Below are 70,653 nucleotides of genomic sequence, written 5' to 3'. Positions count from 1 at the left end.
AAGAACACTTCATGATGGTGATTTTGATTTCCAAAACTAGAAATAATCCGAATAGGCTTACATAACTAATAGGTTTGACCCCATTTGCAAGACTATCATGGACTAGCACATCTTTACAGACATGGAGTCCATTCTGGATTTCTTGGCTTTATGCCATTTCCTGAGTTGGCACTTGTCCAAAGCTTGCTTGTAGGTATGGATTCCAACCATTCCAATATGAAAATTTTAGAATCCACCTTATAATAGAATTCCAACAAACTGTTTGTTTTAATCCTAAGTAACCTACGATAGGTATGAGCGACAATAGAATTATTCTCTTCAACTCTTTGAAGCCTTTCATTCTAGTAGGACGATAGAAGTCTCGTTACTTGAATTAGCTTGCTTCGACACATGTTTTATCAAATTAGCTGATTTCATGTGCATTCGTCTCTAATGTAGTGTTATCTACATCCCTTTGTTGCTCGTCTCGAATCTCATCAAGATCTAACTTTACTCCCACTTGGCTTTGTAGGAAGACACTTCTTTCTATAAAGACACTATCGCGAGCAACAAACATTTTGTTTTTATGCGATTGTAGGAATAATACCTCTGATTTAGGGTTTATTATGTCATCTTTGTAAACATTTTACATAGATTTCATACTTCATCAATCCTGTTTAGAAAAGATTACTTTGGAACATTTCCATCCTTTCTACTGCTTTGGTTAAGTTTCTGTTTAGTATATTTGCAATTGTTGTTGTTCTAATGCATATCCTCAAAACGATATTTGTAAATCATTAAATCTTGGATCGAACCATGGCAAGCAAAGTTTGATTCCTACTTTATACATACATTTTAATTGTAATGTTCTTGGATTGTGAACAAATTCAACAATTCCTTTAGATGATCATTTGTTTTGAGTTAAATATTTATTACAACAATCATATTGTGGTGCTAAATTGTTTATCTCAAACTTGATTTTACATTTCATTTTGGAATTTTGAACATTTCAATGATTCCAACTTTTATTTCATTAAGTAATTATCGACATATTTACTTAAATCGTTAATAAAATCAATGAAAAAGTTAAATCTCTTGCTAATTTTGAATTTATGGTACACTCACATCATATGTTTGTGTTCCAAAAGGTCATTTTAGCTCTTTTACCCTTTCAACTAAAAGGTAACTCGGTCATTTTATCAAGCATGACTTCTAACTCTCAAGTGATTCATAATCATATAAGAGTAAGAGTCCATCCATAACTTTAGATGTGCAAATGGTTTATGTGACCTAACCTTACTTTATTATAAGTAAGTTTACTTTGAATCATCTAATTTTACTTTTGTGATCTACTTATATCAATGTCATAAATAAAATCAACTCACATCTAGCAAAATGAAAACAATTTATTACCTTGGTCATGGATCAACATTTGTCCAAGCCAAGTAAAAACAAATCAGTATTCAAAATAAGAAAACTGAAATATTGTCTCATCAAAAACTGGAAATAGTTCTAAATGTCATGATAAACTAATCAGAAAATAAAACTATGAAGCTATCTCTGGCCACTCAAATACTTCTAGTGCACCTTCAAGCTCCATCTCCATGCTAGCTTCACTTGTTTGCAGTTCCTGCGCAACATCATAATGTTAAGCTCTGCAACTTGGTATCACATACCTTAGTGAAAGTTAAAATGTTTATAACATAATACCTGAGGTTGATGCTCCATTCTTCTTCTTGAGGAAATCAAGGTATTTCTGGCAATTGCGTTTCCAATGTCCCTTCTTCTTGCAGTAAAAGCATTCACTCTCACTTGCAGCTTTGGGTTTTGGATTAGCCTTAGGCTTTTCAGGAGCCTTGGCAACTTGCTTGCCCTTGCTCTTGGCACTAGCCTTTTGCCCTTTCTTCTTGAACCCCTTTCCCTTTTGAATCATAAGAACTTCTTTCTTAGGTTCCTTAGGGATTTGTTTCTCAGCACTAACCAGTATTGCATGCAATTGATTCATAGTCTTTGCATTCGCAGTCATGTTAAAGTTCATGATAAACTGGTTAAAACTTTCTGGAAGTGAGTGGAGAATGATGTCTGTTGCCAAATCATCACTAATTGGGTACCCCAGTTTCTCCATACTTTGAATTAGGCCGATCATTTTGAAAACATGATCATGAACTGTGGCACCCTTCTCCATTCTACAATCCAGAATCTCACGATGAAGCTCATACCTTTCAACTCTAGCTTGTTTCTTAAACAAAGCTTTGAGCTCTTCCATGATTGAGTAGGCATCCTGGTCCTCAAAACGCTTTTGAAGACTAGGTTCCATGGTAGCAATCATTAAGCAAGTGATAGGCATAGCTCTATCATGTGCTTCCTTGTGCTTCTTGATATCTGCCACAGTTGGATTTTCTGGCAGAGGTCCTGGTAATGGGGTATCAATGACATCCTCCTTACCTTCAGATTTCATAACAAGCCTTAGCATTCTTTCCCAGTTGGAAAAGTTTTCCCCTGTCAACCTATCCTTCTCAAGGAATGGTCGCAAATTGTAAACGTTGTTGTCATTGTTATTACGGCTACCCATCTATGTCAAAATAAGGCAAAGTTTAAAAATTATGTTTAATTAAAATTAAAGTACCATAAAAGGCATTTATTTGGTAACTTTAAAACACTTTATTCAATAATTAAATGATCCCAATTGAATTTTAAGTGATTCCAAGATCCTTTATTTGTGCAATAATTAACCAGAGTGAGGCCCTGCAATCAACCATTACATTTTCAAGGTGAGTAAACTCTTTACTGATTACAACTCTTGTAACTCTTGGTTGAATAATTAACCATCGCATGTTTAATTATTACTCTTAGCTTCAAAGTTCTAAACGGTTTAGGTAACCTTGTTGAATATAATCAATTAAAAGTGTAGATATGCGGTCCTACCCCCACTTCCCCAAGATATATTATGATGCTCTGCTGAGGGCTGACCCATCATAAACGATCAAGGTTTTCGTCGGGTTTTTAATTGGAAAAGCTGCATCAATATTACTGGGATCTAGATTCATTATGTTGTGATTATTTAGTGAACTCTAGCGCATCATCAAACAACATAAATAAACCTAAACATGCATAATCCACTAATGCAATAAAATATGACATAGTATGGCCCCTTAGTCCTAAGAAAACTAGAAATGAAAAATGCTCCCACTTGAATCATCATGGATCTTCATCCACCTTGCTCCTTTTGGGCCTTCACTTCATGGGCTTCTTTTGGGCTAACACCATTTAAATAACTATTCTATTTACATTAAATAAAAGTTATAAAAAATACTCAACGGTACGCAGACCGTATTTAGATTACAAAAATACATCACGATACACAGATCGTATTTAAGAATCTATGGGCCATACTAGTCTATATATAGCAACATAATATCATATATTAGAAAAGTGCCATATAATAAATCACTCAACATGCTTGTCTAAACTACAACATCGAATGTTCATAATAAAGTCAACGCATTTCCTAAAATATCTTATATTTTAATCATAATTAGATAATATCATATATTATTCATGACGGTTGATAAAATATCATATATTTAATTTAGTCATGAGATAGAATCAAATCATATTTTAATCTAGAAAGATAAATCATATTTAATCTTCCATGATTATCCTAACTAATTTAGGAGATTCTATCCTAATTACTAGCCAATCAAATAATTTTAAAATCAATTACATCCTAATCTAATTTATGGGATAATCACATTATTTAAATCAATTATTATCCTTTTGGAATATGCTCAGAATATCCTCATCAATCTTATTCATAATTAACCACTTTAATTTAGGATAATTATCAAAATAACAAACTAAATATGGATAATATCAAATATAACAACTTTTGAATATTTGATTTTATCCTAAAATAAAAGATTTTATCCAAATAAAACCAATTTTATCTTTTAAACTAAAAGATCATATTTTGAAAATATTTGAACTTATCCAAAATAAAACCAATTTTATCCCAAAATAATTCGTAATTATCCTGAAATAATTTTTCAAAATTGAATTTTTTTTTTTGAAACCGTGACTGCACGGTTGCTGGCCACCGTGGTTGGCTAGCCGGAGCTAGCCACGGTGGCTGGCCGCTACACAGCAGCCACTGCCGCAAGGCAGCAGCAATCAGCAGCAGAGGCAGCCACGGCAGCAGCGTGCAACGCTTGCACAACTGCTGCCTTAGCCACCTAGACCGCCGCCCTGCCCTTCCCCTCCCTCTTGGACCGCCACCTGGTCGGCAGCCGCCGTGGCTGCGCCACCCAGCCGCGGTTGCCGACCTTAAATAATTTTTTTTTTGTGTTTTTTGTGTTTTTAATTTAATTAAAATAACACTTATCATAATTAAATTAAATCAGTCCATAAGATTAAAATTAAATCACATTCAATTTAAAAATTAGGGTTCATCATAAAATTAATCCCAATTTAATTCTAACTTTTAAAATTAAATCTATGATCATACATAAAACATTTTTATGCATAAATCAATCCAATTAAAATTATGAAACATAAAACAAATCGAATTAAATCAAAATCAAGCACAAAAATCATATTTTAGGGCTATAAATTTCGAAATTATTCGAAAATTAGGGCTAGGGGTTCGAATTTTCGAACAATTTTAGGGCATAATTTGGTCCTCTTCATGGCTATTTGAGCATAATTAAATCGCATTTAATCTATTCCAAAAGTTTAATTACATTAAATATAACAATTGAACCATAATTAAATTAATTTCTCCCTCTTAATTGATTATAAAATTAACGTGGACATCAAATAATCGTATTATTATGATCTAGCGTGTTAATGCAAGAGGCTAACTGATACCACTGTAGGAGTTTATAGGTACTACGCAGCGGAAATAATATATATGAATCATATTCAATAGAGTACCCAATCCAAGGATCGCATGCATAAAACACAAGACACATAATCATACCTTTGAAGCGTGAATTCCACGAAGCTATTCGACAGGCAAATCAGGGAGAGAATAGAGCCCCAAGTGTTGCTCCTCTACTTAGTCCACGAGATTCGAACGAGCCGTCCACCAATACTAGATTGGTCGAGTGATTGAGGAAAACCGCGATCACCACCTTTTCGGACAACCGACCACCGCACGAACCACCACCACCACGAGACACCACCGGCGCCTAGGAGGAGGAGAGAGCCGTGAGAGAGGGAGTATGAGAGGGGTTTGGTTTCGTGTTTGCTAATTAGGGTTTGATCTAAATGATCAGTCAATTCCTAACTTGCAAACCTAGGCACCTAGTCTATTTATAATCTCATTATAATTAGACTAGGGCACGAAGCCCAATAGCCTCTTAAAGCCCCATATGGCCGGCCACCTAGAGTGATGAGGCCCATGATGGGCCTCGTCCTCTAATGCTCGATCTAGCCCCTTTGTGTGACCTTATAGGATCCGTCCAATTGGGCTTTGGCCTATTTTACTAGTCCAAAGATCGTAAGTACCTCTAGCTATGGCAAAACGACGACCCAAATGTCCGGACTTAATTATCTCCATAATTTGATCCAATTATATATCTAGTAATTGCACACGACGAAGACATAACTCCTTCACCTAAGGGATACATCTCGAGGTCATTTAATGTCGTTTGAAACCATATATGATCATTATATGTTGTCATAAACGTCCATGGTAGGCTTGAGTTTACGAAATCACTACAAATTGCGAACGGGTAAAATTACTATTTAAGGGCATATTAAATGGTTGCACCGAGGCCACCGATTCAATTGGACTCCCGGAGGATACTAAAACCATGGTAAACATCTCGGCAATTTTTATTACCGGGCAAAAAACGGTCAAAAAATTACAAAATTGAAGGCTAGTACACGCTTTTCGAAGGAAATTTTGAGGTTTTGTGGCCCGGTGGGAAAAAACATTGAGACCCTAAATGATACATTTCGGGGCCATATAATGTCGTTTGAAACCACATATGATCATTATATGTTGTTATAAACGACCGTGATAGGCTTGAGTTTACGAAATCACTACAAGTTGTGAACGGGTAAAATTACCGTTTAACGGCATATTGGATGGTTCCACCGACCCATTTGGACTCCCGAAGAATGTTAGGGACCTTGGTAAACATCTCGACAATTTTTATTATCGGTCAAAAAAAGGTCAAAAAAATTACAAAATTAAAGGCTATATAATCCACGCATTTTGAGGAAATTTCGAGGTTTCGGGGCCCGGTGGCGAAAATCCTTGAAACTCTAAGGGATACATCTCGGGGTTATATAATGCCGTTTGAAACCACATATGATCATTATATGTTGTCATAAACTTCCGTGATAGGCTTGAGTTTACGAAATAACTACAAGTTGTGAACAGGTAAAATTACCATTTAAGGGTGATTTGGGTATTTTTACCCTAGCCAGCTGGCCCAATCAGAGCCCGCCACGTGTCACAGGAAGGGGCGCCACCTTGGACCTTCCAGATGGCGACACGTGGCAGGCAGATAAAGGCCTCTGGAAATGGCGGCTTTCAAGGCCTAACTCCCGAGGGCCTTGCAAAAACGGTGTGCCCTTCCCAAGGGCACCAAACCCTAGGAAGGGCACACTTTTCTAAGATCCTATAAATAGGGAACATTCCCCTCATTTATGGGGTACGTACACACAATCTGATTCTTACAACTTAATGACATATCATTGATTGAATACCAATCACTGCCTGACTGTCACTCTTAAGAAACAGTACACTTGAGCTTGGAATCCAAGCAGATAACCTTTCATTCCGCACGTTTACTCTCCGAATCCGCACTAACTTAATCTTCGGAGGCGGACCACCGACCATTCGGTGCTCCGTTGTTTTGCAGGTACAGGCGTCTTTGCTGAATCCAGTCTTAGTACTGTAACTCTCCCAAGGGACACAAAAAACACCGAAACAAAGGGTATATTGGATGGTTCCACCTACCCAATTGGACTCCCGAAGGGTATTAGGGACCATGGTAAACATCTCGGCAATTTTTTTTACCGGCCAAAAAAAGTTCAAAAAAATTACAAAATTGAATACTATAATTATTAAATAACGCTTTTTGAGGAAATTTTGAGGATTTGCAGCCCAGTGGCAAAAAATCTTGAGACCCTAAGGGATACATCTCGGGGCCATATAATGCCGTTTGAAACCACATATGATCATTATATGTTGTCATAAACGTCCGTGATAGGCTTGAGTTTACGAAATCACTACAAGTTGTGAACAGATAAAATCACCGTTTAAGGGCATATTGGATGGTTCAAAATACCTAATTGGAGTCCCGAAGGATATATTAGGGACCATGGTAAACATCTCGGCAATTTTTATTACCGGGCGAAAAATGGTCAAAAAATTTACAAAATTGAAGGCTATAATCCACGCTTTTCGAGGAGATTTTGAGGATTTGCAGCCCGGTGGCGAAAAACCTAGAGACCCTAAGGGATACATCTCGGGGCCATATAATGCCGTTTGAAACCACATATGATCATTATATGTTGTCATAAACGTCCGTGATAGGCTTGAGTTTACGAAATCACTACAAGTTGTGAACAGGTAAAATTACCGTTTAAGGGCATATTGGATGGTTCCAAATACATAATTGGACGGCCGAAGGATATTAGGGACCATGGTAAACATCTCGGCAATTTTTATTACTGGGCGAGAAAAGGTTAAAAATTTACAAAATTGAAGACTATAATCCACGCTTTTTGAGGAAATTTTGAGGTTTCGCAGCCCGGTGGCGAAAAACCTTGAGACCCTAAGGGATACATTTCGGGGCCATATAATGTCGTTTGAACCACATATGATCATTATATGTTGTCATAAACGACCGTGATAGGCTTGAGTTTACGAAATCACTACAAGTTGTGAACGGGTAAAATTACTTTTTAAGGGCATATTGGATGGTTCCAAATACCTAATAGGACTCCCGAATGATATTAGGGACCATGGTTAACATCTCGGCAATTTTTATTACCTGGCGAAAAAAGGTCAAAAAATTTACAAAATTGAAGGCAGTAATCCACGATTTTTGAGGAAATTTTGAGGTTTTGCAGCCCGGTGGCGAAAAACCTTGAGACCCTTAGGGATACATCTCGGGGCCATTTAATGCCGTTTGAAACCATATATGATCATTATATGTTGTCATAAACGTCCATGGTAGGCTTGAGTTTACGAAATCACTACAAATTGCGAACGGGTAAAATTACTATTTAAGGGCATATTAAATGGTTGCACCGAGGCCACCGATTCAATTGGACTCCCGGAGGATACTAAAACCATGGTAAACATCTCGGCAATTTTTATTACCGGGCAAAAAACGGTCAAATAATTACAAAATTGAAGGCTAGTACACGCTTTTCGAAGGAAATTTTGAGGTTTTGTGGCCCGGTGGGAAAAAACATTGAGACCCTAAATGATACATTTCGGGGCCATATAATGTCGTTTGAAACCACATATGATCATTATATGTTGTCATAAACGACCGTGATAGGCTTGAGTTTACGAAATCACTACAAGTTGTGAACGGGTAAAATTACCGTTTAAGGGCATATTGGACAGTTCCAAGTACCTAATTGGACTCTCGAAGGATATTAGGGACCATGGTAAACATCTCGGCAATTTTTATTACCGGTGAGAAAAAAGGTTAAAAAATTTACAAAATTTAAGGCTATAATCCATGCTTTTTGAGGAAATTTTGAAGTTTTGCATCCCGGTGGCGAAAAACCTTGAGACCCTATGGGATATATCTCGGGGCCATATAATGCCGTTTGAAACCACATATGATCATTATATGTTGTCATAAACGTCCGTGATTGGCTTGAATTTACGTAATCACTACAAGTTGTGAATGGGTAAAATTACCATTTAAGTGCATATTGAATGGTTCCAAATACCTAATTGGACTCCCGAAGGATATTAGGGACGATGGTAAACATCTCGACAATTTTTATTAACGGGCGAAAAAAGGTTAAAAAATTTACAAAATTAAAGGCTATAATCCACGCTTTTTGAGGAAATTTTGATGTTTTGCAGTCCGGTGGCGAAAAACCTTGAGACCCTAAGGGATACATCTCGGGGCCATATAATGTCGTTTGAAACCACATATGATCTTTATATGTTGTCATAAACGTCCGTGATAGGCTTGAGTTTACGAAATCACTACAAGTAGTGAACGGGTAAAATTACCGTTTAAGGGCATATTTGATGGTTCCAAATACCTAATTGGACTCCTGAAAGATATTAGGGACCATGGTAAACATCTCGGCAATTTTTATTACCGGGAGAAAAAAAAATCAAAAAATTTACAAAATTGAAGGCATAATCCACGCTTTTTCAGAAATTTTGAAGTTTCGCAGCCCGGTGGCGAAAAATCTTGAGACCCTAAGAGATACATCTCGGGGCCATATAATGTCGTTTGAAACCACATATGATCTTTATATGTTGTCATAAACGTCCGTGATAGGCTTGAGTTTACGAAATCACTACAAGTTGTGAACGGGTAAAATTACCGTTTAAGGGCATATTGGACGGTTCCAAATACCTAATTGGACTCTCGAAGGATATTAGGGACCATGGTAAACATCTCGGCAATTTTTATTACCGGGAGAAAAAAGGTTAAAAAATTTACAAAATTTAAGGCTATAATCCACGCTTTTTGAGGAAACGGTGGCGAAAAACCTTGAGACCCTAAGGGATACATCTCGGAGCCATATAATGCCGTTTGAAACCACATATGATCATTATATGTTGTCAAAAACGTCCGTGATTGGCTTGAGTTTACGAAATCACTACAAGTTGTGAACGGGTAAAATTACCGTTTAAGTGCATATTGGATGGTTCCAAATACCTAATTGGACTCCCGAAGGATATTAGGGACCATGGGAAACATCTCGGCAATTTTTATTACCGGGCGAAAAAAGGTCAAAAAATTTACAAAATTGAAGGCTATAATCCACGCTTTTTGAGGAAATTTTGAGGTTTTGCAGCCCGGTGGCGAAAAACCTTGAGACCCTAAGGGATACATCTTGGGGCCATATAATGCCGTTTGAAACCATAAACGATCATTATATGTTGTCATAAACGTCCGTGGTAAGTTTGAGTTTACGAAATCACTACAAGTTGCGAACGGGTAAAATTACTATTAAGGGGCATATTAAATGGTTTCACCGACCCAATTGGAATCCCGGAGGGTATTAGAGACCATGGTAAACATCTCGGCAATTTTTATTAGTGGGCGAAAAAAAGGTCAATAAATTACAAAATTGAAGACTATTATCCACGCCTTTTGAAGAAATTTTGAGGTTTTGGGATCCGGTGACAAAAAGTGTTGAGACCATAGAGAATATATCTCGATCTCATATAATGCCGTTTGAAATCATATATGAATAACACCATCAGCAATACTTAACTGTTCCAAAACACAATTCATTCTAATGTGACGTAATGAGTGTCTAGCTAATTGACTTATGTATGTATGTACTTCTTTTTTTCAAAAATAATAGTTACATACTACTAGCAGGTTTAATTGTTTAAATTATTATTGGATTTCTAAACATATCCTTTACTTCTCCTATAATAATTTATAAAGGAACAACATTATTGAAGATTACTCTAAAGTTCCGCCTAAAACTGTACCTTGCTTAATTAGAGTAGTCTATTTCTACTTCTATCTTTTCTTGGGTGAAAGGAAGGTAACCTACAATCCTAAAAGAATCAATCTAATTTCACCAAAAAAATTAAAAAAAAAAATAAAATAAAATAAAGGATCAATCTAAAAAAAAAAAAAAAAATAGATAATCTTAAGGCTAAAACTGTACCTTGCTTAATTAGACCCACAAATAAGATGATCTTATGCAGAATTAGGAGGAAATGTTGGTTTGGCTTCTCTTCTTTTCACTCTTAAAATAACGATTAACCAACTACCCATATCTATACAAGTGTACTTGATGATATTGTGCAACTAACAATTACAATATATTATGCCACATGCAATGTGTCATTGTGTATACAAAATTGCCCGGAGTTGCATTACTTTTCACTTAATTTTTTCTAATTATAGAGAAAGCTCTACCCAAGTCGCAATGTCAAATTCAATTCGAATTAGGCCTTAAGAGACGGAATCCCTTAGGTGGGGGAATGGAAATTCCTACCCCCAAAGAGCCCCCAATGAAATTTTACCACAACTTTGTGTTTGTGTCATACCTACCATTCAAAAATTCCCTCTAAGTCAAGCCTTGTTTAGTTTTCATTTATAAATCATGGACATCATATTTTGTAATATCTCACTATCTGGCCCTTCTAATGATTAATAATTTATTTACATAAACTAGAATTTTCATGTTGACCATCATATAATCAAGGAAAATTTGTCTAGAAGGGACTTATATGTTCACTACTTTGTCTAGAAGGACCTTATATGTTTAAAGTGGTCTAAAAGGACCTTATAAGTTTGATTTGTTGTCTAGAGGGACCATGACGTCATATTCCGGTGTTTGACTTTTTTACTTCGGCATTGACCTATCACATGACTATCACGTGACTTTAAAAAATGACCCTTTTTTTCCTTCACCTTTATCCTCCAATTTCTCATTCTCTCTCTTCTAATCGCCAAATTTTTCTCTCCTCTGGTATTATGTGAGGCTTCATCAATAAAGGAGCGAAGAATGAATTTGAGAAATTATTGCTCCCATCTACCTAATTGAATTTGCGGTAGAAAGGAAAGGACTTTGTTGGCCCAAGTATGATTATCTTCTTCTCTCTCTTCCATCATCTTCATTTCCCCTTTTGTACTTCAAATTTTTTTTCTATTTTTGGTCTCCAATGGTGAAAGGGAAAAAGGGGCAAAATCGTGGCAAGGAATTTATGTTTTCTTTCCAAACAATCTGACACAATTGCACTTTGATAACTTCCGTTTAGTAGAAAACATGCTTCAACAACCAAAATAACATAATTTCAGAACCAATTGAATTATAAACCCTAATTTTCCAAACAACTTAAGTTAGGCTTAAAAGATTGGGATTGGGGAAAAAAACCCATAAGCATTGTTCTTACCTGATGCGAAAAGGACTTAATCGAAAGATGCTTGCTTGAATTTCTTTGAAAATTTAGGGAAGACAATGGATTAGATTAAGGAACCCTGGTCTGTGAGGAGATACAAACAATTTGGGGGAAAAATTCTGGGCAAATAAGAGGAATTGGAGGGAAAAGGTGAAAAAAATAAGAGGGAGGGTGATTTTTAACTATCATGTGACATGCGCGTGGAGAGTCAACGCCGGAGAAAAAAAGTCAAACTCCAGAATCCGGCGTCAAGGTCCCTCTAGACAACAAAACATACTTATAAGGTCCTTTTAGACCACTTTGAACATATAAGGTCCTTCTAGACAAAATAGTGAACATATAAGTCCCTTCCAGACAAATTTTCCTATAATCAACGAGGAATTATTTTTTGTTAATGTAAGAGGCGTGCTAAAAACATGGTGTAACTAAGCTATTGTCGTATCTTAGGCTGCTTATAAACTTTCCAACTAATTAATCGAGCTTAATTATGCCATAGGAACGAGGTGCATATATATGCCAATTAATATGATTCAGTTTTATTAAACAACACTATCTTAGTCAGCTGGTAGCAGTTGAAAATTATAGGCCATTGAACCAATCATTTTTTTAATCATTTTTTTACTCGTCATCATTTAAGACCAACTACTACTCTCGTTTATCCATGATTTTGCCCTAATTGATCAGTAATGTTACACTTGTTACCTTGTGTGTTCATTCGATCTTCAACTCTTGACCCCATATTAACGCTTTTGTTATAATAAGAGTTCAATCAATCATTAATAAAACCCATGCCCGTCACTCAATTTTAACGGAGATATTTAAGAAAGTTTTTTTTTTTTTTTTTTTACAATAGAGATCGAGTATGTCATAAATCATTACGATTTATAAAAAAACAAAAAAAAAAAAAAAAACACTTTTTTATTGACATGCTCAATTACTTATTACTAAGTAACAGATAAGTATGATTCCGGATGAAAAGAGTACCATTGACATGATGATGGTGGTATAAGAAAAACTCAAAGAAAGACGTCAATTCAATAACCAATAGCAACACAATGCAACAAAACTTGCTAAATTAAAGGAGGCCTTTCAAAGGGAGGTTTGATAGGTACATGTACATACATATCAAGGGGCATAAGAGACATTTCGCATGAAATTTACCCATCTCTCTCCTCCTTTTTCTCACCCTCATGTGCTGGATTTAAGTGTACCACTGGGTGATTAATAGTATCACTAGATGATCAAATAGTATCATTGAACTTACAGTGGTACTATATATTCATTCAATGGTACTGTATATTCATTCAGTGGTACTAACTACGTGTAGAAATAGTATCACTACACAGTCAATGATATTATATAAGCTTTCAGTGGTATATTTAAAAACTGATCCCACGTGTCCATCTCTCTCCTCCTTTCTCTCACCCCCTTGTGCTTTACAATACTTTTCAATATTTTAAGGTTTGATATGTATTTGCAAGTACATATCAAACCTACATTAGTACTTCCTCAAACTAAAGTAGGATTCCTCATTCTATAAAGTTAAGTCTTAAGTAAGAAAAAGCTAAAGTTCTCTCTCCTTGTATACGAGTTTCGAAACAAAGTTATGATTAAAGCAATAGTTAAGTTGCTGTATTATTGAACCTTAATTACACGCTGGAATCCAATTCAAAGAGTTCATAATTACAATTACTTGTATTATAAAGAAAATCTCTCCTATGATCTGCTTAGCTTGTATATTAGCTTGTTTTTATTCATCTTAGACTGCTGTAAAGCAAGGTTAGGCCACACCGACAATTGATAATCCTTTTGATTAGGACATTTTTATTTATAGAGGCGTTAATTACTGCAACTTGAAAAACGTGCACAACCTAATTGGCTAAGTAGGATAAGAAGGATATAAAGTAAAGTTTGAAACTTCGTGACACTACAGTGCAAGCAAGCTAAGGTATTGTTTTTGTAATCCCTCTATTTTGAGTTCAATGCAACAGTTTGGCCAACACATTGATTAATGCATAATTTTTTTTATTATATTTGAACATTAAGTATATCTATAAAACATTTTAGAGTAGTAAACTACTACGATTTTTTTTTTTTTTTTTGTAGGGCAGTAAACTATACGATTAGAATGATGTATACTTCATATATAATTAATAGTGCAAAAGTTAAATTATTAATATGAAACGGAGATAATAATGAATTAATTAATTAAACCATTTGTTAATGCAACTCGGATCTTTTTCATGATTAGGGCAGCGCACTTTGCAAATAGTATATAACTAGCATAGTGCCCGTGCGATGCACGATTTATAAATCAAATTATAAAACCCATAGGAAAAATAAAAATAAAAACAAAGGTAATTATATTACTAATAAAGGACTTGGTTACTAATGGTCAATAAAAAAAATTAAAGGAACGTGATTTGAATAATATTTTATGTTATTTGAATTTCTTTTAATTTTTTATAAGGAAAATTTGTAAATTACCACCCAAAAAGGGGTCCTGTTTTGAAATTACCACCCATTAAAAATTTTATTTTAAATTACCACCCATTAAATTTAAAAACTTTTCAGATTACCACCTTTTTTAGATTTCCGATGGAATATTCGTTTGAGGGCCCCACCCAACGGCTAATAACGGCTAATTTGACTCTTTTGACTGTTTTCCTCCCCGATTTCTTTTGTTTATAAACTCTCCAACTTCAATTCACAACTTTTGCCCCAAATTTCATCCAAATTTCCTCAAATTTCAAATGGTATTGTGTGAAAAATATATCCACTGAAGTTCAGACTCTCAATTCGCATCTAAGGTATGAATCCACTACTTCATAATTTAGGGTTTTTTGCCAATTTAGGAATTAGGGTTTCTAGGGCAATTAATTTGAGGGTTTTTTGCAATTAGGCTACCTATTTGAAATTAATTGGGCGTTTCTGTTAGAATTCTGCTGATTGGACTTGATGTTGTCCAACTTTATTGAATAATTGTATTTTATGTGCTGTGTTTTGTGAATGAAAGATTTGACAGAGAATTAAAGGAAGAAAGAGGGAAAAGATTGATGCTTTTAGAAGAATTAAGTGAAGGAATTGATGAGAGAAGTTGTTTTTTGAGTTTAATGTAACAGTCAGAATATTAGGTCGAAAGAAAGGAAGAAAAAAAAAGGAGGGAAGTTAATAAGGTGGGGCCCTCAAACGGAAATTTCATCGGAAATCCAAAAAAGGTGGTAATATGAAATGTCTTTTAATTTAATGTGTGGTAATTTAAAATAAAATTTTTAATGGGTGGTAATTTCACAATAGGACCCTCTTTGGGTGGTAATTTACAAATTTTCCTTTTTATAATGTTATTTTGTTAATTGAAAAATTATTGAATAATACTTCACATAACTATATAAGAGAAGTGGACTAATTCATTTATATCTCCTGTTGAGAAACAACTACTTAAATTTTCTTATCATACCATCCGCATTAGTAGCTACAATCATTCTAATATTTACATGTTTTATTTACCCGTCGCACTCACCAAATCTATAGACACGATAATAACTTTATATCTGATCCACCAGTACATATATTTTCCTAAGTTAAGCATTGTGCCAAAAACTATATATTATATAATAGTCATGTAACCAACAGCTGATTAAATACACTATACAACACAAATACTTCGTATACAGGTATGGTCATATGGATACTGATAATTTTATACAAATAAAATATACGGAGTATATATTAAGATTTGTCCCTACCTTAATTATAAAAAGGTTAACAATACTCTTATAATAGTGCATGCACATTTATATCTCTAAAAATGTTCTTTTACATATATTTTCCCCCATTTAATTTCAAAAGCCTTAAAGTTGTCTCTTGAATTTGCTAAATTGATATAAAAGGTTATGTTTATTTCATATTTAAAGCCATTTACTATTTTCATTTCCTTTTGTTTTAATTTTTCTATTTAGAATTTATTAGACTATTATATTTCAAGATCGAAGTCAATATCTTTTTACTGACAATCACTAAATCAAAGTTGCTCAACTAAAGTTTTGAACATTGCATAGCTACACAACATCCAACACATTTAATGACTACATGCAAATAATTTTAATAAAATTACGCATTCGATATAAGTTATTAAACAATTTAACTATATATACATTTTGATGGGTTTATATCTTTCATATTAACAAAAATTTACAAATGTTATTATTATATTTTGAAAAAAAATATAGACTTTAGAGTTTTGTATAAGATATATAAAGGATAAGTTAATTCCCGTCATATATGCATTGAGTTGTTCGATCAATTTTTTTTAGGTGTTCTATCCGGTTTACCCTTTAGGCTAATCCGGATTCGAGGATCAGTTCTGGGCTGTTAGGTTCCACTCCCCTCTCAATTGTTGTTGCAGGGGATCAAACACTCCCTGCCAATTTAGTGTAGTCTCAATCACCACTATACCAACAACCAATTGGTGTAGTGGTGATTGAGGCTACACTTGATATGGAGGACCCGTGTTATAAAATATTATATTATATATATATATACTTTTTTATATTATAAAAAAATTATATTATATACACATACTATTTTACACGAAATATATTAATTTTCATACTATACATATAATTACATAGAATGTAAAGTACATGAAAATAGTATCATACCTACATTCCAATAATATAATTAGAACTTTAACAAAGTAACTTATTATATAATGTTTAGGTGTAATAAAAATGACATGTATATTTTTTTTATTATTATAAAATGTTGATGTGAAAGTCTAAATTATAGTTAAAAGTATTGTTATGTATAAAACAACATAAATTATTGCACATGATTGTTGTATATCTAGTATAATACATGAGCAATGCACGAATTCATAAGTAATAGCATTGTTAATACGAATATTACAATTTTAAACACGAGTAATAGTTATAATACATTTTATATCTGTCCTTTCCCGTCAAATGTCTAATTCAATTTAACATTTATTCTTCTTGTTTAGATTGGTTTCTGGTTCAATTTTTTTTACGTAAGAAAAACAAAAGGTCATTGTAAGAGGCATTGTATAGAAAATGAAAGGCCGATTAAAATTAAATTTATGTTCAAGATTATATATTTTTTTCCAAGACAACATTTCGGCTCAGCATTCAGTATTTGTAAAGGAGTACAACAAACGATAAAAGTAATTTTTACACTATTTTGTATCTTTATAAAAAACTTTTGTATTCATCCGATAACTTGTATTGAATTTAGGATAACTTTTATAATTGGTGCACAATATTTTACTGTACATCTGTTTTTTTTATTTTTTTTATTTTTAATGTATGTATTGATTTCATAATTGACGTCAAACTAAATTCTATCGATTTTATTTAATTTTCATCAAAAAAAAAAATATTAGCCTTTCAAAATACAAAATATTTGTTTCCTTAATTATGCACTTTAATCATATTGCTTCAAATTAGTTGCAGTATTATTCTTTAACTTGACTATAAATAAAGATTGGAAAGACGTTATGGATTATTTGCAGTATTGGAAAGTATATATTTTATTATTAAAAATTTAATCATGTTAGAAAATCATATAAATCTTATGCATGTATAGAAACTTGCTTTTATTGTTTAAAGTTGAACAAAAATAACTATGCTTGAATACGTAAACAATAATTATATAGATATATTTTATACATAAGATAAGCCAATGAGAGAGTGACATTTGTCATCCTCACATTGAAGCGCTTGTCTTTTAGTATAATAATATATAGATAGATAGATAGATATAAGTATACATAAACTAATTGATTTATGCATATAATATATTAATATAACTCAGAGGATCTAATATATTTTGTATTTTGTAGGTTGTTCTTATTATCTATGTGTTCTCTATGGTCAAATCAGATGGCTCAATTTATTTGTAAATGACCAAAAGCTATTCATATACGTAATTCAAAATAATAATGTGAACCTTTTTTTATACAAACATGTAATAGTGCTACTTCTATTCTCAAATAGGTGTCCATTCACTAATATTAATATGAAGTTTTGATTTGAAGGAAAGCTTTCCAGCTAGAGGAATTGTGTAAAGTACAAAGTTTAAATTTTAATTAATTTGGAAATTTGAAATGTAATTAGCTAAGATCAATTCTTTTTGCATCAATGCCTTGTGTATAAAAAATGCTGCTTATGGCTTGAAAACCTAACAAAGTGGAGTAAATGATAATTACATATTTCTGACATTTACATGCAATGTCGTATATATAAGATATGAAGCAATTATATAGCAATCTTTACCCAAATATTTAAAAAATTAAAAGTATAATTCTATAAATTACCGCATAAGGATCTCCCTATCTTACAATCTAGAAATTAAAGAGATTGTTAATTAATTAATGATATGCTATATGTTGATCAACCAGTTATCTTTCAAATAAAAAATGTTGAACCACTTATTTTATTGTATCATATGCAAGGCACAAACGCGTATGTATAGCTAGTTGTATAGTATCTTGATAGCATTATGATATCTCTATACAATTCCAACAAAATATATTTCTTCCATTTATCTTTAGTTGCAATATCTTTATTTTCATACTTGTCAATGTATGACTACAACAAGTAGTAACTTTTTTTTAGTACTAAAATCAACCAATAATAAATTTATTTAACATTAAAGTTACATAAAGTTAATTGATATTTTAAAGTATGCAGTGAGACAAATCTAACAAGATTTTAGATATATCTATTTTTACTTAAGTGTAAATCATCAAAGATAATAATAAATAAAATAAAATAAAATAAATATTTAAAAAAAAAAAGAAAAAAAAAACATAGCGTATATATGAATAATATAAGAATCAAAACATTGTAGTTCAAATTTAAAAGAGGAAGTATCAAATTTGACAATTTATTCACATTCTGAAAGACTTAACATACATTTCAAACCACCCTCTCCCCCAATACCGTTAAATAGTGAGGTGACAAAATCACCTAATAATATGTCTTATATGACCCACCCAAGACCTTGGTGTCCTTTGCTTTACATTGCATGGTTCATTTTTAATTCTATGATATGAAAACTAATGCAATAAATAACATGACTTGTTAACAACTCCACTATTTTATTTTTGTACCTCTTATCTCGCTAGTTCTTGTACTCATTACTCATTTACTCCAAAGAACAAGAACTCTCCTGCTATAAATAACAACGTACAACATCCTCTAATCTAAGCAAAAGCATTATTCTTTACTCAAAAATGGCTAAGTCTCTTAACTATCTCATTCTTCTGTCTCTCCTAGCTATAGTTCCTTCATGTTTTTGTGAGAAAAGCAAAGGGGGTTCTCTCTACCCACAATTCTATGATCACTCATGTCCCAAAGTTGAAGACATTGTTTGGTCTGTAGTCGCAAAGGCGGTTGCTAAAGAACCTAGGATGGCAGCTTCTTTGCTTAGGCTCCATTTCCATGACTGTTTTGTCAAGGTCTGATCTTGACATGAAATGAATGATAATATTACTATATATGCTTATTTCAGATAATGTTCTTATTTTTTTGTACTTTTGTAATGGGTTTATACTGATGATTACTACAGGGTTGTGATGGTGGTGTGCTGCTGGACAGCAGTGGTAGCATAATAAGCGAGAAGAGGTCAAACCCAAACCGTAACTCAGCTCGAGGGTTCGAGGTCATTGATGAGATCAAGGCTGCTGTGGAGAAAGCATGCCATGAGACTGTGTCCTGTGCTGACATCTTGGCTATAACAGCCAGAGATGCTACTCTTCTTGTAAGTTTGGCATGTAAATCTTAAGGTTATAAAATCATACTACATACATGTTATTATGTAAGTCATTATAGTTAATAATGGTTCATATATGGTGCAGGCTGGAGGACCAAACTGGGAAGTACCACTAGGAAGAAGGGATTCTCTAGATGCTAGCTTAAGTGGTTCAAACTACAACATTCCAGCTCCTAACAACACCTTTCAAACCATTCTTACCAAGTTCAAGCTTAAGGGGCTCGATTTAGTCGACCTTGTCGCGCTCTCAGGTATGCTGATCACTTCTTTTTTCGAGCCCTTTGATTAGCTCTGTCTGGAACAAAAAAGGTGACATTGATATGAAATCAAATTCTAATCTTGCCTTAAGAAAAAGAGATTCCTCCTTTTTAAAAAGTAGTCCTATAATGAACTGTGTTGCTAATAGAGAAATGATTGTCCTTTGAGGGAATTAGAATGCTCATATTATTGTACTAGAATATAAAAGTGTAAAAGCCAATACAAAGTGTTGTGTACAAAGAAAAGTATGAATTCCCCAACTATTTTATGGTGAACAAGAAGCTAATTGACCAGAATGCCCATCAACTTTACCAAAAATTAGAATGGTGCTAGTGGCAGAATATAAACTTAAGCATTATATAAAATTAAGCATGTCATTCACTTCATATTAGATGTCTAATGGTGTCATAGTTGATTGATTTCGTGTAGTATGTGTACGAATATGTAATGGGGAAATTGTAACAGAGCTCTAGTGTGTTCTTCATTTCCGAACCTTGAGGTTAGGGGTTCAAGTCTGACAATTAGCAAGTTATAAGTTTTTTATTACCTCCCGTGTCCCTTCTAGGCCCATCTTTCCAACATTTCAAAAGGTAAAAAACGATTAGAAAAATAAAAAGTAAAGCCAATCATGTACTTCGTATATTTCATTATTTCAATCTTTTAAGACTGTGGTTTACAGAGTTTTTTTTTTTTCTTTTATATAGGGAGTCACACGATTGGGGATGCAAGGTGTACTAGCTTCAGGCAAAGGCTATACAACCAGAGTGGAAATGGGCAACCTGACAACACTTTGAACCAAGCATATGCAGCCGAGTTGCGCACCCGTTGCCCACAGTCTGGTGGTGATCAGAACTTGTTTAAATTAGACTATGTAACCCCTTTCAAGTTTGACAACAGCTACTACAAGAACTTACTGGCTTACAAGGGCCTACTCAGTTCTGATCAAATTCTTCTTACCAAAAACCAAGATTCTATGAAACTAGTGAAGCAATATGCTGAGAACAATGAGCTTTTCTTCCAGCATTTTGCTCAGTCCATGGTTAAGATGGGTAACATTGCTCCATTGACTGGCTCAAGGGGTGAAATCAGAAGAATCTGCAGAAGAGTCAATCACTAAAGTTTGGCATAATTCATGTATGTGTGTGAATTCCAGTATTTTTTTGGGAGGCAAGGGGGGCTATTTAAGCATTTATCTTATGTTATTTTTTAAGGGTTGAAATCATTGGAAAATGTGAAAAGTGTTTGTGAGATAGCAGTATGTATGTTTTTGTGCCTAGTGAGAGTTATTTGTGCCCTCATTGTTTGACAGCAACTTTTGTATCTTCTTTTGCAATTAAATAAATTGTTCTGAGGGTAAATTTGTAGCGTATTCCTCAATTATATTCTTCCCCCTTTGGAGAAAAAAAAGGGCAAGAAATCAGCAAGTTAGCAACCATTGAACTAGGACAACTATATCACTCAAGTCTCTATATCTTCCCACTGATGGATAAAATTTAAGAACGGTTTTATCAGAAAGCTCAATGATATAAACCTACTAGTAGATTAAATAAAACCACTGGAGTCAAAGATGAATTGGGTTCACGTTCACCTCAACCGACACACATAGCAAAGAGAGAACAAATCTGAAGCATTAAGAGTTGAAATCACTAAGCAAATTCTTAATCTGAACGTTCCTGAAAGACAATTCACAGAAAGGCCTCAAAAATCAAAATCATCAAAACACTAGCATGATGTATCTCAGGCATCCCAAACTTAGCAGAAAAATAACACAGAGACAGAAGTCTTACAGATATGCACATACTATTCTAATAAGAAGATAAAGTTTTAAGGTGAGAAACATGTAAAGATAACCTGATGTACCATATAACACAAGTCTCGAGTAGCAGCGTAATGTGAACTTGTTTCAGAGGTAAAAAGCTATGTTAAATTAAGCCACCAATCATTGACCCACAGTGAAACCTTTTCACTTGTGCCTTAGTGTATAAGAGTATCTCATCCAAATCCTTTCCCTCTGCCATCATCAGTTCCAGCTCTTCATTTGCAGAAGCAATCTTCACTTGACGTTTGCATATTTCTTCTTCATACTCTTTGATTTCTCTCTTATAGGCTTTGACCTCTTCCTCCTTCCTCTTAGTCAAATGATAATTCTGGCTCTTAGCCTGCTTAACTTTGGAGGATTCTTTAAGAAGCCTTTTGGCCTCATAGATTTCATCAAGCCGCTGATGAAGCCACCCAACCTCCACATTATCCGATTCTATGTCTTGAACAAAGACCCGAAAACTGTCAACTTCAACTGCTGTGAGATGCACAAACTCTACAGTTCGCAGTTTCTCAACTATGTCACATACACTCTCAACCAACCAAGAGCGGTGCATAACAGACTTCTTGACAAATTTTGCAGCAATATCACCATACTTAGATAGTATATCTCTGAGAATGGGCGCCAGATTTTCCTTCACCCTATAACTACCAACTGTCACTAGAGGATCACTTAAAACAGAATCAAAGCTAGAACAATCATCATCCATTGCAGCCATGTCTGAAAGATTAAGACTGGTTGCTTGCCTTGCATTACTATCTGCTTCACTTGGACTGTTGGGTTCGTCCTCTATAGGGGGCATAATAGCCTCCTGCAATGGTGTGTGGTCATTAAACAAAGGTTTACCATTGACAGCTTTGGGGACAGAAGAAAGAGGAGAAGATGATTGGATGCGTGCTGATCCTTCTCCAAGTTGGGTGGAAAGAGCTTGAAATTCAGTATCATGCAGACTCAGAGACAGTGGAGTTCCTGCACAGCATGTATCAGCTACCCCATCATCACTACTTTCTTTTTTGATAGCGCCAATTGCAGCTGTTGATTTATTACGCCTACAAGGAACATGTCTGACACGTCGAACTGGATATCTTCCTGAGGTAGCCAGAGAGCAAGCCTTAACCACAGGGAGCTCCTAAACAACAGAAGGCCACATTTAACATAAGTTTGTACAAAAACACATCCCACACAATTAAATTGATCATAAAACGCCTTGGCCTTATTTGAATAGAGAGAGGAATAGGCAACTGATGATGCCAAAATAATGTGGATATTGCAAGGCGGGTATGAAGTCTTGCCTGTGATGGTGGGTTTTCAACCTCGGGTTCAGGGGTGGTTGTTGGACACGAGGATACTGCTTTGCTTTGTGATTTCAGAGTGCTACAAGGAGTCAATTCAGAAGGTGTAATGGCTTGACTTTGTGAAGCAGACACCTTTAACACGACGTCAGCAAGCTTCTCACACATTTCAATCCTCTTAGCGATCCTTGAATGGCTAGTGTGCTGAATTTGCAATCAATATGACACTTGACTCAAACAGTGATACAGAAGTTCTCATCCAAGGAGCAAATAGACACTTGCAAGGCATGCTTACAGTATAAGATCAGAATAAGAAGGGGGATCAAGTTGGAAAAGGGTGAAGGGGAAAATGGCTAGGCAGAACAGCACATGTATGGCTAGCATCTTTGCATTCACCCTAAGATACAACCTTGGGCCATTCTAACAACACAGTCACAGACTCACAGTCAATGTGTACATCTCTAAGTAAAATTCAAGCCAACTAATTATGATTAGAAAGTAATGGTCTTGTTAATTCATTATTTAAATTAATGTTTTATTACAACCTTGGGCCATATTGGACCTTGATTAGTGTTTGCAGACGTTCAGAAACCCTCAAATCTTTCCAGAAAAACAAAGGAAAGAGTAAAGTTTCAAAAATGGGTTTACAAAACCTAGAAATTCAGCAACAGAACACAAAAGACCTGATAAAAAAAAAAAAAAAAAAAAATCACAGTTTTTTTTCTTCTTAAACATAAAATAAATACTACAGGCAGCATGATGAAGTAACAAAAATGGCAACTTTACGAAGACAAATTATGTAATATTCCAAATAAAGAAAGAAAGAGAAAAATGAAGAACCTGGGTGTAGGAGGAAGAGGGGTTTGAAGAGAAACCAGGAAGTGTGATGCATAAAGTGGGTTGTTGATCATCAGCAGCCGCTGCTGTTGCTGCTTCTTGCTGTTCAAACTTTCGTTTATTTCCTCTGGTCATCACCATTTTTAGTACTTTCTTTGAATTTTACATAATAATATGGAAGGTTTTCTTGAATGAACCCATTATTATGGTGTGAAGCGCTAATTTAAGCGTTAGTGAGTTAGTGTGTTTGTGTATGGGAGTGAGAGAGGGTGTGAGTCAGTGAGTTAAGATGCTGCCACCTGTCATGTGGAGAGTGGAGATCAAACCAACGTTCCTATAATCTTCCTGAGCCCTTTGGAAGTTTGGAGTACTGATTTTGGCATAAAAATTAATATAGACAGAGGAATTTTAAATTTTGGGACTTCCTTTTTTTTTTCCAAAAGAAGAATGGTATTATACTACGGAGTAATATTGTATGGGAATATGGCGGATTAGTCAAATGCAATTCCATTTACATGCAACTTCCAGGTTTTCTTATTTTTATATATGTTGCATACTTATCTTACTGGTGAATAATGTACACCCTCCATCTCATAAATAATGAAGTATATTATCATACATACATAGACATATTTTTGAATATTTATATCTTTAATTTCGCAATAAAATTTAATACATATAAATAGCTTATACTCGTACAATGAAAATATATGTTAAGACAATTTGAAAGCCAAACTGAAGTTAAATAAAAACAAAAAAAAAAAAAAAAAAAAGAGAGGAAGCTTAGGCTTCAGCCACAGGCTTCTGATAAAAAAAGGAAGCTTTTGTCATGCCTGATTATTCTGTACTCCATACTACGAGTAACATTATGAGTTAAGCTAACCACTAGTGATAATATTGGAAGCTTTTACCATGGTGCTGTAAACTTTAAAGTCCTTACTCAGTATGACTTAAATGGTTTGCTCTGCTATAAAGGTAGAAGACTATAAGGGTGCCGTAATAGCAGAGTAAACCATCAAGTCAGCTCAATCAAGAGCTGGAAAAAGGTGCCTTAATTCTCAAGAAGTCAATATGAATCAAACAAGAAGCTAAGAAAAAACAAATTTTGGATAAACGATTTTCATAATAGGATCTGTCCATAAGCAAATACACAGTGTACCTCAAATTGATATCTGTAACTCATTAGACTAGTAAATTGTAACAGCTCAATTTGTTCTCAAGAAAAAATTTCGAGCTCTAAATCACAATACCAACAAAAGTTACACCTTACATGAACAGATTAGGCCTTGATGCTTTGTACGTTGTCTTGAGCTTCCTGTTTGGTGGTCTAACCTTCTTGTACACCAGTGGAAATTTGATATCCTTGCTGTGGAACTGTTTGGTGTTCTCCCTCTTACAAAGTTCATCAGGAACAGTTGCTGTCTTGATAATCTGGATGCATGGGGCCCTGACTCTGTGGCGAGAAGCCATCTCGGTGTACATTTGCTCAACAGCACCATTCAAAGTGGTATCACGGAATTCCTTGTACATGTTGTGGTAGCCAGTTCTACTCTGGTATCGCAACCATATTCCATAGTTCTTGATAACAGTAGGATTCTTTTCATAGATCTGTGGGCAGATCAATATCGAGCAATAAATAATAAATCCAATCTCTAACAATAAGGCAACACCATTACGATGGACAAAAACTCAAAATTTTGTTCTCTATATGTTGTGAGATCAGAAATTTTGTGCCAAAGTAAAAAAAAAATAGTGTCAGGAAAACAATAGTTATGAAGACACAGGAGTTTTGATGTGAGGGGAGGCTTATCACTATCTCTCATCTATTTCTATTCACTACAACAATCTCTTTCTTTACATTGCAATCACAAGCAGAAGGGAAAAAAAAGAGCATACTCTAGCCAAGTCCAAGGCTACTTCCAGTCTTCCACTACTATAACCTTTAAAACAGTAGTGTGACTAGCGTTGCCCTGACTCTCATTCCCCTGTTTAGATTATCACTAATCTCTTTCTTTTTCTAACAAACATAGATTAACGCTTTGTTTGGATAGCAAAGAAGGAAGGAAAGGAAGGGGAGGGGAGGGGAGGGGAAATGGAGGAAAGGAAGGAAAAAGAAAGGGAGGGGGAGGTGAGCTTAATTTTCCCTCCAAATCTCTCCAACTTTGGAGAGATTATGATTATTAACGAGAGAGGGAAAATGGATCCCTCCCTCTCCTTCCCCTTCCCCCAATCCTTCACCCAAACAAGTGAGTTTGTCTCCCTCCATTTCTCTTCTCTTCTTTTCCATCCATTTCCTCCTATCCAAGCAAAGTGTAAATCACTATTTCAATTCTGCCCAATTACGGAGATTAATGGAAAGCAAAATAGAACATAATAGGCAACTTCTACAATAATTAAACTTGAATTAAAGGCCCCTCTCACTCTAACTAGCACTCTTAACCCCCCTTTGTTCATTCTAAATGGGAATTACTACATACTCCATTGTAATACTTCGTATAAATTTTGACAAATAAACATACCATTTCAGCAGCGACAATGAATCATTTTTAATAGTGTGCATAGATCAAAGTTTTCAAAATTACACTTCGACTTACGATGGGTTCGCGTACTCTATAACTACCAAGATGTAGGAGAAGTAACCTAGGATCATAATGAGAAATCAAGCTCCCTATTACACAAGATGATAGCCAAACAAGAAATCACTTTACAACAACCTAACAAAAATGATGTCATAATTGAAATAACAAATTCAAGATGGCCTTTAGGATTATTTCACAACATGAACATACACAAAGCAATTTGTTTACCAGGTAATAATAGAATCAAAAGTCATAAAAGTAATTACTAGGACATAGAAAGAGTAAAGCATAAGATTAACATACCTCGTTAATAGCAAGAATCTGACCATTGCTTTTCTTCACCTTCTTCAATTTCCTCAGAAAATACCTGCAAAAAGACCCCAAAATCAAAGGGTTTTTCTCAATTGAAATTACAATGAAATCAAAGTTAGAAAAAGGTACCAAAATTTGGACTTGGCTCGAACTTCATTGGTAGCCCAGAGCTTCATGCGATAGATCTTGGGATGCTCATCGGATTCAGTGGGCAAGCCTCTTCCCACAACTTGATACTGATGAAACTGTTACACATTCAAAATTTATAATAGATTAAAATAGGTTGATGAATTGATTGAAATAATTGCTGCAGAAAAACAGATGAATTAACGGAGATAGTATGTGTTTCGGATAAAAACAATGGGACCTTGCCGAACGTCCTATGAAGTGGTGAAGACTGGGCTCGGTCCAAGTGATGCTGGGCCGAGGGTTTCCTGCACAGCAAACACACGTAAACTAGCCTCGGGGGTGTTGTCGAGGAAGGCCCCTCCAATGCTGAAGTCAGTACAATGTGTAGAGAGAGAAAGCTATGCAAGAGAATTAATTGCTTGAGGCTTTGTGTGAATGAATGTACAAATGTGATATTGATGGCTTTTATACCTTTGCATATATGGGAGAATTGGGCCTTGGCCCAATTAACTTGCCTTGTTGATTGATCTTGACTTTAGCACAATTGGAGAGTCGAACCTTGACCTTGGGCTTTTAATTGGATCATTTAACGACTAGGCCCAATTGGACTAATTTGGACCCAAACAACTTGCCCCCCAGACCCGATTTGGAAAGATGACGGGTCGGTTTTAATTAATCAGAAAAAGGAGGGAAGTAAATGATTTAATTAATCCAAAAATTTGAATTTAAACCGCAATTAATGAAATAACGGCGGCTGGATGGATAATTTGTGGAAGTTGGACGGATAATGGGTGGTTAATCATGGGGACGTGTGTTTAACGGTTACTTAGTGAGGTATTTAAGAGAAATTAAAGCGCGGACTCCTGGAATTCCCATTTCTGGAAATAAAATCAAAGAAGCGCACTATCTCTCCTCACTTCTTCACAAACACGAACCCAAAGCTCTCGAGAAAACCCAAGAACCCGCATCAAAACTTCGCAAATTCCCCGAGCATTAAGCTTAGAAATCGAAATTCGTCACTACCAACTTGCAGATCGGCAAATTCCGCTTCAGATTAAGGTAATTTCCTTCGATTTTGGTTTATTTTTCTTCGAATTCGAACTCTTTCCCCCTTTTTTCGACTTTTTCTTCGAACTCAATCATGGTGAGAGGAGTTAGAGGTAGGGCCCGTGCTCCAAGAAGGGCAAGGCATTTTCCCGATCCTAGGAACAGGACTGGGACTTGGAATGGACAAAGAGTAGGACCTGACCCTGCTGAAGGAATCAGGGTGACCCCAATTTCATCGGCGCCTCCTGAGGGATCGGAGGAGCCAAGTGTTTCTGGGCAGGACGAAGAAGTCCCCGCCAACCTTTGGGATATCCTCCCTGGATTCACAGAGGGGGAGGATGCTGAGGTAGCCTCAGCTATGATAAAGAACTGCCCCTACTCATGGTGGGTAGAACATGCTGATGTATATCGGTTTGCCGAGCAGATTGAGCTGCACTACGGCATCATGGAAGCCGATGGGTATTGGTGTAGAATGCCCCTAGCATCCGATAGAATCCATCGTCCACCCCGGGGTATGTGGTGGTGTACACAAGACAGCTTCAGTACGGGTTGAGGTTTCTTTTGGACGTATTCGTCCGAGACTTGCTAATCCACTACAGGGTCCCCTGTGCCAGCTAACTCCTATCAGCATCCGAAGGGTGATGACTTACTTGTGGGTCTGTAAGTTTTTCAGATATACCCCAAATCTGCACTGCTTCAAGAAAGTCCATCAGCTAGTGCCGAATACTCAAAGTGGGCATGGACATCATGGTCCTGGGTGGTATCGGATTGAGTCCCGACCCCAGTACCTGACAATGTGGCCGAATGATTCTTCAGATAAAGACTGGAGAGGCCAATGGATCTGGGTTAGGGCACCCATAGATCCCGACCACCCTTATGTCTTCAGCGCCCCCCGATACCTCTCCAACCCTGACCCAGAGATGCTCAGCTTGGGTCCTTTAGAAAACGATGGCAAAGGAGACCTCAATCTCCATCAGGCCAGCATTTTTGGGAAACTGGATAACCCAGGGGGGATCGGCCGATTGAAAACAATTCCAGCAACCTGGCTCCCAGACAACCATTATGTTTTCAAGGAGCATATGCTTGCTGCTGTCGGCCTCAGCCGAAAGTTTAAAGATGGTAAGCTATTTCGGCTGGGGCCGAAACCTTTTCTTTTTATTTTTTGCTTTTGCATTTATAACTTATCCAGCATTTTGATGCTGCTGAACTGACTTTTGCCCATTTTCTACGTTCAGAGTTTAACGAGGTCACTGCCAGAATAGACTACGAGCGTCTCGGCGTTGACCAAGGGAGGACCATACTGACTCGGGCCCCCTCCATCACTAAGCAGAAGGATAGAGACGTTCATCTGGACTCGGCTCATTTCCAAATTGAAGCTTCTGCCCTCAATCAGCGGCAGAAACCTTGGTGGAAGAAGAGAGATCCCTGATGCCAGCTGTTGGACGAGGAACTCGAAGCTGCTCGTACAGCCGAAGAGGTTGCACGGGCCATCGAAGCTTGTGAAGGAGGAGAAGGCTCCTCCAAAGCAGCTGAAGAAGCAGCAGCAGCAGCAGCTAGGGCCGCTGAGGAAGAAGACGAGGCTTTTCTGAAGACCTCGGTGAGTTTTAGACTTAGATTTTCCGTTTTTTTTTTATTACTCACACTCTTCCTGCCCCTCTGTCTTTTTCAGTCTGAAGAGAGCAAGAGACAGAGAGAAGGGAAAGCCCCTGTTCGTCCCGAAGACCAAATACCAGAGGAATCTGAAGAATCTGATATGGACGAGCAGCCTCTTCTCAAAAGAAGACGAAGGATGGCCATCATCGGCCCTTACGATTTTCAGACGAGGCCGGGGCCCGTCGGCATCAACATCAGGGAACCTGAGGAAGGCGGTGGATCGCCGAGGATTCCCCAGCCACCACCCCAGTCTCCGCCAAAGACCCCTTCACCACCTCCTGAGATGGAGGTGGATCAGAAAACTCCCGATCCCAAGGGAGGGGTCCAAGAGGAGGAAGTCCAAGAGAGTGCTGCTGAGCACAATGCTGAAGATGCTGTGAAGCCCGATGCTAAGGGTTTCACAGCTGATATTGCGAGAGAGGTTGAGGCCTTCGTCCTCACCCCTGAAGAAGAAGCAGAGGTCATAATCATTGACTCTGCTGAGAAGAAGGAGGAAGAAGTTCCAGAAGACGCTGAGCCATCCAAGGCTCAGGAAGCTCCCTCATCTTCCTTTCCTTCATTCCAGACGCTGCAGTCTGGAGAAATGGGTTTCTCGGCCCCCCGCATTCCAATTCCAGATCACATCTGGGATCTCATATGGGGCCAGAACCGAGAAGGTGATGCAGCCTACTTTGGCGATTTTGCTGGCCTGACCGAAGTAGATAGGGCGAGGATTTGGTCGCTGAAGGCCACTGCTGGGATGGGTGAATCCAGCAGATCAGTTCCAGACCCAACAAGGTCTAATCAACTGCTGATGATGCAGGTAAACCTCCTTGCCTTTATCTCTTTTTCAATTCAGCTCTTCAGTTTAGTTTTTTTTTTTTTACTGATTTGTGCCTCTGTTTCCAGTTTGTGCACAATCAGACTCTCACTGTAGAGCTGATAGATTCCCTACAAGATAGGGTTGATGCTGTCGAGTATGAGAAGAAGGTGGCAGATGAGGAGCTGAAGCTTGCTAAGCTAAAGCAAGCAGCAGCTGAAGAAAAGCAGCAGAAGGGTGAGGAATACGAGAAAAAAGCTGCTGAAGCCCTTTAGACCTTCTGTGCTGCTATGGAGAAGGAGGTTTTTCCCCCACTGGTAGAAGGGGAGAAATTCCTTCAGGAGCATATGGGAGTGGACATCTCCAAGTTCAAGGCTGCCATTATGAGCAGAATCAGAGAAGGAGCCGCTGCACAAGCTGAGGTGCAACAGAAGCTAGAAGCTCTTGAAGCCAGTAGAATGGCTGCTGAAGAGATGCTCCAAGCTCAGAACGTCCAACTCTCAGAAGCTACTATTGCTGCTGAAGCTCAAAGATTTAAGCTCCAAGAGTCTGAGGATCAGCTGAGGGTCAAAAATGATGAACTGACCCAGGTAAAGACTGAAGCTTCCCAAGTTCAGCAAGAGCTGAACGAGCAGAGAGATTCCTCCTCCAAGCTTGCTGACGAGCTGAACAAATCCAAGAAGGACTTGGAGGAGGCACAGAAGAAGTTGGCTGATGCTGAGGCCCTACTCAAGGTCTGTATCTACACCCAGGAAGAATACGACATGGGTTTCAAGAACGGGGTCAGAGTGTGCCGAAGAGTCTGCCTACATGCTGAGCCGAAGCTAGACTGGTCCAAATGTGCTGAATGGATCCAGGATCCCGAAGACCCTCATATGCAGTTTCCAACTCCAATTAAAGCTGAAATCCTCGAGGCTGAAGAAGCCGAAGAAGAAGCTGAAAGAAGGGAGATGGAGGCTGAACAAAGGGAGAGGGAGGCTCAGCAGGGTGCAAAGCCTGCTTCATCTGCTGCTGGGACTGAGGCCACAATGGGGCCCAGTAATGCTGATTAGTCTGATCCTCGGGCTGAAGCATAGGAACTCGGGCAGTCGTCTTCAGAATCTTGCGGTTCATCGTGCGCTCAACTTTAGACTTGCCGCGTCTGAATTTTTTGCCTTGTTTTTTGCTTCAGCTTGCCTTGATGTACAAACTGCTTTATCTGTTTTTGTATGTACCTCGGCAGCTGTAATTTTCCGCTTGTGGGCGGCTGCCGATACTTTATTATGTCCTTAGAACATTTGAACTTTGTAGCTCGTTTTCTGAGCATTTCTCTCATTAATCTGATGCATTTTCTTCAATTGTTTTGTCTTATTTTCTTCATTCTGAATGCTTTACTGTTTCTGAACTTGAGAAATTTCGCAAAAATTTGCTAAGTACAAAACTTTCAGCTTGAAGAATTCTGCTGAAGATAAACTTGCACTGATAGTGCTTCTTGCCCCCCCCCCAGTAATCTGAAGACTCAAGTCTTTGGATTACTGAGTTGGGTTTCTTCAACTTTCAGACGAAGCTGAATAAAAAATTTCTAATAGTTGTTGTTATCCTTGAGTTTCTGTCTATCTTTAAAAATGGATATCTGAAACACAAGGCCAATTGAAGGCAATGTTTCAGATAATGGCTTTCTGGGTTACAAGGCTCAGTTAAGGCAATATCCCAGACTTGTCCATGGACTCATGTATTTGGAGAACAAGTCTTACTGAAGTTTAACTTCAGCTGAAAGACCAGAGTTCTTTAAAAAGACGAGTTTGTCAGCAATCTGAAACCCAGTTACCCGAAGGCGAAGGTTTTGGACGAGGCTGAATAAAAACCCTTAAAGAGTAGATAGAATAAAGAAAACTTGAAAGAATAAAAAGTTGCAAATACTTATAGAAATGGTGGCTCTGAGGCCTTTCATTAATAATTAAAAATGTACTTACAAAGATTGTTCTGCCTCGAAGGGTTTACACATGATATTTCTTAAGTACATCAGCATTCCAATGATTTTTCAGCTCAGTTCCATCTAACTGACGAAGTCGGTATGAACCTGGCTGAAGCTAATCATGAATTTCATAGGGTCCCTCCCATGAAGCTGAGAGTTTCCCATGGATTCGGCCTTTCTGAACTGCAGCAGCATTCCGAAGGACAAGGTCTCCAATTTTGAAAGGTCTTGCATGGACCCTTCGGTTGTAAAATTTGCTGATTCTCTGCTTATAAGCAGTCATTCTGTCTCGGGCTGAGTCTCTTATTTCATCGAGGAAATCGAGGGATTCCTTCATAAGATGCTCATTCTCAGCCGAGAAGTGGTGCACTCGTAAACTTTCAGAGCCGATTTCCAATGGAAGAACGGCTTCGGCACCATACACCAGCTCAAAAGGTGAATAGCCCGTTGCCTCTTTTTCAGTTGTCCGAAGTGACCAGAGGTTTCCTGGAAGTTCCTCTATCCACTTGGACTTTTGATCTTCAACTCTTTTCTTCAAAGCATTGAGGATTTGTTTATTTGCAGCTTCGGCTTGGCCATTACTTTGTGGATGACATACTGCTGAATATGCAAGTTTGATGCCGAACTGGTCTGTGTACCGCCTCAGCGGTAAATTGTCAAATTGCCTCCCATGATCGAAGACAAAGACCTTCGGAATACCGAAGCGAGTGATAATGTTCTGCCAGATAAATTTCCTGACAGTTTGCTCTGTAATATTTGAAGCTGCTTCAGCCTCATTCCATTTGCTGAAATAGTCGATGCCGACTATTAACCATCTTTTTTGGTAAGGTGCATCTGGAAAGGGTCCCAAAATATCCAGCCCTCATTGGGCAAACGGAAGCGGATTAAGGATCGGCTGAAGGTCTCTAGCTGGCTGATGGATGACTGGTGCGAATTTTTGACATTTTTCGCATTTTCGGACCAGCTCCTTAGCGTCTGAGATCATGGTGGGCCAGTAATATCCGACCCTCAATGCCTTGTGGGCTAGGGTCCTTCCCCCAATGTGGTTTCCACAGATGCCGAGGTGAATCTCCCGAAGGATGTAATCTGCATCTGTTGGACCCACGCATTTCAGCAATGGGGCTGAGAAGGACTTTTTCGGAAGCTCTCCCCTGAAGACGATGAACCTTGAGCTAGTTCTCTTCAGTTTGGAGGCCAAAATTCTGTTTTCGAGAATTTCTCCCCGAAGCTTGAAAGCTAGGATGGGGTCCATCCAGCTGGGTTCTGGGTCAGCGCAGCACACTTCAGGTGCTTCGTCGACACTTCTTTCTCGGCGCACTTCCACATATACAGATCTGTTCAGCTCAATGAGAGTTGAACCGGCAAGTTTGGAAAGTGCGTCGGCTTGAGCATTCTGACCCCTTGAGATCAGCTGAACTTCAAAAGTTCTCAGCTTTGCAATAACTGATCTGATCTTGGCAAGATAGGCTATCATGGAGGGCTCTTTGGCCTCGTAGCTGCCACCGATCTGATATGCAACTAGCTGAGAGTCTGTCCTCAGACAGACATGCTCGGCTTCCAGAGAGATGCACAATTCTAGGCCAGCGATTGCTGCCTCATACTCAGCTTCGTTGTTCGAAGCCTTGAAAGAAAATTTGAGTGCATACTCAAAGGATTTGCCTTCGGGAGAGATTATCACTACCCCTGCCCCCGAACCATTTACGGTGGAGGATCCATCCGTAAAAACGGTCCAGATTTTGTTTTCATTGTCTAGCGTCTCTTGGTACGAGCATTCGGCCAAGAAGTCCGCTAGAGCTTGAGCCTTGATGGCTGATCTCGGCTGGTATATGATGCTGAATTCGGTGAGCTCGAAAGCCCACTTGGCCAGCCTACCAGATTTTTTGACTTTGCCGAGAACTTTATCTAGCGGCTGATCAGTTAAGACCACTATCTGATGGCAATCAAAGTAGGGCCTCAACTTCCGAGCAGCTACCACTACTGCAAAGGCAACTTTCTCGAGTAGAGGATAGCGAGTCTCGGCGTCCGTCAGAGTGTGACTGACGAAGTAGATCGATTGCTGAATTTTATTTTCTTCCCTCAGCAGCACTACACTGATGGTGGCTGGACTGACAGCCACGTACAGATACAAAGTTTCTCCCTCTACTGGGCTAGCCAGTGTTGGGAGTTGAGCCAGATACAAAGCTGCTTGAAGGCTTCTTTCTGCTCTTCTTCCCAAACGAGCTCTTTTGTTTTTGGGAGTTTCAGGGCTTTGAAGAAAGGTAACCCCTTGTCCGAAGCTCTAGAAACGAACCTCGAGAGGGCTGCCATTCTTCCGGTGAGCCGCTGAACGTCCCTCTTTGTTTTCGGCTCCGGAAGATCGAGCGCTGCTTTGACTTTGGAGGGATTGGCATCAATCCCCCTCTTGCTGACCATGAACCCAAGGAATTTCCCTGACTTCACGCCGAAGACACACTTCTTCGGATTCAGCTTCATTTGATGTTTTCTTAAGGTGGCGAAGGTTTCAGCCAGGTCCTTAACATGGTCTTCAGATTTTTTGCTTTTGACGATTGAATCGTCAACATAAACTTTCATGTTTCGGCCTTTTTGATCGGCAAAAACTTGATCCACCAGCCTTTGATAAGTTGCCCCCGCATTTTTCAATCCGAAGGGCATCATTTTGTAATTGTACACCCCGGCGTTCGTGACGAATCCCGTCTTTGCTCGGTCGTCGGGGTGCATGAAGATCTGATGATACCCCGAGAATGCATCCATGAAACTAAGCAAGGCATGACCACTCGTCGAGTCGACTAGCTGATCGATCCTCGGCAAGGGATAGAAATCCTTCGGACAAGCCTTATTTAGGTCCGTGAAGTCAACGCACATTCTGAACCATCACCACATTTGCCAGCCATTCTGGATACTGACAAGGCTCGATGAAGCCTGCATCCAGCAATTTTTTGACCTCGGCTACGATATCTCGGTTCTTATTTGCGGAGTAATTCCGCTTCTTTTGCTTAACTGGCCGACACGTTGGGTCGACGTTAAGCTTATGGGAGATGAGGTCTGGACTTATCCCAGGCTTATCAGCTGCCGAGAAAGCAAACACATCTCTGTTGTCCCGGAGGAGTTGAATAAGTTCACAACGGGTGCTCGGATCAAGATCCATCCCGATTGTTACACATTTCTCAGCATCTCCTTCGGTCAACTCGACCGTTTCAGTCTGCTGGTCCAAGTCCATTGTTGATGGGCTGGACTCTTCACAATCTGGCCTGCTGTCTATATCAGCAGGCGTCCCAGACCTTTTCTTCTTCGGCTGGCTCTCTGAGTCTTTCAGCTCAGATGAAGAGCTAGCCTTTTCTTTTTCTGGCCCTTTTTCTTTGGGCACGGAACCTTGGGCCGAAGCACTTAGACCTTTCGGCGTTTTTGTGCTCGACTCCCTTTCTTTTTCTTTCTCCTCCTCATCCTCATCGTCGTCATCTGGGCGACTAGTGGATGGCTTGAAGTAGTTGCACCTTCGGGCCTCCTTTTGGCTGCCCTGGATCCTTTCGGGAAAGCCGGCGTCTGAAACATAGATCATCAGCTGATGATAAGTTGAGACAACCCCTTGGATCTCGTGAATTATGGGTCTCCCCAAAATCACGTTGTACACTGAAGGCGCATCGATGACCAAAAATTCAGTCATGACGTTCCTAGCTGCTTCATCACAGCCGATGGTGACAGGAAGCAGAACCTTCCCATCAGGATAAGTTGAAGCCCCATTGAATCCGGATACTGGGTAGGATACCGGCGTGAGGTGCTTGGGTTTCAGCTTGATTTGATTATAGGCCTTTCGGAACAAAATATTTGCTCCGCTACCACCGTCCATTAGAACTTTGTTGATGTCGTGGTTGGCCACCGTGGCGATGATCACCAGCGGGTCCTCATGAAGGTACGTCACCCCCCAGCAGTCAGCGGCTGTGAACGTCATGTTCGGCACCAGTGACTGGGGCGGCTGAATGTCAGCATGGTTCACCTGATGGGTCAGAGCCCTGAGGTGACGTTTGTGCTCCCTCCGAGAGCATGCTCCTCCCGAAATAACATGGATTGGGGGGAATTTTCCTTCCGCAGTTTTGCTGTTCTTTCGGGGGAAGTCAATTTCTTGCCGAGAGTCCCTTTCGGACTTCTCAGCCTCTTTTTTCTCGCAGTGGTCCGCGATATATTTTTTCAAGTACCCCTTCCGGACCATATCCTCGATTTGGTCCTTCAGCTGGATACACTCTTCAGTGTTGTGTCCCGGTGATTCATGGAACTCACACCACTAATTTTTATTCTTTCGCTGATACCACTCTGGGAGTGGTCTCGGCTTTCTGTAACTCTGTTCCTCCCTCGTCACGCTGTAAATCTTAGCGCGCGGAAGAGAGAGCGGAGTGTAGGATTCATATCTGCCCGCAAAAGGAGCAGATTTTTCCTTCTTCGACTCGTTGGCCGAAGATTGTTCCGAGGCTTTCGCCTTTCCCTTTGCCTTCTGGCCTTGGCCTTCCGACGAGGGTGCTTGTTTTTGTTTCCCTCCCCCAGATTGAGGTTGGGTTTTTGTTTTGTTCCACTCTTCAGCTCGGATGAACTTATCCGAAGCATTCAGTGCCTCCTCCAAGGTCTTGGGTGAATTCATGACCATGAAGTCGGAGAACGGTCCAGTTCTGAGACCGTGCTGAAGGGCGAAAACTGCCAGCCCTTGGTCCAGCTGAGAAATGCCGGACGACTCGTTGCTGAAGCGAGTCAGATAGTCTCGGAGGCTTTCAGCCTCCCCTTGCTGCAGACCCATAAGCTCTGCAGTAGTCTTCTCCCGGCGATTTGCCGTAGAAAACTTGCTCTTAAATTTGGAGGACAGGTTGTCCCACCCAGTGATTGAGCCTTCTTTCACTCCCTTGGAGATCCACGCTTGCGCGACCCCCTTGAGAGTGGTTGGAAAATATTTGCACCAAGTCGCTTCAGACCTGGGGCAGAGATGCATGTGGGCCTCGTATGAGGCAATATGGTCCTTCGGATCCGAAGTTCCATCATAAGTAATGTGTGACGGGATTTTAACCGTCGGCACATGGGATTCCAGTATCCACTGCTCGAATGGAGAACTGGAAGGCAGCAACACGACCTTGCCCTTATTCCCAGCCGAAGGGACCGCGCTCCGCCCTCTCAGAGAGGTAGAAGTGATTTTCGTCCCTGGCTGGGAGGTCTGGGCTTCGGCTACAGGGTAGGAGAGGCGGCTGTGCACGCTCCGTTCCCTATCGTCGAGACGGTCGTGAACGCTTCGGCGAACAGTTTCTGGCCGAGAGGCAGAACTGCTGCTTTTATGGGCTCTACTCGTAGTGAGCTGAGTGGAAGGCTCCCTGAAGAAGTGAGAGTTCCTATTTCTCTCCCTCTCAGTTCTCCAGGTGTCCTCCTCCCATTCGCCGAGCTCCTTGAAAGAGGAGGGTTTCTCCCCCTCCTGGCCGAGGTTCCTCCGCTGGTTCCTGGTTTGCGGAGTGGTTCGGTCGCGTGGAGGCGGCATATTTTGGGCCTTCATGGCTTCCATGAGGATCGCTAGAGCTCTCACTACCTCTTCCGAGTTGGGCCCCGTCAAGGGTGTCCTCGGCTGAGAGCGAGAATGGGTGTGAATGGTCCGGGATTGACTCCGGGCATGAGATTGGGTCCTTTGAGTGGACCGGTTGTCTTCATTTGACCGAGGTGGACTCGGTGGATGATTGGACTGGATTATAGGAAATTCGGATCTCTCCCTAGGCTCCCCATGAGAGTCGGGTCCCGCGGAGGGGCTCCTATCCCGAGGAGGAGATGGACTAGGAGTGGGGCGTTCTAAGGGACCCCCTCCTAGTGATTTTCGGCGCTTTCTCGGAGGAGAAGCACCGTTGCTCTTGATCTTGCGATTCTTAGCCATTGGAACTAAGATTGAGGTAGAACGATTGAAATTGGCTTAAAGATTTTTTTTTGAAAGTCCTCCCCACAGACGGCGCCAAATTGTTTCGGATAAAAACAATGGGACCTTGCCGAAGGTCCTATGAAGTGGTGAAGACTGGGCTCGGTCCAAGTGATGTTGGGCCGAGGGTTTCCTGCACAGCAAACACACGTAAACTAGCCTCGGGGGTGTTGCCGAGGAAGGCCCCTCCGATGCTAAAGTCAGTACAATGTGTAGAGAGAGAAAGCTATGCAAGAGAATTGATTGCTTGAGGCTTTGTGTGAATGAATGTACAAATGTGATATTGATGGCTTTTATACCTTTGCATATATGGGAGAATTGGGCCTTGGCCCAATTAACTTGCCTTGTTGACTGATCTTGACTTTAGCACAATTGGAGAGTCGAACCTTAACCTTGGGCTTTTAATTGGATCATTTAAAGACTAGGCCCAATTGGACTAAATTGGACCCAAACAGTATGATTGAAATCAAACCCTAAAATAACCCATTTTCGATCGATTCTTGTTCCGATTTCTCAGTTTACTGTATCAGAAACGATGATATGAAGGGGTTGGAGGAAGAATGTGTAGGGTTTTTAAGTACTCATCTGAGTTGTGTCATTCAGCCTTACAAATTTGCAAGCTGGCATACCATCAGCCCAAAACTTCGGCCCTGCTCAACATTACTCATTTTTTGGTTTTTTTTTTTATTTCCTGTGATCCTTATTCCTTAATCCTATTTACATCCACTTATTTTTTATAAACCGAAATTATTAGTTGAATCCCTAAAAAAAAAAAAAAAAATTGAAATTATTAATGCTGAATTAAAATTATTTTTTACAGATTATCTATTATTGAATGTTTGTATTTCTTTTTAATTATTACAATACTTTTTGAGGTAAAATAATCAAGGTTTTACTCCCTAATTAAACCACACTACTCACGCTCTTATTTAACAGTATAATACACGAAATCGGAGCGATTTAGGAGGTGTCGGGAGCTGGTGTTGGAATTTCACGGAACACTGCGGGATAAATTCCGGGATTATATAACATTGTGTGGACCCATATATGACCATTATCCGGCAACGTAAAGGCCCCGTGAGAGCTTATAACTAGGGATGGCAACGGGTAAATCCGACTCTGACCCGACAGGAAGTCGGAGGTTAAATCCGACTCCAACTTCAATATCCGACCTCCGACTCCGATCCGACCCGACTCCGAGCTTTTTTTTCATTATTCAATATACTTTGAGATGTTGGGCTATTTGGGCCTTTACAACCCACACCCAATGCCACCATGACCCACAAAAAAATCCACTATCTATTGGAGTCGGAGTCGGATTTTTGTCTCGGAATTTTTGTAGGATCCGACTCCGACCCTCCTTCGACTCGGAGACGGATTATTTTAACAGAGTCGAACTCGGATTACTTTTTTATCGGACTCGGAGCGGATATTTTACCTCTGATCGGGGCGGAGTAGGGTCGGATCCGGACTAGATTGCCATCCCTACTTATAACCAATAGAAGAGGCATGTACGAAACGGGAAAATTGACCATTTAAAGGAAAATTGGATGGTTCCATCCACCCAATTAAACTCTCGGAGGGTATTAGGGACCATGGTAAACATCTCGCAATTATAATTTTCGGACGAAAAAAGGTCAAAAATAACAAAATTGAAGAATATATAATCCACAGTTTTTAAGGAATTTTTGAGGTTTCGAGGCCTAGTGGCGAAAAGTATTGAGACCATAAAGCTGTCAAAACTGACCCGACCCGAGGACCCGACCTTAACCGACAATGATCTGAACCCATCCTGTACTCGAACAATGGGGTAGATTATAGCCTTCAATTTTGCCACTTTTCGTCACCGGGCCCCAAAATCTCAAAATTTCTTCAAAAAGCGTGGATTATATAGCCTTCAATTTTGTAATTTTTTGACCTTTTTCGCGCGTAAATAAAAATTTCCGAGATGTTAACCATGGTCCCTAATATCCCCCGGGAGTCAAATTGGGTCGGTGAGACCATCCAATATGCTCTTAAACGGTCAATTTACACGTTCACAATTTGCAGTGATTTCGTAAACTCAAGCCTACCACGAACGTTTATGACAGCATATAATGATCATATATGGTTTCAAACGGCATTATATAACCCCGAAATATATCCCTTAGGGTTTCAAGGTTCGCCACCGGGCCCCGAAACCTGAAATTTCCCTCAAAAAGCGTGGATTATAGCCTTCAATTTTGTAATTTTTTGACATTTTTTCGACCAAAAATAAAATTGCCGAGATGTTTACCATGGTTCCTAATTTCCTCCAGGAGACAAATAGGGTCGGTAGAACCATCCAATATGCCCTTAAACGGTCATTTTACCCATTCACAACTAGCAGTGATTTAGAAAACTCAAGCCTACCACGGACGTTTATGACAACATATAATGATCATATATAGTTTCAAACGGCATTATTTGACCCGAGATATATTCTTTACGGTTTCAAGGCTTTTTGCCACCGCGCCCCAAAACCTCAAATTTTCCTCAAAAAGCATGGATTATAGCCTTTAAATTTGTAATTTTTTGACCTTTTTTCGCCCGTAATTAAAAATTGTCGAGATGTTAACCATGGTCCCTTATACCCTCCAAGAGTCCTATTGGGTCGATGGAACCATCCAATATGCCCTAAAACGGTCATTTTGCCCGTTCACAACTTGAAGTGATTTCGTAAACTCAAGCCTACCACGGACGTTTATGACAACATATAATGATCATATATAGATTCAAACGGCATTATATGACCACGAGATGTATCCCTTATGGTTTCAAGGCTTTTCGCCACCGTGCCCCGAAACCTCAAAATTAACTCAAAAAGCGTGGATTATAGCCTTCAATTTTGTAATTTTTTGACCTTTTTTCGCCCGTAAATAAAAATTGCCAAGATGTTAACCATGGTCCCTAACACCCTCCAAGAGTCCTATTAGGCCGGTGGAACCATCCAATATGCCCTTAAACGGTCATTTTACCCGTTCACAACTTGAAGTGATTTCATAAACTCAAGCATACCAGTACGTTTATGACAACATATAATGATCATATATGATTTCAAACGGCATTATATAACCCCGAGATGTAATCAGTAGGGTTTCAAGGCTTCGCCACCTTGCCCCGAAACCTCAAAATTTACTCAAAAAGTGTGGATTATTGATTGTAACTCCTTCTATGATGATCCCCTACTCCCGATTAACCTCTTTTATGATGGCTCATTATCATATTTACCCCATATTAAGTTGTCCCTTTGAAGGCTTTGATATTATTTAGTCCCTATTATGATGATTGTCTTCGAAGTACGGGGTTATAGCATCCGTAGTGATCATAATAGCATAGGTTATCATAGCTTGGCTTAAATAAATTTCACTATGTATGACCCCTAAAACTATTTAACCCTTAGTATGATTACCGTTCCTCCAATTTAACCCTTGCTACAACAGTACGAGTTATAAGAACAATAAGAGTTATCATAGTATAGGTTAAATAGATCCCTACTGTTATAACCCTACTACTTTTTTACCCTGCTTTTATAATCCTATCATGATGACCATTGCTCCTATTTAAACCCTTCTATGAAGCTATGAGGAGCAAGTTTGGTGGAATACCGTTGCGGGGTATCCTAACTTCACGACCTGGTGTAGCCATGTTAGCCACATCATCCACCCCATCCTTCGAATCTTCATGCGAATCATGAGCTATGCTTGTTTTTCTAAGCAAGACTTAGGGAAATTAACTAAAGAGGAGAACAAATGCCTCTTTATAGCTACAAGATTTGAAGGCGTTGTGGAAGGGAACGTGAACATGGGATACATGTTCATTAAAAGATGCGAGGATATGAGGGTTAATGGAGAGATGAGTGGTGAGATTAGGTGTGGGGGATGGTTTCAATTATTGCGAGGAAGCTAGGGTTTGGGTTAATACATACTATGATGACCTTTTATTAATATTAACCCTTGTTATGAAGGTCATTTCTAGCCAAAAAAAAAAAAAAAAAAAATTATGAAGGTCATTTCTACAAAGGCCTTAGGTGTTGTTTGGTTGACAAATAAAAGTATAGGAAGTTGAAATTCTTGAAATTGTTTGGAGTTGTTTGGTTGACAATTTCATGGGAAGTATAAATTATCATGAATTCCCACTTCCCACAAAATAGAGGAAGTAATTTACCTAGAGACCTAGGTAAGTGGAGCTTCGCATAGGAATTTTAGTTCCACTTTCCTTAACCAAACACTTTTTAGAATTTTCTAGGAAGTTCAATTTTATGGAAAATCAAATTTTCAAGGAATTTGCAATTCCTACATTCAACTAAACAATCTCTAAAAGTTTTAAGCAATGCCAATACAAGTTTAAAGCAATTAGCATGTGGATAGAGAATTTGGAGCTTTGGACTTGCCAGCATTGTCCCAAATTCCCAACGAACACGTTGACACTACTCACACGATGACACAAGCAAAAGATCCATGTTTTTTTTTTGGTATCTTATTCAATTTGCCCTTTAAATTAATCCAAATTCATAGCTTAGTTCTAAGCCTCTAGGTGATTGGATTCCAATCCTCTCCCAATTATTGTCCTCCTTATTAAGTGTAAAAGATCAATTACTCCATATTCTTAAACGAGTTAAATCCAATTGAACAACATTAGTAAGGTGGTGAGACAAAGCGAGTACGGAAGTAAAAAAGAAGACTTACAAATCCTCTCCAGAAGCTCGCCGGATAATCAGTTGCCGGCGGCGTTAATGGCGGTAAAATGGGAGTGGGAGAATGCCACCGCCGGAGCCGTCGCTGGCTTCGCCACTGTAGCAATCATGCACCCTCTTGACGTCGTTCGCACCCGCTTCCAAGGTCAAATCAAAATCAATCAATTTCGTCTAATTCTCACCATCTTTTTTTCTGGGAATTTATTTTTATCATTTATTTGTTGGAATAATACAGTGAATGATGGACGAATATCGAATCTCCCAAGCTACAAGAACACTCCCAATGCTATCTTCACCATCGCCCGTTCTGAGGTATCTTCAGAATTCCAATGCTATATTTTATTGCTTTTCAAACCCTAATTTATTTTACAATTGAATATCTTTACCCAATTCTATGCAACATGTTTGTATCATTGTATGGTCTTTTATGCCAATGTATCACTATTTGTAAAATGCCTAGAACATTCATTGAAATTATAATAATTATAAAAGTACTGGGTACATAATTTAAGTGAATTTAGTTTATTAAGCTGTTATCAGTCGAAAATTACCAACTTTAGTGTTTAAATTTTGATTTGAGATGGTCAATACTAGCTGAAAGGTCTGTACAAGTTTCCATGTAATCGCGTGATCAATGAACCATATGGAGTACTTTGAGTATGAAGTAATTAAGTTATGTCTTGCTGAGATGCTATTTGTAGATTCTAGTATAATTGTGCTTGCTCAACATTTTGTTTAAAACTTGTTTTTCAGGGTTTGAGGGGGCTTTATGCTGGCTTCACCCCAGCTGTTATAGGATCATCTATTTCATGGGGGCTATTTTTCTTCTTGTAAGTTAAATACTCTCAAGTCTGAAATTGTATCTGCCTAATTTTAAGCTGCATTTTCTGAATTGGAAAGGAAATGCTATTTTCTGCAGCTATAGCAGAGCTAAAAAAAGGTATTCTCGAGACGAAGAGGATAAGCTGAGTCCTGGACACCATTTGGCTGCAGCTGCAGAGGCTGGTGCACTGGTCAGTTTTTTGAAACAGCAATGCATAGTTTAAATGTCTTTATGGGGAAGCTAGAGAAGATATAATGGTGTTAAGAGGGGTTTTGTTGATTAATAGTGAATTATAAAAAACAAAATAGTGGATGTGGATCCCATCCAAAATGATAAATTGGACAAAAAATTTAGGAGTAATGGGGCTTTTATATAGGGATGGAGTGTGTATGAAGCTTAAGTATGGACATAAGTCACCCTGAACTTTCATTCTGTCAGGCTTGTTATCTCAACGAGTGCTTTGTCAATGCTCAGAGGAAACAAAGTAGGAGTTTACACGAGTTTGTATTAGAGATGTCCCAATCAAATTTGTGAATAACAATTTAGGATACTGCGATGTCCCCACTCACACTTTTTAAGTTCCTTCAAATTTGGCCACAGTGCTACTAGATTGGGCTTCTTTCTCACTTTGGAGATGTAATGCTTTCATTTTTTTGTTTTCATGTTTGTTAGAACTGATTTCTAACTAGTACATGTATGAACTATTTACAGGTATCATTTTTCACAAATCCTGTTTGGGTCATTAAAACAAGATTACAGCTACAGAATCCTCTTCATCAAACCCGTCAATATTCTGGTGTTTATGGTTGGCTTCACTTCTTAGTTAGTTCATGAAATGTATGTTGGATGCTTTTTATTGGTCTTGCTGCTTTTGAGCTTTCAAACTTATAAACTACTTGCAGATGTAATGTAAATATAATTAATTGGGTCTGATTTTATGGTCATTTTCATTTCTAAGATTTAGTAAAAGTTCACTTTCCAGTAGAAATTTTTCATGAGTTGAAGAGTTTTCTATGGCTAGTTGGCTACTATTAACAAGAATTCAAACTCATTGTTTAAGTAGAACCTGATAGGTTTATACTTGTATTACAGTATTTATAGAATCAATCAATCAATCAATCAATCAATCAAAGCCTTAATCCCAAAAGTGGGGTCGGCTAACATGAACCAAATATGATTATTCCGTGTAGTCATCAACATAAATCTTTCTCCTCCATCCCTTACGATCCAAAACTTCATCCTCACGTAAATCCATGCACTTCATATCCTTCCTCACTCCTTCCAACCAAGTCATTTTTGGTCTCCCTCTTCCTCGTTTAATCCCTCCATGATCCCACTCTTCCACTCTTCGCACCGGTGCACCCACGGGTCTCCGTCTTACATGTCCAAACCAACGCAGACGATTTTCCCTTAATTTATCTGCAATGTCTGCCACACCTACTTTCTTGCGAATAACCTCATTTCTGATTCTATCTCTTAAAGTGTTTCCACACATCCACCTTAACATGCGCATTTCCGTAACCTCCATCTTTTTAATATGCTCTTTCTTAGAAGCCCAACATTCTGTACCATAGAGCAACACTGGTCTTATGGCAGTCCTGTAGAATTTTCCCTTCAACTGTAGGGGAATGCTGCGGTCGCATAACACTCCCGTGGCCGCTCTCCATTTAAGCCACCCTGACTTAATTCTGTGGGTTACGTCTTGATCAATGTCACCATTCTTCTGGATGATCGACCCAAGATACTTAAAACATTCACTCATGGTCAAATCCTTTCCATCCAAACTCACCACTTCATTGCTTGTCCCCCTCTGAGTGCCAAAACGACATACCAAATATTCAGTCTTACTCCGACTTAGCTTAAACCCTCTAGATTCCAACCTTTGCCTCCATTGCTCCAACTTAACATTAACCCCGTCCTTAGTCTCATCCACCAAAACGATATCATCCGCGAACAACATACACCATGGAACCTCATCTTGAAATGGTCTAGTTAATTCATCTAGAACCGTTGCAAAAAGAAAAGGGCTTAATGCAGACCCTTGATGCAATCCGATTGTAATAGGGAAATCTTTTGTCAACCCTCCGCATGTTCTCACATTTGTTGACACATCCCGATACATATCCTTAACTAGGTCTACATACCTTCGTGGGATACCTTTCTTCAACATTGCCCACCAAAGTATCTCTCTTGGCACCTTGTCATATGCCTTCTCTAAATCAATAAAGACCATATGAAGATCTTTCTTCTTTACCCTATAAAACTCCATCATTTGTCTTATCAAATGGATTGCCTCCATAGTAGATCTCCCAGACATAAAACCAAATTGGTTATCTGAAATGCTTGTGTATGCCCTCAACCTTTGTTCAATCACCCTTTCCCACAGCTTCATAGTGTGGCTCATAAGCTTAATTCCTCGGTAGTTAGAACAATCTTGAGCGTCTCCTTTGTTTTTATAAACCGGGACCAAGGTGCTCTTCCTCCAATCTTGTGGGATCCTTGTAGCCGTCCATATCTTGTTGAAAAGGTTTGTTAACCAATCAATACCAATCTTACCCAAACACCTCCACACCTCTATCGGTACCCCATCAGGGCCAACCGCCTTCTTAGGTTTCAACTTCCTCAGTGCAATCTCCACCTCTACTCTCCTAATCCTTCGCACATACTCCATGTTGATTTCTTCATCACTCACAGAGGTATCTCCTATCACAACTCCATTACTTCCATTAAATAATTCATCGAAGTACCCCTTCCACCTGTCCTTGATGTCCTCCTCTTGCACTAGGACCATTTGGTTCTTATCTTTGACACACTTCACCATGCCAATATCCTTCCTTGCCTCTTGTCTTCTCTTTGCCATCTTATAAATGATCCTTTCTCCCTCCTTGGAATCAAGTTTTTCATAAACCTCCTGATATGCCTTTTCTTTCGCTTGACGAACAGCTGCCTTTGCCTTACTCTTAGCCTCCTTATACGCTGCAAAGGTTTCATCACTCCTACATTTTCCTAAGGCTTGATAGCATTCCTTTTTTTGCTTAATTACTGCTTTCACCTCTTCATTCCACCACGAAGTATCTCTCTGTATCGAAGTTCTTCCCCTTACTTCCCCTAAGACCTCTTTGGCCACTCTTAGGAAACAGTTCTTCATTCGTAACCAAGTCATGTCCGGATCCACCTCTCCATCCCAATCCGCTTCTTCAATTACCTTTTCTGTAAAAACCTTAGCCTTTGCATCCCTTAGGGTCCACCATCTTATCCTCGGTTCTTCTTGTCTAACTTTTTTCTTCGCCTTCTCTTTCAGACGAATAGTCATTACCAATAGCCGGTGTTGGGTGACCACACTTTCCCCTGGGATAACCTTACAGTTTAGGCAACTTTGTCTATCTATGCTTCTTGTGAGCAGGAAGTCTATTTGAGTTGCATTTGCTCCACTCCGAAAAGTTATCAAGTGTGAATCCCTCTTCTTAAACCAAGTATTAGCCAAAATTAAATCATATGATTGGGCAAAATCCATAATAGCTTCACCACCGGCGTCCCTCTGCCCATACCCAAAGCCTCCATGGACACTCCCATAGCCCTCTCGGCTCGCCCCAACGTGCCCATTTAGATCCCCTCCAATATATAACTTCTCTGAGTGGTGGACACCCTGTACCACCTCGTCTAGATCCTCCCAAAATTGTCGTTTCTCTTCCGCATCTAAACCCACTTGGGGAGCATAAGCACTGATAACATTCACAATCTCCTTGCCACATAGCAACTTCAGCCTTATCAACCTATCGTTCTTCCGATAGACCTCGATCACCTCTTTTGCCAACCTCTCATCGAGAACCACACCAACTCCGTTCCTAGCTCCACCATTCCTTGTCCTGTGGCTCGTTTCTTGCCCAACATACCATACCTTATACCCCAAAACCAAGCCTCGAACTCCTTCTCCTGTCCATCTTGTCTCTTGGAGGCACATGATGTTCACGCGTCGTCTCTTCATTACTTCTACCACTTCTGCTGATTTTCCCGTAAGAGACCCCACATTCCAAGAACCAATCCGCAAACTAAATTCCTTTCTCCCACGCTCCCTCCTGGTCCCAACTCCAGGCCCTTGCTCATTTGACACCACACTCGGGCAATGTGGCGCGTCGCTTCTGGGCGACGACCTAGCAACCCTTGCATACTTATCACTGCACCCGGGTCTGGGAAGTGCAGCGCGTCGCTCAGTAGGGAACGCCCCAATGGCACGCCCTTGCTCATTTGACACCACACTCGGGCAATGTGGCGCGTCGCTTCTGGGCGACGACCTAGCAACCCTTGCATACTTATCACTACACCCGGGTCTAGGAAGTGCAGCGCGTCGCTGAGTAGGGAACGCCCCCACGAAAATATCTGTTTGGCTCATGTCATTGGATGTGACGAAGTTTTATACTGGCTGTCACTGGCCTACCGTAACCCTCCTCCTTTATCCAGGCTTGGGACTGGCAGCGGGGAACCCACTGGCGGAGTTACAGTATTTATAGAATGCAGTTTATATAATCTACCCATTTCATGTATATTGTTATGCAATATTTTATTTAACCAAAACCTTTTAAAGCTAACATGAGGGATAGGTTTACATTTTATGGGGAGTTGGTTCTTACTTCTCCAGTGTCCATAAATGGTTTTATCATCCTAGTGGGTGAATCTTACTCCTGTATTTGTGTGTAGGGAGGAGGGGGCTTGGGAAGAAGTGGCACCCCATTCTATGTTGTACTTATTTCAGGATGTCCCACTAGCTGTCAAAGTTTTCAAGCTACACCAATAACTTTATTTAATCATAGTATATGTTAAGACTTTATACTGATTCTTTTATCTAGTGCTGTTCAAAAGACCTCGTTTTATCAGTAGTATGAGGAGTTTCTGATTGTTTTTTTTTGGGTGTCCACTTCAGATGCTCTGCGAACCATAACAAAAGAGGAAGGGTGGACTGCACTCTATAGAGGAATTTGGCCAAGTCTTTTGCTGGTTAGATTATACTCACCTATACTCTGCAGTCCTCTCTCTTGCCCAGTTCATTTAGTTACCATAAATAACTTCCCAGTCTATTATTAAGCTCGCTGAGTGCTTTGCTGGAGTTGTCTTTGTGCATATGATTGCCCTGTTAATGAAGTAGTATTAGCTTGGTGTCTTATGGAAGTTAGACTTGAAAAAGTGTCTTCTGTCTAGCTTGTTGATCTTCTACTGGATCAAGTTGGTCCATGCTTCAATATTTTGGGAAATAAAGTATGTTTTGAAGTAATAGTTACATTAGAAAGCAAGTCAGTGTAAGCTTTTGTCAGCTTGCTATATCTGAATTGCATTGTACAATTTTCGCTCATTGTAGTAATCTTGTGTGGCTTTTGGTCATTATCTTGATAACAGATTTTTAGATCATTGCATCATTCTAGTATGGTTTGCATGTTGCTTCTGAGCACTGACTGTGGAAATTTGGGAAAATTTTCATGTCTGTTTATCTGGTGAAACTGTTAAGAAAACAGAGGGCTTGGTTTTCTGGGCTTCTCAACTTCTTTTCCCTGGTTAACTGAGTATTGAGTGTTGCCATTCTACTTGATGTTTAGGGTGTAATTCTGGTATGCTTACTCGTTGAATTTACTGCTTCAGCAGGTCTCTCATGGTGCCATACAGTTCACTGCGTATGAGGAATTGCGTAAACTTCTGGTTGATTTTAAGTCAGAAAAAGCCAAAACTAAAGATGTGGAAGTGCTGGTAGGCTTGCAATTTATGCGCTCTATATGCTGTATCTCTCTGACATAAAGTTCTATTAGCAATTAATCCCTTTTGGCAATAAATAAGATCTTTTTAAAATACTTTTGCTAAATGTAGAGATTAATGCATAAAAGTGGGTGGGGAGTGGTTTGACATCTATTTTCTTAAACCGCAGGGTCCATTACTCCAATTAGTAAATTCTATTAACATTGTGAATTTTAAGCTGATTTTCTTATATGTTGCACTCTGATACAGAACTCCCTAGACTATACCTTTTTGGGAGCTTCTTCTAAAGTTGCAGCCATTCTCTTTACATATCCTGTTCAGGTAAACTTTACTCATAATTACAATGGATCTTTATTTTGTAATATCAACTTTTAGTAATATCTTCTGTACTTCGCAGGTCATTCGATCAAGATTACAGGTAAATTCCTGATTAGGTGGGGGGGGGGGGGGTGACTGGAATTTTGCTTCCATGATGCTTAAGCTGACCTTTACAACAAGCTGTAGTTTGTTCACTCATCTGTCTTTGTGTAAATTTGTAAATGCAGCAAAGGCCAAATCAAGATGGCGTTCCAAGATATGCAGATAGCTTTCACGTGATCAAAGAAACTGCTCGGTGAGAATAAATCACTGCAAAATTTAATACTTCGTATGCTAAGCCTGCAATGTAGTGTTAAGTGATAATGTAATACCATCTTAATGTCTGACTGATTGCTCTGGCTTTAATAATATTTGCGTTAGAGGGTATTATAATCATCAGTGCCTAATTGGGTGTTGATCCTTGTCTTATTCCTTTCACATAATAGTTTATTAAGTCATATCACGGTTGCCCCCCAATGCATTGCTTCCCTGAGAAAATTTAAAATTATATCAGTGCTCATACACCCTGCATCCTTGCTTGCCTCTCTCCTAGCCAAAAGTATACATTAATGTATCACCAATATATTTACATTAATGTGTGAGGACATCTTTCCCATCTATTAAATAATTTGAGGACAACATTCCCATGTGTCCTACAACCTGATATTTCTTCCTTTTTTTCCCCTATTTATCAAAGTTATACATATATTATCACCTTTTGCAGGTTTGAAAGCCTTCGTGGTTTCTACAAAGGTATTACAGCTAACTTATTGAAGAATGTACCTGCATCTGCTGTAACTTTTGTTGTATATGAGAATGTTCTAAAGGTGTTCAATTTGACTAGAAAGAAAGATTAATCCTATATTCTTCCATCTTGTTTTTCTTGAATTCTCTGCTACCTGCTTCTTGATTTTTTTCAAACCCTCCCCTCAAACCCCCTTTCTTTTTTGCACCCATCTTTAACAGGTAGATACAATACCGTGATAGAACAGGGCATATCCAGTATGAGGAAATTATTGTCACGTTTCTGTTGCTGAAGTTATTAATACTATTGAATTGGTTACCTTGAGGTTATGCTTGTCAGAGTTTCTTGTTCCAACCTTTGTCATGTAAACATCTTTGAATACTTGGATAGTTGGTTCACCTTATGGTGTTTGATTTGCTTTATTGGGCAGTTTCAAGAGTGATTTGGTAATTGAAAAGGCTAGCTAAATTAAGTTCGTAAGAAATAGGATTGGAGAGAGTTGAAGTACTTAGCAGAGCAAAGTAGCAAAATTTAGATAGACAAGTAAATCTACATCTGATTCAGAGCAAAAGCTAAAGCATGGCTAAAACAGGCAGAATGTACTTAGGCAGACTGTCTAGATTACTGGTTAAAGATAATCTCCAATCCAGTTATTGGAGATTTACTTAAACAAAGGACCAGCAGTTTGGTCCGGAAAAGTAGAATAGCTTCATTGGTCTGAAGAGAGATCTTGTACGAAGGATAATATCTCATTGGACACATCCTGTGGTTTTTCCAGTTGTATGTAATGGTGGCCATTGAGAATCGCAACTTGTAAATTAGGAACGAGGCTCTTGAAGATGGGACCTTCAATGTATTCCCTTATACCAAGATTTACAAAACCAATGTCTTTATTGCCAATAATGAACTTGCCTGGAACTGTTATCTTTGCTCCCTGCCAGGCTGCGAGCAGCTCCCAGTTCCTAACACAGTAACACATGATGTAGATAGTGAAACTTAAGTCATGCACTGCTTAGTGATCAAGAAAGAGATGAAAGAACTCATGAATATCTCTTAAGGTTATACACTTATTTTACTCTAGTCTAGAATATTTACGTAGTAGTTGAAGTAGGTAAATCTTCAATAGTGATACACTTACAAGTCCATAGCGCGGTAATAGTTCAATGGACCAGTGAAACCTGACTCCTGAAATTTGTCTGCATAAACCTGGAGTTCCTCTTCAGTGATCCATGGTGGCAAAACAGACGGAGTCTCTAGATAGTCTATTATCTCCATGCCCTCTGGAGCCACCAGATTGTCTGTTCTGCCTACTAGCAGGTATTTCTTCATAACTGTCAGACAGTCATACCTTGCAAATGCTCTCTCTGCTCGTCCTGTTTCCTACATATTTAGACAACTAATAAGTCCCAACTTTCTGCTGTGAAATGACTCAAATGAGATAGATTTTTTTATCTTTGAGACAGTACCTGAAATTGACACACATAGAAGTCATCTCCAAATATTCTTCGGAATAAATCAGTAGGTTTGTTGTTTGGGTCTCTGAGGAAGTAAGGAACTGAGAGACAAACCACTCCTTTCACTCTATCAGGCCTAAAGAGGCTCAAGTGCCATGCTGCCTCAGCTCCCCAGTCAGTTCCCACCACAAAAGCCTTATCCAAAATCACCAAGTTTTGTGAGAAACAAGCTAAGTCTAGTAAACCTTTCCAGTCAAGTTATTACTTGATACAATTAAATACATGTGTTAGGCTGATAGCAAATCAGGGATTCTATCTATGTATGTACATCATCTATTCAAAATTAATAATCACGTCTTTTTGGATGTCTAATATACAAGTAATACATCTTTTCTGTAAAAGTTAATCAGATTCTTTAACAATGAGGGGTAGGGAGAATTAGTTTAATGCTGGATTAGAGAGTAGGTTTTACCTTTGGTTCACCAAAGTAGTCCAAGAGGCCAACAAGGTCAGCAACAATATGGAGCATGCTGTAAGAAGAGGAGCTCAAGGGCGAGTCCGAGTCACCATAGCCTCGTAAATCTGGGGCGACAACATGATAACCATGGCTAGCAAGAACAGGGATCTGGTGACGCCAAGAGTACCAGAATTCCGGGAACCCATGCAGCAAAAGTATAAGGGGTCCTGTGCCTTGCTCTGCTATGTGCATCTTTATCCCGTTAGTTTTGACCCATTTATGCTGGATTTCTCCCTCCATTACTTCTCTGCTCTCTGATCAGATATTATCTTCCTGCCAGTTTCATTCTCTGATTTTAATGGCTGCTTGGCTATCTGAATTTTATAATGAATATTTCATTCTCCCTTTGAATATAAGAAATAAAAGTCTGACTTTGCATGAATATGTCAGCTACGGAGTATTTGCTACTTTTTTTTTTGTTTAATTTAATTTAATATATTTTTATTTTGAGGAAATTTAATTTAGTCTCGTATATAAAGTTACATGATATGATGATTAAAAAAAAAATAAATAAAATTGAGATCAACTGAGTTGTACGTCAATTCAAACATTAGCGAAAGCTCTACACAATCAACAAAGTAACAATTACTTTGTACAAAGTTTTTTTTTTTTTTTGTCAAAGTCGTACAAAGTTGACTTTATACACATTGTCTCATACTCTGTTTCAATTGAAGTAATTTCTCTGTTTGAAACTCTGTTTTAGTTCTTTTTAGTTTGACCAATTATATCTCACAACCAAATTTTAAGTAGAAAGAACAAAATGATACAACAACCTTAAGGTTGTAATTAAAAAGGCTGACAGTGTGATCTTAAACACAATCAAGCGTTAATTGTAACAATTGATATGTGATTTTGTCATAAATTTCTATATCAATTTCATAATGGGAAATACAATGAATGCTTTCCTACAACAACCCCAATGGTAGTGTATATCATTATCCAATGAAAGAATTTGTTCAATTGAAATCCGTCGGACTTACAACACTTGTTTTATTGTAGATAATTGGGTATGGTCTATAGTTAGATATAATAATTAGTTGTAATACTCAGTAGTTATCAAATCGTAAACCGATAGAAATATAAAGCACTGATTATCAAATCGTAAACCGATAGAAATATAAAGCACTTCGTAAAATATGTACTCCGTACAAGATTAAAATTAAAAGGAGTACATGATTAGAGAAAATATAAAGTCAATTGAATTGAATGCGAAACAAAATGAAAGATAAAAGGCTTATTCGATACGCTTGCTCCTTATTTCCTGAGTAGTAGTTATGTTTATTTTACACCGTTTCACACGTGCTATTTCTGTTTCCCTCCCTTTTCGCTTTTAGATCTTCATAGTTTACTTTTGCCTTAATTCATTTTTGATGCCAAAATATGGTATATTTGTAGATTTTGCTCCTCCTTAATAAGTTTCCTCCTTTTCATTTCTCATTTAAATTTCATAATGTCTTAACTTAGAATTTTCAGGCAATTTTTTTTTTAAGGTTACTCTGTTATACTAGGACATACATAAGTATGCAAACTTGCAGATGATTTAGATCGATGTTCTGATCATACGGAGTTCGACGAGGGCCTTAAACTTTTCAGGTTTGCCACATATCTTATTCTATGTTATCTTCTTTTCCTTTTTTTTTTAGTTAAATCGACTAGAGCAAGTTTTCTATGAGATGATCTCACGTTAACTTAATTTAGCAAATTGTAAAATTTTACTATTTGTAAAGTATAATATTTGTAAATATATATCTAAAAGAGCTTTTGTAAAATATTTTAAGCTTTTATATAAGAACGGTAATAATATTTGTAAATATATATCTAAAAGAGCTTTTGTAAAATATTATAACCATTCTTAAATTTGTTAAATCATGCAACCACATTATTAAAATTTGTCATAATATAGTGGGGACAAAACTAACAATAAAGAAAAAAAAAATGTGAAAAGCCCAAAAGTCATGTACTTGGGCGCCAAGCAATACTTTAATAAACTTTTACAGAATTGTTGTTGTTATTATATGCAGTTTTGCTTATTAAGTGTTCTCGTATGTTTAAGCGCATTAAAATATCATACATTATATACTCCGTACTTCCGTAGATTTATTAATTGAATATAATTACTCGATTTCAGCTCGTTGAAGGTAATGTATTCAAAATTTTATTGTAATGTGATCTAATAATACCAAGTTTTTATCTATAACTTCCATCCTTTTTTTGTTAGATAATAATTATAGAGATTATTTTATGATCGATTTTGCATATTATTCGCAATGAATGAGAAAATCAGCATGCTTAATCATAAGCACTTTACATACTGAGTATTCTATATTTATTTTTTTGGATGTGTAATTTATATTAATTCGTCTTTCCTGATTTATTTTTTGTTGAAGTAGGCTTTTAAGTATGATGTTGTGCCCGTCAAAAAAAAAAGTATGATGTTGTGGAAAGAAAAAAAATACTCAAATCACACATTGTTAACACAAATACACAATACAGTTTGTAATACTTTTTATTATTTATTATTTTTTTTATTTTATTTTTTTTACGGAACAAAACAGTTTGTTGAAAATGTGTGGTACGCTTAGATACTTGACTGTTTTGGAAGGAAATTGTTACTAGCAAATTAATTATCTATGGTCAAAAATAGTTATATTTTGATAATCATCACGTCTTTTCGCTAATTAATGTGATTAAGAGTTGCAATATTTCGACTAAATAACGAATCATTTCATTAATGACTGTAATTAGGAGTCGTGTCTCTTCGTTAATAACATTAATCAATTGTCATATATTGTATATAAATACAAAGGTTCCTTCCATCTTTTATGTTATCATAACTTATTTTCCTTCCAGAAGAAAAGAGTTCATAGGGAATTCTAATGGAAATTGTTACCATTAGCGTACATATTTAGGGAAATCCTAGGTGTATATTAGCCAATAACTCGTAGCAATCTTGATAGTTGGGGCTAATAACACCTAAAGGATACCCCATAGTATATATTTTTATTTCCTTTCTAATTTTTTGTTAACATTTTTTCCAAATAATACTGAGTGTAGCGGTATTAGTTGCCGTAAAATAAATGATGCAAATATAGTATTTCATGCGCACTCATTTAAATATGTGACTTTTACATTACCTACGTTGTTATACATAACAGACTATCAGAGTCGATTTTGACAATTTGGAGGCCCGGGGCAAAATGATTATTAGAAAAATCATTTATTTCTATAATTATTAAATAGTAATGTAATTTGTTAATTCATAAATAATTTTATATAATTTGTTAAATATTTTCTCTCTTTATTTAATTGCATCATTTCGACATTTTCACTATTCACACTTCTCTTTTGACCTTCTTTTGTGATTTATCCGTTAGAAAAAATTATAATTAAATATAATATTTTTATAATTTACTTAAATAAATAACTAGTAACCATCAATGAATAATAACTAATCAATAATCCATAAGTATATATTTCAATAACTATATACTTAATGACACACTAAAAAAATTCGTCCTTGGTTTAATAATGCACCATTCTTTTTTTTTGCCTTTTTTGTCATTTTCATATGGAAAATATTAGTGTAAAATAGAAATGCATATACATATGATAAGTAAAAGGAAAATCTAATATAATACAGTAAAATAATGAAAAAAATAACCACAATAAATCGAACTTTAGGTGATCTTCTAATATTAATTCAACTTTGATAAATTAAAAAAATCAGTCTAACATTGATGTCTATATTCCATAAACAATTTAAGTACTAGATTTCACTTGTGATCGGTCAAACAAGTCGTCATTTGACTTATACTATAATGAATTCTCATTTAAATAAGAATTGTCTTAATTAAAATAAAATATAGCTTAATATTAACTTATACAAAAAATTAATTTTAATTTTAATTATAATCAAGAATTTTTTAAAAGACTAGGGTGTCGGGTTTGGTATGGAGGGTTGGGTGGTCATAAGTTCGTGCTGACTAGGGTAGGTGGGAGTTGTGTGGGTTCAATCGATCAGCTAGGTTGGGGCTAGGTAGGAGTTCGCCGCATAAGTGTGGTTTGAGAGTAAGGGTTGGGCTTTGGTTGGGAGCTCGCCACATAAGTAGGGTTCGAGAGTTAGAGTTAAAGTTAAGGTTTGGGTGGGTGTTCGCTGGACTGGTTGGGACACTAGGGTGTAAAGTTAAAATGTATCCAATTAAAGGAATCAATGTAGTATTAGAGCAACTCCAATAGTAAGCTAATTAGCAAATTAGCTTTTTTAGGCTACATAAAATTTTAAAGCTAATTTCTTTTGTAGCTAGTTTGTGCCTTGGCTACTAGCTTGTGGTGTTTGCTAGAGAGAAGAAGAATCTGTCATGCATGCGTCAAGATTGCAGTTTAGCCCAAGCAATTTGGAGTAAGTGCAATTATTCTATGGTTTTGTCTCACTCTCTTTGTAGTATGAGTGACTGGTGGGAGCACAGTTTTGGTAATTTTGGGAGGATATGGTGAGTTTAATAACCATGTGTTGGGCTATGTGGGGCGCAAGGAACAAATGAATGAATGATTGAGGGTGAAAATCCGAATGTTGAACAAATTGCTGCCTATGCTTTGAAAATTAATACGAAGGGGCATGAGGTGGGAAAGTTGAATAACAAGGGGGAATTGATGGGTGGAAAGAGTGTCTTTGTGGGCGGGTCTCTTCCGGCATCTGATGTAGTTAAAATTATTGTTGATGCTGGTGTTTTGGGGGAGGTGGGGAGGGGCTGGGTGCAGTCTGCAAGAATAGTGAGGGGGTGGTGCTTCGGGGAGCTACGGTGCAATGGAGTGAAAAATGAGAGACTAAGATTGCAGAGGTGAAAACGGTATTTTAGGACATGAAGATTGCGAGACACAAGGGTATGAGTTGCATTGAGATCGACAATGATAATCTGGTGGTGATTGAGGCAATAAGGAAACGTTTGTATGGCCCTAGTTCCTTTCATCTGATTATAAAGGATATTCTAGATTTTTTTTTCTTCTAATTTTACTAGTGTTTCATGGTCTCTTGTAAAGCGAGGGGGTAATAATGTAGTACACAAATTGACTCACTTTCAACCATGGGAGTTTGGCCAACGGATGTGGAGTGATGTAATCTCTCCTCGCATTTTGGAAATTTCTTCGGTTGATCTAGATGGGTTTTTTTTTTTTAAAAAAAAAAAAGTATTAAAGCTATCACTTCCAAAGTTATTCACTAACAATTTCCGTTTTACACAGAACACTAACCAACTCATATAATTAACTAAGTGAATTCTACACTTGCTAGTCTGCAACTGCATTTATAATAAAATGTAGGTGATTGTCAGCTGATGTTAAAACCGCAAAGATAACACTACCTATACAATTGCATAGTTCACACTTCACACGACACTATTAGTTTGCCATAATGGTGACAAAAGAGTCATCCTAATCACGTTTTTTTTGAGGAAAACTCATCCTAAACACATGATAAATTGTGATTGACTTATGTTACCATACTTTCCTTTCGTTTGTTGTAAACTCAGTTTAATTAATGTAATTTCAGTCGTTTTTTAAATTAAAAAAAAAAAAACAAAAAAACTACAACATACTTTTATTCAATACATTATCTTAAGTTATATTCTCTCCAAATAAAAAAAAAATAAAATTGTTACACATAGATAATCTTAAAGAGAGCAAATATTAACCATGTATTTATTTGATTACTCCTTCTAATTACAAAATCCACTAAATTCTGTTGTACACATAAATTTTCATTTGATTATATTATTTTAATTTTTATAGTTTTGATTATGTTAATACAAAGATTTTCATATTTTGAGTGATAATTTGACTTAAAAATGTACACAATTATAAATTATATTTATAATACTGTGCATTGCACGGGAGCTAATCTAGTTTAAACTAATACTCCATAGTCCATAATATTAAAAAAAAAACTAATATTCCATACTTTTTAAAACAGGTTTACACTAAATCCTTAAGATTGGATGATCATATAAAGAATCAGCCCATTATTTTATTACTTTATTAGACAGACGGATCTATTCCTTTAATAACAGTGACGGGTCATAGGGATCCATAGAATTGCTCTCTCTGAGATTAGTCAGATATCCATTGAAGCGCACTCAACGTTCTCCATTGAAGCGCAGTTGGCGTGAATCTAGTTCTTGTATCCCCCATTCTGAGATAAGTTGTTTGTATTTGTTATCATCATATCAAATATCCCTAAAATTATGAGATCGATAGTTGAATCAAATATCCCTATAATTATGAATCAAATTTGGTTGCTAATGTATTGCACAACACTTTAATGTTAGGATTTAACTATGAAATCAGAGCTCTTTTCCCTGGGCCCAGGGCTGCCGCCCCTCCTGCCCTGCCTCAGGGACGGGCCTGCAGACTATTCATATTCATATTGATATTATGCCAATGCAGGTTCTATAGGTAAAATCCAAGATGGTAAATCATAACCTTGTTCTGTTTCTGCTGATTTTTCTTTCATTTTCACCAACAAGTCAGTCATGGGGTTGGTTCTCATCTTCTGCACACGCTCATTCGAGCGAAAACCAGTCAGGAAATAAGGATATTATGTCTAAAGGTTTGGTTGCTGAGTTTTCTGTTGATGCCCTTGATAATCCAAAAGCTGCTGAATTGCTTGAAAATGGCAAGAGAAAGTTGGGAGGGACAAATCCTTGTTGGTTCAGAGCATACCAAGATTTATTTTCGACTTGTTCTGAAATATTTGCTGCAGAAGAAAAGAGAAAAAGGCTTGCTTGGCATCTCAGTGATTGTTTTCAGAAGGATACAGGGAGGACTCCCTTCCCTTCTTGCGCCGGAAAATCTGCCATGGTTGATTGTTTAAGGAAGTTGAATAATGATGATCATAAGACTTACCTTGAATTTTACCTCCAGACAAATTCCATCTGCCATCAGTTACAGTAAGTAGTATGATTTATAAATTTAAACAATTTTTACTGAATCCTTTGATTTACCCCTTTTCTCTATAAAATTTTTGACAAATTTGTGCTACAGGTCGAAGGCTTTCAAGTCTCAGCTAGAAGGTTTAGTGAATGACCTGAAAGATTCAGCACTGATTGCAGAAGACAAATTGAAGAACATTGAAGAAAAATCGGATAATCTTTTGCATAGTTCGAATGGAATACATGAATCTATAACATCGATTGATGCACAAACTCAAGTTGTTGGGGAGACTTTGAAGAAGATGTTTGGATACTTGGGTGCTGTTTTGAATCACTCGAAAGAGCTCAACGAGACAGCTAAGGGAATTGCAATGTCTCAGGTAGAGTTGCTAGAGGGTCAGGGACGGATGAAAGACAAATTGGAGGAAGATATGTTGAAAATTCAAGAATCTTATCAGAATTTAGGTGAAGAAATACTTGGTTTACAGAAGAAGACTGTTGATGTCAAGCAGGAGGTGAACAAAGTTGGAGAAGCGATGTCATCAAAGATGCAGAATCTCCAAGGGAAAACTGATGATATTACTAAAATGGCCAAAATTTCTGTAGACAAACAACAAGAGCTTCTTCAAGGTCAATCGATTGCTCTCGAGGGTCTTAAGTCTCTCACTACTTTTTTATCTCAAGCACTTCAAGAGAGCAGGTAATTAATTTCTATGCATTTGAAAGAGGAATACAAATGTGATCTTTGATTGATTTCTTAATGCTATCCTTCTTTTTTTCAGGGTTTCTTTGGAACAACTAGTGGACTTCGCAAATGAGCAACACCAAGAACTATTGAAGCAACAGCAACAACTTCTGCTAGCTAATGACCACTTGGCTAACAACTCAAAATCCATATTAGCAGCTCAGGTGACTGACTTATCTACATATATACTAGAAAACAATTAGCTGATGTTAGCATTTGTGCATTATTTGCTCTGTTAATTGACTAATTGCGAGTGTTGTATATGTTTTTCAGGAAGCATTTGAATCCAAACAAGCAAGCATGTTTGCTGCCATTGATAAGCTCTTTGCCTTGCACAATGCCATGTTGCTCGAGTCAAGGATTATCAAAGCCTTTTTTGTGTACTCCATCTTAGTCCTTGTTCTCTACATGCTGACAAGCACAAAGCAAACTTATGGCGTAAGATGTAGACTTTATATAGGTATGTGTCCAATTATTACTTGATTTTACTGATTTAAACTGTCTTTGGTTGATTCACTAGTTTTTGCTAGAGAAGATCTGATCATGTTTTAGTTAACTTCAAATATTATGGATTGTCACTTACATTTCTTGCTCATAACAGGATTGTGCATTGCATTTGCAATAGAATGTGTAATACTGCGTTTTACATCCAATGAGATCGAACAACACATCCATTTAAGGACTGCTGTGAAGCCACTTTTTGGAATCTATGCTATCATTCAACTTCTTTACACCATTTTTACATTTAGGTATATTTTTAACTCAGATTTTTTCAAAAAAAACAGAGAAGATTATTATTTTTTGGTTATGCAAATTGATATTTGTTTCAATTTTTGTAGGGATTATGAAACGTTGAACTATAATATGTTGGTCTCCCTCCTGGACAAGGTAAACGGGATGAAGAAAGGAGATGATTTATCATGGGATGACAACGACGATGTGGATAGTGAAGTTGACTGGATATCTTGGGTAGAGGCTGAGTTGCCTGAAGACATAAGTGTTATGGAAGACCCAGATTATATGCTACCAATTGCAGGCGAGGGAATGGGAGAGAACTCTGTTGCTATTAGCACAGAAACAAGATATAATCTTCGTTATCGACGATAAGCATTTTTGACTAAGAAGATATGGTTATGGACACATAACCTCAGCATATACATAGAAAATTTTGTTTTTATAATGTCATTCTATAGGTAGATGTTGATTACATACATAGTTTCAGAGGTCAAATTTTACTTAATGATCTGTAGTAATAATGTGGTGTGAGGGATAGAGGTAGCCCAACTATGGTTTTCTACACGTATTGTAAAACTGTGACTTATCCTAAATCATGAGGGATAGAACAATATGACTACTATTTTCGTAACGAAAATTTAATACTTATGTAAACAGGTTAAGCTATGTCGAAAATTATACAATATAATAGGTACTCATTTCCAAACTTTTAGAAAGTTTTATTACATTTTAACGTATGTTACAAATTCCTGTAAATAATATTCCACTTACCAATTCAAATTTCCCTTTAAGCTCGATCTATTCTCAACTATTCCCCATTCCTCATACAACTTTTACTACCAGGAAAGAAGAGAAACGAATTGAATGAAAAAAATGCATGTATTATTTACAAATTACAACCATAAGCCATTTTACAAAGTTGATGAATTAGCATTGTGGAAGATCTTTAGGTGGAGGCAATACAGAGTACTCTGGCCCTGGTCCGTCTTCAACCATAAACGCAATTTTTAGTCCCCAACCCGTATGTAGCTCCAAATGACAATGCATGAACCATACTCCTGCACTCAAAGTCAATTATTAGTATACATTGTATGTAAAGTTGATATTGTACTCTTAACACACCAAACTATTCAAGGTCACACATGCTATATATATGTATGTATAAGGCGTTTGACTATGTTATTACCTGGGTTATCGGCTCTGAATCTGATAGCTGTCCAACCTCCAGTAGGAACTCCTACGGTATTCCTCTCAGGGGGATCAACCAAGTTATATTTAGCCGGGTCCTTAATGGGGTCAAAGTTACGTACCCCGGTACCAACCACAAAGAAGTTGTATCCATGAAGATGGAAAGGATGAGACTCTACAGAAAGCAAATTGGTGTCCTGCAAAACCAGCTCAACCGTGGAGTTGAAAGCAATCTTGCTAATCCTTGGCATTGTTGATTGGACTGTCCTAAGGTTAGCAGTCAATGGAGCTCCAGTGTAGTTAAATGAGGTAGGAGGCTTGTCCGGGAAGTCAGTCCTGAACACTCCGGACATGTTGAAGTAGTGTGCTTGTAAGAGCGCGGTTTTTGGCATGACAAAGGTGATGTTGTTCAATGAGGCCGTAAAACGAGTCCCATTGACACATGTAGGGCATGGGTTCACCCCTAATCCAATTGTAAAGAACAGCTTTCGGTCAACTTTCAAAGGTACCTTGGCAGGAAACTGAGGGGTGTTTAGGCTTCTAAGCTTCCTGTTGTAGGATAATGCAAACGAGGTGTCGTTTGGTGAAGGAAGTTGTGGTAAGGAAGGGATGATGGTGTTTGGGACGCCTTTGTATTGGAAGATTGCTGTGGCAGTCTTGTTGTCAACTGGAATGGGTACGTCCATGAAGGTTCTAGTGGCCATAAAGTAACGGTTAGGGGTTTGGTTTGCTCGGACTAACACGTTAGTGGTTTGGCCTGGAGCAATGAGGATGGACTTAGTTGTGAATGGCTTGACATAGACAGCATCTATTTCCACCACAGTCATGGAGTGGCCTGCAATTCCAAAGAATAGCTCATCGTTGAGGGCAGCATTGATGATTCGAAGGAGGTACGTCTTTCCTTGTTCAACCTCCAAGGCATAAGTGTCTACAAACAATTAAAAGGAAGGGATTATCATAAAAAGATTAATAGTAGTGAGTAAGAAGTAGTCATTCACATGCTAGAATACAAGCTAGCTTACTCTTCTCTGAGCAAGGGAATAAAGGTCCTGGCTTTCCATTGATGGTGTGAGCATCTGATATGTTTGGCGGCAAACCCTTTTGATCGCCTTGTTTCAGAAGCGTCTCAACATCAGCATTCCACCATTCTCCTGCACAATCAGTCACCAAATTAACAAAAATTAAAGCATGAATATCTTTGTCATAATATTATACTCGTAAGTGCCTATGCTAAGTAAATCACTTTGACAGTTTAATCTCCACCTAAGATAAGGTTTGCTTCCATGTGAGGTTGAGGAAATGGAAATGGAGTCCCTTCTTTTGGCATGATTACAATGGCCCCATAAACTGTCGCCCTTAGCCATGAAATATGTGCATGCCACCACAGGGTTCCTCTTTGTCCTGTAACGTTGAAGTCATAGGTGTAGCTATTCCCGGTCTGAATTGGACATTGAGTTATGTATGCTGGTCCGTCAGCCCAACCATTTCTATATTGTTTTAGTCCATGCCTAGAATTTTCACACAGAAGAAAACCTCAAGCAAAAGAATAAGAAAAAGGGGGCAATGCAATAATTTACTTAATAGTACTTGGTATAAACTTACCAGTGAATAGACATGTTATATTGTGCATGGTTAGTAACCTTGACCATAACTCTATCCCCTTCTCTAGCATAAATAGTTGGTCCAGGATACATTCCATTCACGGTCACTATAGGCTTTGCATGGCATAGCCTGCTCACATTCTTCACTTGAACCTAAAAACACAATCACAAAATTAAAGACTCAAATGTAAACATAGTTGATCTTAGCTTTAACTCATATCCTAACATTGCATATATACATGCATATTTAGCAAGGAAGACGGAAATGAGACATTTATAAACTCACGTCAAATTGATACTTCTTCACAGCTGCATCTGATGGGAGGAATTGTATAGCAAGAAAGACGAAAACAAGACATTTATATACATGGCGAGAAGTAGTAATACTTGAGCTACACGAGCCAGCCATTATATTGGCTCAAAGCTAGCTTTCTTGATCAATTGAAAGCACGAGAAAGGCAGAGATAAAGAGATGGATGAGTAAGAAGATAGAAGAGTGGGACAAATATATAGGTGTATGTGATGAACAAATAGAGGGAGGTAGAATCAACGAATCAGTTTGTTGAAACCCATATAGAGAGTGACTTGGCATGGTGATTGACTGACTTAGAGGTTGAGAAAAGGTGAAGCCTATAACAAGTTTTTACATATTCATGGCTTTAAGTTAGTACATTTGACTAAATTAAATAAACAATGTTAGTAGAAATGAGAGGAACTAATTGCCAACCTAGCTTTGTGTTTTCAACTTTGCCGTTAAGGATGTCTTTTGAACAAAAAAAAAAAAAAATACTAGTATATTCTTATATTTTTGGTGTGAGTTTACATCTAAGTAGGTATTTTCTTTTTCTTTGATTTTAATTGTCATTCATACCCAAATTCTATGAGTTATTAAGTATGAATATAAATTTCACAAACTGATATGCCCATTTGATGATGTAGATTGTAGAATCAAATATTCAATAATGAGGATGTTCACATGTGAGTTTTAATGTAAAAAATTAAAAAAAAATAAGTATTGCAACTTAAATTTTGCTAATGCTCTTACTAATTAGGCCGTTAATGCAATATACTAGTATAAAAAGGTTTTATTAAAGTGTATCATGCAGGCTCAAGTCTAGTCTAGAGATGTCAAAAACTGACCCGACCCGAGAATTAGACCCGAAATGGCAATGATCTGAACCCAATCTATACCCGGACAATGGGGTGAAACTAGTGACCTGTAACCCGACCTGAACCTGAACATATGTTAACCGACAACCGATTTGATCCAATACTTTTTGACCTGAACCCGAACCTGCTCCGACCTGACAGTAATCGTCAACGGATTTAATCCGATCCAACAACAATCCGTACCCGAACTAGTACCCGACCCAATTAGAACATATACCCGAGTCATGGAAGGTTTAATAAAATTTATATGCCTTTTGTTCAACTTATATACTGGTACAAATCTGTAAACCCACAATCTGATTCAGCTTGTATACCTTTTGTTCTATATTACTCATATACAGGTTTAATAAGATCTTGGTAAAGCTGATCAAATTATAGAAGGCATAATTATTTAGGTTCAACTTGAGCACATCGATATTTATTGGAATTGAACTTGAACCAAAACCCAACTCAACACTAACTCGAACCTGAATGTACCATCTATTAACCCACTCAAACCTGACTCACACACAACCCGAACCTGAAATTGAATCCGATATGAATTTGGATCGAATTGAACCCGACATATATCTGAAAAGGTGAACGACCCAGAATAAACTCAACTGAAATTGGATGGTTCAATTTTGCAACTTTTTGCCATCGGGCCCCAAAACCTCAAATTTTTCTTAAAAAACGTAGATTATAGCTTTCAATTTTGTAATTTTTTGACCATTTTCGCCCGGAAATAAAAATTGCCGAGATGTTTACCATTGTCCCTAATACCCTCCAAGAGTCCAATTGGGACGGTGGAACCATCCAATATGCCCTTAAACGGTCATTTTACCCGATCACAACTTGAAGTGATTTCGTAAAATCAAGCCTATCACGAACGTTGTTGACAAGATATAATGATCATATATGGTTTAAAACGGAATTATATGACCCCGAGATGTATCCCTTAGGGTCTCAAAGCTTTTCGCCACCGGGCCTCGAAACCTCAAATTTTCCTCAAAAAACGTAGATTATAGCCTTCAATTTTGTAATTTTTTGACCTTTTTTCGACCGGAAATAAAAATTGACGAAAGGTTTACCATGGTCCCTAATACCCTCCAAGAATCCAATTAGGTCGTTGGAACCATCCAATATGCCCTTAAATGGTTATTTTACCTGTTCACAACTTGAAGTGATTTCGTAAACTCAAGCTTACCACGGACGTTTATGACAAGTTATAATGATCATATATGGTTTCAACGGCATTATATAACCCCGAAATGTATCCCTTAGGATTCAACGCTTTTCGCCACAGGGCCCCGAAACCTCAAAATTTCAAAAAAGCGTGGATTATAGCTTTCAATTTTGTAATTGTTTGACCTTTTTCGCCCGTAAATAAAAATTTGTGAGATGTTAACCATGATCCCTATTACCCTCCAAGAGTCCAATTGGGTCGGTGGAACAATCAAATATGCCCTTAAACAAGTATTTTACCCGTTCACAACTTGAAGTGATTTCGTAAACTCAAGCCTACCACGGACGTTTATGACAACATATAATGATCATATATGGTTTAAAACGGCATTATATAACCCTGAGATGTATCACATAGGGTTTCAAGGCTTTTCGCCACCAGGTACCGAAACCTCAAAATTTCCTAAAAAAACATGGATTATACCCTACAATTTTGTAATTTTATGACCTTTTTCGCCCGGAAATAAAAATTGACGAGAGGTTTACCATGGTCCCTAATGCCCTCCAATAGTCTAATTGGGTCGGTGGAACCATCCAATATGCCCTTAAACGGTCATTTTACCCGTTCACAACTTAAAGTGATTTCGTAAACTCAAGCCTACCACGCACGTTTATGACAACATATAATGATCATAAATGGTTTCAAACGGCATTATATAACCCCGAGATGTATCCCTTAGGGTTTCCAGGCTTTTCGCCACCGGGCCCCGAAACCTCAAAATTGACTAAAAAGCGTGGATTATAGCATACAATTTTGTAATTTTTTGATCTTTTTTCGCCCGGAAATAAAAATTGCCGAAAGGTTTACCATGGTTCCTAATACCCTCAAAGAATCCAATTGGGATGGTGGAACCATCCAATATGCCCTTAAACGGTCATTTTACCCGATCACAATTTGAAGTGATTTCGTAAAATCAAGCCTACCACGAACGTTTATGACAAGATACAGGTTTAAAATGGAATTATATGACCAGGAGATGTATCCCTTAGGGTCTTAAAGCTTTTCGCCACCGGGCCTTGAAACCTCAAAATTTCCTCAAAAAGCGTAGATTATTCAATTTTGTAATTTTTTTACCTGTTTCGCCCGTTAACAAAAATTGCCGAGATGTTCACCATGGTCCCTAATATTCTCCAAGAGTCCAATTGGGACGGTGGAACCATCCAATATGCCCTTAAACGGTTTCACAACTTGAAGTGATTTCGTAAACTCAAGCTTACCACGGACGTTTATGACAACATATAATGATCATATATGGTTTCAAACGGCATTATATTTCCTTGAGATGTATCCCTTAAGGTTTCAAGGCTTTTCGCCACCTGGCCCTGAAACCTTAAAATTTCCGAAAAAAGCGTGGATTATAGCCTACAATTTTTTAATTTTTGACCTTTTTTCGCCCGGAAATAAAAATTGCCGAAAGGTTTACCATGGTCCCTAATACCCTCCAAGAGTCCAATTGGGTCGGTGGAACCATCAAATATGCCCTTAAACGGTCATTTTACCCGTTCACAACTTGAAGTGATTTCGTAAACTTAAGCCTACCACGGACGTTTATGACAACATATAATGATCATATATAGTTTCAAACGGCATTATATAACCCCGAGATGTATCCCTTAGGCTTTCAAGATTTTTCGCCACCGGACACCGAAACCTCAAAATTTCCTCAAAAAGCGTGGATTATAGCCTTCAATTTTATAATTTTCTTACCTTTTTTCGCCCGTAAATAAAAATTGTCGAGGTGTTAACCATGGTCCCTAATACCCTCAAAGTTTCCAACTGGGTTGGTGGAACCATCCAATATGTCCTTAAACGGTCATTTTACCCGTTCACAACTTGAAATAATTTCGTAGACTCAAGCCTACCACAGACGTTTCTGACAACATTTAATGATCATATATGGTTTCAAACGGCACTATATAACTCCGAGATGTATCTCTTAGGGTTTCAAGGCTTTTCGCCACCGAGCCCTGAAAACTCAAAATTTCCTAAAAAAACAACGTGAATTAAAGCCTACAATTTTGTAATTTTTTGACCTTTTTTAGCTCAGAAATAAAAATTTCCCTAAGGTTTACCATGTTTCCTAATATCCTCTGGGTGTCCAATTGGATCGGTGATACCATCAAATATGGCCTTAAACAGTCATTTTACCCGTTCACAACTTGAAGTGATTTTGTAGAATCAAGTCTACCACGGACGTTTATGACAACATATAATGATTATATATGGGTTCAAACGGCATTATATAACTCCGAGATGTTTCCCTTATGGTTTTAAGGCTTTTCGCCACCGAGCCACGAAACCTCAAAATTGTCTAAAAAAAGCTTGGATTATAGCCTACAATTTTGCAATTTATTTGACCTTTTTTCGCCTGGAAAGAACAATTGTCGAAAGGCTTACCATGGTCCCTAATACCCTTCAAGAGTCCAAATGGGTCGGTGGAACCATCCAATATGCCCTTAAACGGTCGTTTTACCCGTTCACAACTAGAAGTGATTTCGTAAATTCAAGCCTACCACGGACGTTTATGACAACATATAATGATAATATATGGTTTCAAACGACATTATATAACCCCGAGATATATCCCTTAGGGTTTCAAGGATTTTCCCCACCGGGCACCGAAACCTCAAAATTTCCTAAAAAAAACGTGGATTATAGCCTACAATTTTGTAATTTTTTGACCTTTTTTTTGCCCGGAAACAAAAAAATTGTGAAAGGTTTACCATTGTCCCTAATACCCTCCTAGAATCCGATTAGGTCGGTGAATCTATCCAATATGCCCTTAAAAGATCATTTTACCCGTTCACAATTTGAAGTGATTTCGTAAACTCAAGCCTACCCCGGACGTTTATGACAACATATAATGTTCATATATGGTTTCAAATGGAATTATATTATCCCGAGATGTATCCCATAGGGTTTCCAGGCTTTTCGGCACCGGGCCATGAAACCTCAAAATTTCCTAAAAAAGCGTGGATTATAGCCTACAATTTTGTAATTTTTTGACCTTGTTTCGCCCAGAAATAAAAATTGTCTAAAGGTTCACCATTGTCCCTAATAACCTCCAAGAGTCCAATTGGGTCGGTGGAACCATCCAATATGCCCTTAAACGGTCATTTCACCCGTTCACAACTTAAAGTGATTTAGTAAACTCAAGCCTACCCCGAACGTTTATGACAACATATAATGATCATATATGGTTTCAAACGGCAATATATAACCCCAAGATGTAATTTTTAGGGTTTCAAGACTTTTCGCCACCAAGCACCAAAATCTCAAAATTTCATCAAAAATCGTGGATTATAGCCTACAATTTTGAAATTTTTGACCTTTTTTGCCCGAAAATAAAAATTTCCGAAATGTTAACCATGGTCCCTAATACCCTCCAAAAGTCCAATTGGGTCCGTGAACCATCCAATATGCCCTTAAACGATCACTTTACCCGTTCACAACTTGAAGTGATTTCATAAACTAAAGCCTACCACAGTCGTTTATGACAACATATAATGATCATATATGGTTTCAAACGGCATTATATAATCCCGAGATGTATTTCTTAGGGTTTTAAGGTTTTTTGCCACCGGGCTCAAAACCTCAAAATTTTCTAAAAAAGCGTGGATTATAGCCTACAATTTTGTAACTTTATGACATTTTTTCACCCGGAAATAAAAATTTTCGAAAGGTTTACCATGGTCCCTAATACCCTCCAGGAGTCCAATTGGGTCGATGGAACCATCTAATATGCCCTTAAATGGTCATCTTACCCGTTCATAACTTGAACTGATTTCGTAAACCCAAGCCTACCACGGACGTTTATGACAACAAATAATGATTATATATGGTTTCAAACGGCATTTTATAACCTCGAGATGTATCCCTTAAGGTTTTAAGGCTTTTCGCCACTGGGCACCGAAACCTCAAAATTCCCTAAAAAAGCGTGGATTAAAGCCTACACTTTTGTAATTTTTTGACCTTTTTTCGCCCAGAAACTAAAACTTACCAAAAGGTTTACCATGGTCCCTACTACCCTCTAAGAGTCCAATTAGGTTGGTGGAACTATCCAATATGCCCTTAAACGGTCATTTTACCCATTCACAACTTAAAGTTATTTCGTCAACTCAAGCTTACTACGGACGTTAATGACAACATATAATGATCATACATGGTTTCAAACGGAATTATATAACCCCGAGATGTATCCCTTAGGGTCTCAAGGATTTTTTCCACAGGGCCCCGAAACCTCAA

General features: G+C 38.0%; 6 protein-coding genes across 8 annotated transcripts; 3 read left to right on the top strand and 3 right to left on the bottom strand.

Annotated features, from left to right (window-relative positions):
• The first annotated feature begins 19,303 nt into the window (after nucleotides 1–19,303).
• LOC145600156 (peroxidase 72-like) lies at nucleotides 19,304–21,373 on the top strand. The gene is made up of 4 exons (XM_081656055.1): nucleotides 19,304–19,553; nucleotides 19,664–19,855; nucleotides 19,953–20,118; nucleotides 20,830–21,373. The coding sequence occupies exons 1-4, from the start codon at nucleotides 19,329–19,331 to the stop codon at nucleotides 21,240–21,242; spliced, it is 996 nt and encodes a 331-aa protein (XP_081512181.1). The 5' UTR covers nucleotides 19,304–19,328; the 3' UTR covers nucleotides 21,243–21,373.
• Nucleotides 21,374–25,162: 3,789 nt separating this feature from the next.
• On the bottom strand, nucleotides 25,163–39,013 carry LOC145601280 (large ribosomal subunit protein eL20). The gene is made up of 4 exons (XM_081657268.1): nucleotides 38,945–39,013; nucleotides 27,094–27,209; nucleotides 26,956–27,019; nucleotides 25,163–25,681 (listed from the first exon to the last, which is right to left on the bottom strand). Exons 1-4 carry the CDS (start codon nucleotides 38,957–38,959, stop codon nucleotides 25,340–25,342), a joined length of 537 nt encoding a protein of 178 aa, XP_081513394.1. The 5' UTR covers nucleotides 38,960–39,013; the 3' UTR covers nucleotides 25,163–25,339.
• Nucleotides 39,014–42,991: 3,978 nt separating this feature from the next.
• Nucleotides 42,992–51,174, top strand: LOC145601058 (folate transporter 1, chloroplastic-like). Of its 3 annotated transcripts, XM_081656977.1 has the most exons (12): nucleotides 42,992–43,331; nucleotides 43,422–43,498; nucleotides 43,940–44,016; nucleotides 44,106–44,199; nucleotides 44,721–44,814; nucleotides 48,928–49,001; nucleotides 49,638–49,742; nucleotides 49,998–50,069; nucleotides 50,146–50,166; nucleotides 50,294–50,361; nucleotides 50,830–50,858; nucleotides 51,072–51,174. In XM_081656977.1, the coding sequence occupies exons 1-12, from the start codon at nucleotides 43,226–43,228 to the stop codon at nucleotides 51,140–51,142; spliced, it is 888 nt and encodes a 295-aa protein (XP_081513103.1). In that variant the 5' UTR covers nucleotides 42,992–43,225; the 3' UTR covers nucleotides 51,143–51,174. The 3 variants fall into 3 exon arrangements, with proteins under 3 accessions (XP_081513103.1, XP_081513102.1, XP_081513101.1); XM_081656976.1 differs by having other exon boundaries at nucleotides 42,993–43,331; nucleotides 49,641–49,742; nucleotides 50,830–51,174; XM_081656975.1 differs by having other exon boundaries at nucleotides 42,993–43,331; nucleotides 50,830–51,174.
• A 350-nt stretch (nucleotides 51,175–51,524) lies between these two features.
• LOC145602212 (epoxide hydrolase 1-like) lies at nucleotides 51,525–53,125 on the bottom strand. The gene is made up of 4 exons (XM_081658384.1): nucleotides 52,777–53,125; nucleotides 52,317–52,499; nucleotides 51,989–52,230; nucleotides 51,525–51,812 (listed from the first exon to the last, which is right to left on the bottom strand). The coding sequence occupies exons 1-4, from the start codon at nucleotides 53,059–53,061 to the stop codon at nucleotides 51,560–51,562; spliced, it is 963 nt and encodes a 320-aa protein (XP_081514510.1). The 5' UTR covers nucleotides 53,062–53,125; the 3' UTR covers nucleotides 51,525–51,559.
• Nucleotides 53,126–58,866: 5,741 nt separating this feature from the next.
• On the top strand, nucleotides 58,867–61,843 carry LOC145603133 (protein GAMETE EXPRESSED 1-like). The gene is made up of 6 exons (XM_081659266.1): nucleotides 58,867–59,762; nucleotides 59,857–60,444; nucleotides 60,527–60,653; nucleotides 60,763–60,949; nucleotides 61,091–61,238; nucleotides 61,329–61,843. The coding sequence occupies exons 1-6, from the start codon at nucleotides 59,281–59,283 to the stop codon at nucleotides 61,594–61,596; spliced, it is 1,800 nt and encodes a 599-aa protein (XP_081515392.1). The 5' UTR covers nucleotides 58,867–59,280; the 3' UTR covers nucleotides 61,597–61,843.
• A 79-nt stretch (nucleotides 61,844–61,922) lies between these two features.
• Nucleotides 61,923–64,675, bottom strand: LOC145603134 (laccase-11-like). Its single transcript, XM_081659267.1, has 6 exons — nucleotides 64,300–64,675; nucleotides 64,015–64,166; nucleotides 63,676–63,920; nucleotides 63,435–63,563; nucleotides 62,411–63,340; nucleotides 61,923–62,282 (listed from the first exon to the last, which is right to left on the bottom strand). Exons 1-6 carry the CDS (start codon nucleotides 64,420–64,422, stop codon nucleotides 62,152–62,154), a joined length of 1,710 nt encoding a protein of 569 aa, XP_081515393.1. The 5' UTR covers nucleotides 64,423–64,675; the 3' UTR covers nucleotides 61,923–62,151.
• Between the last annotated feature and the right edge of the window lie 5,978 nt (nucleotides 64,676–70,653).

This window comes from Chenopodium album, chromosome 21 (genome assembly GCF_948465745.1).
Source record: "Chenopodium album chromosome 21, dcCheAlbu1.1, whole genome shotgun sequence".
Taxonomy (NCBI): domain Eukaryota; kingdom Viridiplantae; phylum Streptophyta; class Magnoliopsida; order Caryophyllales; family Amaranthaceae; genus Chenopodium; species Chenopodium album.
The sequence above is the reverse complement of the archived record's forward strand: the minus strand, read 5'-3'. Positions and strand labels throughout refer to the sequence as shown.

What these genes read in the sequence shown, in the direction of transcription:
- LOC145602212 (XM_081658384.1), bottom strand. Translation starts at nt 53,061, where the DNA reads ATGGAGGGAGAAATCCAGCATAAATGGGTCAAAACTAACGGGATAAAG. An exon ending in TCTATGTGTGTCAATTTCAG is followed by an intron (nt 52,231 to 52,316) that starts GTACTGTCTCAA and finishes CTAAATATGTAG; the next exon opens with GAAACAGGACGAGCAGAGAG. An exon ending in TATTACCGCGCTATGGACTT is followed by an intron (nt 51,813 to 51,988) that starts GTAAGTGTATCA and finishes TTACTGTGTTAG; the next exon opens with GAACTGGGAGCTGCTCGCAG.
- LOC145603134 (XM_081659267.1), bottom strand. Translation starts at nt 64,422, where the DNA reads ATGGCTGGCTCGTGTAGCTCAAGTATTACTACTTCTCGCCATGTATAT. An exon ending in GGAAGCAAACCTTATCTTAG is followed by an intron (nt 63,564 to 63,675) that starts GTGGAGATTAAA and finishes CTGATTGTGCAG; the next exon opens with GAGAATGGTGGAATGCTGAT. An exon ending in ATTCAGAGCCGATAACCCAG is followed by an intron (nt 62,283 to 62,410) that starts GTAATAACATAG and finishes CTTTGAGTGCAG; the next exon opens with GAGTATGGTTCATGCATTGT.
- LOC145601058 (XM_081656975.1), top strand. Translation starts at nt 43,226, where the DNA reads ATGGCGGTAAAATGGGAGTGGGAGAATGCCACCGCCGGAGCCGTCGCT. An exon ending in TGGGGGCTATTTTTCTTCTT is followed by an intron (nt 44,017 to 44,105) that starts GTAAGTTAAATA and finishes TATTTTCTGCAG; the next exon opens with CTATAGCAGAGCTAAAAAAA. An exon ending in TCTTTACATATCCTGTTCAG is followed by an intron (nt 50,070 to 50,145) that starts GTAAACTTTACT and finishes TGTACTTCGCAG; the next exon opens with GTCATTCGATCAAGATTACA.
- LOC145603133 (XM_081659266.1), top strand. Translation starts at nt 59,281, where the DNA reads ATGGTAAATCATAACCTTGTTCTGTTTCTGCTGATTTTTCTTTCATTT. An exon ending in TCCATCTGCCATCAGTTACA is followed by an intron (nt 59,763 to 59,856) that starts GTAAGTAGTATG and finishes TTTGTGCTACAG; the next exon opens with GTCGAAGGCTTTCAAGTCTC. An exon ending in TACACCATTTTTACATTTAG is followed by an intron (nt 61,239 to 61,328) that starts GTATATTTTTAA and finishes CAATTTTTGTAG; the next exon opens with GGATTATGAAACGTTGAACT.
- LOC145601280 (XM_081657268.1), bottom strand. An exon ending in CGAGCCAAGTCCAAATTTTG is followed by an intron (nt 27,020 to 27,093) that starts GTACCTTTTTCT and finishes GTCTTTTTGCAG; the next exon opens with GTATTTTCTGAGGAAATTGA. An exon ending in AGATTCTTGCTATTAACGAG is followed by an intron (nt 25,682 to 26,955) that starts GTATGTTAATCT and finishes ATCTGCCCACAG; the next exon opens with ATCTATGAAAAGAATCCTAC.
- LOC145600156 (XM_081656055.1), top strand. Translation starts at nt 19,329, where the DNA reads ATGGCTAAGTCTCTTAACTATCTCATTCTTCTGTCTCTCCTAGCTATA. An exon ending in TCCATGACTGTTTTGTCAAG is followed by an intron (nt 19,554 to 19,663) that starts GTCTGATCTTGA and finishes TGATTACTACAG; the next exon opens with GGTTGTGATGGTGGTGTGCT. An exon ending in CCAGAGATGCTACTCTTCTT is followed by an intron (nt 19,856 to 19,952) that starts GTAAGTTTGGCA and finishes TATATGGTGCAG; the next exon opens with GCTGGAGGACCAAACTGGGA.